Genomic DNA, 70,754 nt, shown 5'->3' on the forward strand with positions numbered 1-70,754 from the left:
AGGGTAAGTGGCAAGATGGGGCATCTGTCACCCCACCTTCTCCAGGAATTCTCCTTGACTCTCCCAAACCCTGGCTAATTGTTCCTTTTCTGATCTCAGAGCTCCTATTGTCGGCACCTTACAATTTAGCATTTAATCAGACCCAGCTGTGCATTCTTCCCTAATTGTCTTGGGTGTGTTTGACTTGTCTCCAAGGCAAAATTACCACTTTCTTTGGAGCAGGAACTCACAGTCTTTGGAGGGTTACTGGGAGAGCTGCAGGCATACCTGGGGGCACGCTGGGGGGCAGGTTCCGAACAAGGGAAATTCTCACGTTCATACAAGTCTGCACAGTGGAGAAAGGGCGTGAACTCAACTCACCTCTTCCACTTCTTGCAATAATCCCAGAGACAGATGTGTGTTTTTTAAATTAATTATTTATTTTTATTTGAGACAGGATGAGAGAGAGAGAGAGAACCAACAGGCACTCCAGGACCTCCAGCCACTGCAAAAACTCCAGACACATGTGCCACCTTGTGCATCTGGCTTACGTGGGACCTAGAGAATCGAACGTGGGTCCTCAGGCTTCTCAGTCAAGCGCCTTAACCGCTCAGCCATCTCTCCAGTCCCAGATGTAATCTGACACTCCCATTTTTGTCTTTGAGACTAAGAGGCCAGTAAGTGTCTATGGAAGAGAGGTTAACAAAGGTAGGGTAAGCCGAGTCTTCCAGATTCGTGGCCACACAGGGTTCATGAAGGCTGGCTTAGTAGCAACAAAGTTCCCAGGGGTGGGGGTGGGGAGCTCGTAGGAGAATGTGGGAAGCGGAAGGGTACCTCGGGAAAGGAAAGAGTGAGAGACGTGGCCCTGAGTACAGAGCTACTGGGCCAGGCTTCATAGAGACAACAGGCAGAAAGCTGCTGTGCCGCTTATTTTTGTTCTTGCTTCATTTCCTCGTGGACTCTCTGTCCCTTCACCGAGCCACAGTGTTCTGCTCTTTCCTGCTACCCAGCTTCTACGTGGTCCTCTGCACTTGCAGACTTGAACAAGCAAACAATCAAAAGCTGTCTGTCAGTCCACATACCTGTCTGTCTGTCCATCCATCCTGCATGAACTCCTGCTCATAATTAAAGCACTTTTTTAAAAAAACTATTTTTATTTTTATTTAGTTCTCTGAGAGAGAGAGAGAGAGAGAGAGAGAGAGAGAGAGAATGGGCACACCAGGGCCTCCAGCTGCTGTAAAGGAACTCCAGATGCACATGCCCCCTTGTGGACCCTGGACCCTTTGGCTTTGCAGGCCAGCGCCTTAACCGCTAAGCCATCCCTCCAGCCCTGGATCCTTTTTTTTTTTTTTTTTTTTTTCCTGCTTCACCTGCAGGATGGAGCAATGCAGCTGCTGATCCTCACCCTGTGTCCTCTAGGGCCCAATGGAGGAGGTGAACGCTCTACCTACAGCTCTCTTCCACCTCCTACAACACTCGCTCCTTGGAGGAGACTGCCACCCAGCCTCGCCTGTTCCTCATGCAGGGGCGCCCCATCTTCGGATCTCCCAGGCACTTGCTTTCTTGGAGCGGTAAGTCCCGGCTTGGTGGTCTTGACACTGCACACCCACTTTCTGCCCACGTCCTCCATCACTTTGTTGACATAACAGCCCCGCTTCTTAATCCCTTACCTGGCTCTTCTCCAGTGACTTTCTCCTCCGCTCTTCCCCTAGCGCGTCCTTGCTTTCCCAGTGCCCTGCACATCTAGAGCTCACACACAATCTCCTTTCCTGTTGCGTGGCCGAGAATGGCTCCTTTAGCCTCTTGTCTTTTCTCTCTGCGCATGCATCCCTTCGGCCAGTTCTCGGCTCCTCTGCCCCTCATACTTCTCTTGCGTGATTGTGTGCCAGAGCAGGCAGGCAGCTGGTGCAGTATACCACGCAGGAGGACAAATCCAGCACCTTCTAAGCCCAGGCCACCAATGGACAATCTAATGGACTGCCATGCTGCTTTACTGGCTGGCTGTTTGGTCATCACAACCTCCTGACCTTCTGTAATCACTGGGTCAAACTTTCTCCACTTTTTCTTTTCTTTTCTTTTCTTTCCTTTCCTTTCCTTTCCTTTCCTTTCCTTTCCTTTCCTTTCCTTTCCTTTCCTTTCCTTTCCTTTCCTTTCCTTTCCTTTCCTTTCCTTTCCTTTCCTTTCCTTTCCTTTCCTTTCCTTTCCTTTTCTTTTCTTTGGCTTTTCGAGGTAGGGTCTCACTCTAGCCCAGGCTGACCTGGAATCCACTATGTAGTCTCAGGGTGGCCTCGAACTCATGCCGATCCTCCTACCTCTGCCTCCCGAGTGCTGGGACTAAAGGCGTGAGCCACCATGCCCAGCTACTTTCTCCACTTCTCAAATCTCACATTGGTCCTTGCTCCATCCCTCGTCTCCTTAATGTCACAGAGTAAGAACTCATCAGAAAGCTCAGTGGTTAAAGGTGCTTCCATGCAAAGACTGGTGGCCCGAGGTTTGGATCCTCAGTACTCACATAAAGCCAGATGCACAAAATGGTGCAGGCATCTGAGATTCTTGGCAGGAGGTCCTGGTGTACCCATTTCTTTTTTTCATTTTCTCTCTCTCCTTGCAAATAAATAAATAATATTAAAAAAAAGAAAGAAGTCAAGACGGACGTGGTGGTACACAACTTTAATCCCAGCACTTGGGAGGCAGAGGTAGGAGGATCGCCGTGAGCTCGAGGCCACCCTGAGACTACATAGTGAATTACAGGTCAGCTTGAGCCAGAGCAAGACCCTACCTCGAAAAACAGAGAGAAAGAGAGAGAGAGAGAGAGAGAGGAAGGAAGGGGGAGGAAAGAAAAGAGAGAGAGGGAGAGAAGGAGAGGAAAGAAGTCATCAGATGGAAAGGTTTCACTTCCCATGCCCAACCTGCCTGGCTGTCTTCCTGGAGCTTCCTTCCTCCTGTTACAACAGAGTAAGGTCAGCCTTTCTGCTCACACCCTGTTCCAGCCCCTCCCTTGGGTACAGGAGCCTCCCTTGTCCAGTCCTCTTCCTGCTTCTTTCCCCTTCCCTTCTCTATGCAATCCTCCCCATCTGTATTTACATACACTCAAGTTATTCCACCCTAAAAAATAACAATAAAAGTATATAAGCCATAATAAACCCCCAGCTGACATAACACTCCTAATTCTTTTTGACCCTTCATAAACAAACCTTTCTGGAGTTACCTAACTGGGTGCCTATCATTTCTTCACCTCTCATTCATTCCTTAGTCTTCCCCAGCTAGCGCCACCCGCCTTTGCGGTCCTGATGCGCGCTGCACAAGCTTCAATCTTGTGCGCGCCACTCACTCTTTGTCCCTCTTGGGTTTCTCTGCCGCCATAATCTGGCTCCCTGCTCCCCAAGATCCTGGCTTTCTTCCTGGCTCTCCATTGCTCTTTCTTCCTCCCTCTGAGGTGGCTCACTCCATCCAGGAGGAGGGTTTGTCAGGACATAGTCCCAGGCTCCCCTCTGCTCTGGTTCTCCTAGGCCCCCTCACACCAGCTCCTCCAGCCCACAACTGGCACCTCACACCTGCCTTGACCAAGCTTGAGGGTTTGCTTAACCGTCTTCGCCCCAGGGCTCCCCAGCTCAGGAAACGATACCGCCGCCCATCTGCTCAAAGCCGGAGTCGTCTTTGATTTCTCTCCACCTACGCGGTTACCCACATCAGTGTCGGCTCTGCTTTATCAGCTCGACTGACTCTCTTGCGCACCCCAGAGAGCCCTCCGGCCTCACACCCTCTTTGGACCATGTCAAAATTGTAACTGCAGGGCTGCAGACATGGTTTAACAGTTAAGGTGCTTGGCTGTGCAGCCTAAGAACCCAGGTTCAATCCCCCAGATGCACAAGGGGGCGCATGTGTCTGGCGTTTGTTTGCAGTGGCTGGAGGCCCTGGTGCACCCATTCTTCCCCCCACATGTCTCTCTCTCTCTCCAATAAATTAAATAAAAAATTGTAATTACATACTTTTAGTGTTTTCAGTTGTCACCTCCTTTCTCAGCTGTGAACCCCAAGAAAGGGCATGTCTGCCACCGTGCTCTGCATCCTGTACAGCACACATTTAAAAAAAATTATTAAATTATTATATTTGTCGAGGGAAGTACAGAGCCAAGGAAGGCACCCACGTGGCTAGAGATCTCACTTGGAGGGCCTGGGGGAAAAAAGCATGGAAAGAAACGAGAAAATTCAAGGAGCTCCTGCCATGTGGGGAGCTGGAGGGAACAGAGGAGCCCATGTGCGGAGTAAGGGCCGGGGCTGGTGATTCTGCTGAGCCTGGACCTGGGCTGGCTCTGCCCAGGCCCATCCAAGGAAAAACTCACCCACAGCTGGAGGTTCCTGAGTGGTCAGAGCCCAGCACACATTGATTGAATGCATGACACATCTCTGTCTGTCTGTTGATGAACCCCAATCCTTTTTTTTTTTTTTTTTCCCTGAGGTAGGGTCTTACTCTAGCCCAGGCTTACCTGGAACTCACTCTGTAGACCCAGGCTGGCCTCGAACTCACAGTGATCCTCCTCCCTCTGCCTCCTGACCGCTGGTTGTGTGCCACCACGCCTGGCCAATGAAGAACCCCAATCCTAACCTAACAGTAAGTGGGGGTGGAGTGCAGTATTGGATTAATTCCCCTAAATCACATTGTCACTGCTGCTGATACACTTCCAGCTACACTAATTCATGGCACACAGAGAGTAAGTATGTGTGTGTGTGTAATTTTCTTTTTTTAAATTTCAGGGCCCAGGCAGCCTTTGGCAGCTGTGAAAGACACAGTTTCATTTCCTAGTTGCTTGCCAGCTGACACTGTAGCAGTTCCTTTACTCAAAACTCCTTGGCTAGCAGTCCTTGAAAGCATGTCTGTGGCTACTTTGAGTGCATTCAAGGGAAGACACAGAGTAACTGAATACCAGTCTTATGGCACGGCAGAATCTTCTTCAATGTCTGCCTTGTACTCTAAAAAACAGCATGCGAGCAGACCAAACCGGCAGCCTACAGTCACCCTGATTTTGGTATGGAATCAAAACAGGCTCATTTACCTATTAACATATTCTGGGGCTGGAGAGATGGCTTAACAGTTAAGGTGTTTGCCTGTAAAGCCAAAGGACCCAAGTTCGACTCCCCAGGACCCACGTAAGCCAGATGTACATGGTGGCGCATGTGTATGGAGTTCCTTTGCAGTGGCTGGAAGCCCAGCTGCGCCCATTCTCTTTCTCTGTATCTGCCTCCCTTTCTCTCTCAGGTGAATAAATAATATATTAAAAAAAATACCCTGTAGGGCTGGAGGGATGGCTTAGCAGTTGAGTTGTTTGCCTGCAAAGTTAAAGGACCCAAGTTCAATTCCCTGGGACCCACATTAGCCAGACGCACAAGGGGGCGCATGCATCTGGAGTTCGTTTGCAATGGTTGGAAGCCCTGGCGTGCCCATTCTCTCTCTCTCTCCACCTCTCTCTCTCTGTCAAATAAATAAAATATTCAAAAAAAAAAACCTCTGTAGTACTCTTTTCTTAAAAATGTTTATTAGTTTTCTAGATTATGAAGCAAATGAAACCTGAGAAAGAAAAAAAACCAAACAAACAGAAAAACAAAGCCCAAAGTCAAGGGGGTATAAAAAAACCTTCCTTCTTTCCGTATTCTAACACCAACGGTGGTAACAGCGGGGTGGGAAGGAGGGAGGGAGGGGGCGCATCAGACGTCTTTTCTGTGAATATACAAAAATCCAACTTGTTCCCTGGACTTCGCGTCCAGTCCGGAGAATCATGTGATCCACATAAAAAGCAGAGCCGTCTGGAGACTACAACATCTTGCCATTTTCCAGCTCCACTGACTCAGAATCCGTTCGTGTTGAGACCGCACCCACGTGGCTGCGCGCATGCCGCCGGCCGTGTGCACGGACTTCTCCCGGCCGCAGCTGACTGTCCCGGGGTAAGAAGAGCGCGCGCACCGGGGTCCCGTGGGCTGAGCACACCGGCGCCCTTTGCAGTGGCAACAGTTTTCCTCCGGTTCACTCTGCCTCGTGCAGACTTCAGGAAGAAGAAGAACAACAACAAAAATGCAAAAATGCAAAAGTGCAAAAAGAGAGAGAGAGAGAGAGGTGTGGAGTGTTGTTAATTCCCCAGTGTGATATCTGGGGGTCGTTTAATTTTGGCCTGCCGAGATAAGGATCGAGGGACCGGGGAGGCTGGCAGGCGCGCCTCGGGTGGGGCGCGCAGCGCACGCGGGCCTGGCCCGGCGACCTGGGCCTTGGAACCAAGCTGGCCAACTTCTTCATCCGGTCTCTCCGGTTTTTCCTGCGGGCCCCAAAATGGAGCGGCTCGGCGGCGTGCAGTGCCCCGGCGGGCCGGCAGGGGTGCTGGGTTAGGAAGGCAGCGGCGGTGGTCCCGAGCGCTCGGGCTGCTGGATGTGAAGATGGGCACCGAGCCGCCAAGCTGGCCTGCGGTCCAGCCTAGCAGGGTGGCCAGGGGTCTTTGGCGGCGCCTAGTTAGCACACCAGCCCGTGGCACCCTGGTGCGGGACCTTGTTTGTCTTTTGGCTTCCCCACACGCACGTGGAACCTCAAGGAGCCCCTCTGTGGGACCCCAGCACCGGGAGAACTCTCAACTCTCACCCCCGCCCCCCGTGCTTTAGGACAGGGGCTTCCTAACCCCAGGATCCGAAGGTGCCAGTGCCAAGCAGGGCACCACCCTAAGGCCCTGGGGCATCTAAAGAGGTGACTGGGAGTCCTGGGCACAGAGCAAAGGTCAGGCCACCTGGGTACAGGATTCCCTGACCCCTTCCCTCCCGCCCCCCACCTCGCACAAGTGGAGCCTTTTCTCACCAGCAGCTGGGCTCGCAGGGCCTAGGCCGGGTCACGCGCTGGCCCTGGGCAGGAGAGGTCCTCTCCAAGCTATGCGTTTTCTCCGCAGCATCCCAGAGGCTGGCAGAGAAGTGCCCACTTAAGGTTAGCCCCTAGGTACAACATGTTCCTCTCCTTCTTTCTGTTGTTGTTTTGAAGTTTCACATTGCTACTTCCTGGGTGGGCTGGTGGCGGCTGTGTGTCTGTCCTTAGACTTTGGCTGAACCCTTTTCCAGGTGTGGGCGCAGGACGGGGAGCCCCCCCGGCCGCAGGGACCCAGGAAGGCCTAGGGAAGGGCGAGTCTTGGGCGGGTCCTGGGCCCCGGGGGAAGGGAGGGCGCCCGGCCTTCCCACCCCCAAACTTGGTGCAGCCGGCGGCCGTGCGGGCCGGTGACGCGCTCGGTGGCGCGGGGCCCGATTGGCGCGCCGGGCCGGGCCGGGGGCGGAGGCGGGGCGGGCTCCGAGGAGGAGGCGGCGGCGGCGCGCCGGAGCTCCAGTCCCGAGCGAGGCGTCGCCGGCGACGGCGGCCGTGCTGGTGGCAACAAGTGCGGGAGGCGAGACGACACGGAGCCGGAGCGGAGCCGGTAACCGGCCGCGCACCCACCCACCCACCCAGCCCCACCCGAGCCGAGCCGCCGGTCGCGGGTCGCGGCGCATGGAGCGGGAGCGGCGGCGCTGCCCTGGCTGAGCCGCACGAGCGGCTGGGACGTGGATGCGGCCGCGGTCTCGGGCTCCTCCCCGGCCCCGGCCTCCCCACCGGACTGGAGCTGCTCCTGGGCAAGGTGAGGGCCCCGGTGGGCCGAGCATCCATCCTCCTCCCCGCCGCCGCCGCCGCCGCCTTGGGCTCCGTGCGCCCGCCCTTCCCCGGCGGAGGAAGCCGCTCCGGCCGGGCTCTCCATCCGCATCGCGCTGCCCGCGCCTCCCCGCCCTCCACCCCCGGGGGGGGGGCCCGGCCTCCGCACCCCAGACTCGAGAGCCTCCTGCCCCGTTCCACACCCTCCCCCGTGGCACCCCAACTTCCGCGAGATTCCACTCCGGGGAGCCGCAGGCTTTTGGGAAGGAGCGCACGGGTGGTGGGTAGGTGGGTGGATTGCGGGGGTGCAGAGCGCGCGGCGTGGGTGAGTCCCCGCGGGGCACCCCCGCACCCCGCCGCGCACGGCGCCCCGGTCGGTGCCCGCTGCCGCCTGCGGGGGAGATCAGGTGTTCCTTGCGAGAGCCGCGGACAGCCGCTCCCCAACGCACCCCCACGCTTGTCCTGCAGGTCCCCCCAAAGACTGGTTTCTGCGAAACTTAAGGGAGAACCTTTTGGTTTTGACCTCTGAGGGAAAAAAAAAAAAAAGAAAAAGAAAAGAAAAATATTCCACGGCGTCCGTGTTGAATGATTAACTAGGCTGCTTGCCGGAGACCGAGGCCGGGTTTGGGGGGGTGGGGTGAGGATGGTGGAGAGCCCGCAGGCCTGGGAGCCCGTCCAGCCGGGCCCTGCGGAGCACCCCGCGAGGAGATGGGAAGCGGGGGGGGGGGGGTGGGAGACCACCTCTGCCCGGCGCCGCGCTGGCACGGGGGCTGCGGGTCAGCAGGTGGATGGACCCTCTGGGCGCAGGTCGAGTGGCATCACCTTGTTCATTTGTCTCCTGGCTGAACTCAAGTTGCGGGGTGGGTGGGGGGTCGCTCCTCGGCAGTGCCACAGTCTGGAAGGTCATCTTTAATAAGGAAAACATTAGCGAGCCTCCCTTTGCACCCCCCCTCCTCGACCTTCTCCCCCAACTTCTCCTGGCTTTCTGGGGCCTCGCCTTTTCAGGGTTGTGAAGCCACTGGTGGAAATGGCTCTTTGGCTCGTTGTGGCAGGATGGGGGGGGGGGGGCTGTTTGTGTCTCGGGAGGTGATGGTGATGGTTAACGAGGTGGCCTGGACTTGGTTGGGGAGGGGACCTGGCCGGCCCCCCACCCCACCTCGTGCGGACTCTTGGCTGACCGCTGAGCCCCAGCGAGCGATCATCCCCCCCCCTTCCCCACCCCTGTCCCAGCTCCGGCTGCTGTTTTCTTGTGAATAGAGATGATTAAAGCTGGTGGAATTGTTAGTTTACTCAGCCTTTGTGCTTTTTTTTTTTTTTTTTTAACCAAACAAGTGTAGCCAGAGCCCCGCAGAACACGAGTAATTTGAGTCACCTTTGCTGCGTGTGTGTGTGTGTGTGTGTGTGTGTGTGTGTGTGTGTGTGTGTAATGAAAGGCCTGATTCTCCTTTGAACATGTTGCCACCCTCACCTCACTGGCCTTGATTCTGCCCCATAACTTGTCAAAAAAAAAAAAAAACACCCCAAAATACAAAACTACCACCACAGCAGACGAAGACAGGTCACTTTTCATTGGAGCCTCATTGACTGTATTTGGCGTTTAGAATGACAGTTTATATCTGCGCGCTTCAAGATTTGTATTTTCTCCAGGGAGGGTTTCACTCTCTCAAGATTGTCTTTCTGAGAACTAACAGTGTGATAAAGAAGGGCCCTTGGAGGGGGTCACCACTGGCATCAATGCCGCCGTTGCCCCTGGAGTCCGCCTCCCCTTGCCACAGACAGTGACCCAGCGGAGACCTTTCAGATTTGTCTAGTGTGAAATCTGCCAAATTTGGCAGTTGGAGATGGGTTTTTGAGACCTAAGGAATGAGGCATCCCTTCAGCTAGATAAAAAAACACAGTTTGCTTATGAATTGAGTATGTCCCTCACCTCTCCTTGGGCTTCTGAAGGAGGGGCTAGGTATATATAGATGGCTTACAGTTTTGAAGATTTTTTTTTTTTTTAACATTTAAAGTTTTCTAATTGTAGCATACTACAATCAGTTATGCTAAAAGTGCTATTTGTTGAAATGTGTGAATTTTTTTTTTCAGAGGGTTACATTAGGAAACAAGATCAAATAATTATTAGTGATTTGACTTAACATGAAGTTCACTGGTATAAAGCTGAGATACTCTGGGTTAGAAAGGGTAGTGAAGGGATTGAGATAAGGATGAATCTGTGTTTATTATTGTTCCTCACAGAAACTTTGAAGCTTAGCATTTAATGTTATCTAATAATGCTAGAGGTCTTTTGTTTGTTTTGTCTTAAAAGGATAGGTATGCCATCACTCTTGACTTACTGGATTGGTACTTAATGCATAATATTTGAGACTCTAAAGTGGTTTTTTTTTTGACAGTTTTATTAGTCTCTTCACATTTTTTAAATTACTAAATACAAATGGCTACTTTTGTAAATACTGAGATCTAGCAACTGGGATACTATTTGGTCATGGAATCTGCTGTAACACACCCGATAGTGGTGTGCATAATTTACAGATTTGGGCCTTTTGCTGTTACCTGTACATGTTTCAGGGAAACGAAAGTCATTTTGATCAACTGCCTGTCATTTCTTGGTGTATCCAGAAGGCTAAACGTGAATTGAATGAGGTTTGGCTCTTCAGAAAAGTGTTACTCCATGGCTGCCAGCACCCAGTGCCCCCAAAACAGCACATTGCCCTCCCTGCCCCCCCCCAGGTGTGGCACCATCTGCCCCTCTTGCCCTCGAAAGTGGGTAACTGTTAGGAGGCCTTTACCAAATACGCCTTCACATCTAGGATGAATATCCTCCTGTCTCTGGAGAGGCAATTACTGTTTGGATAAGAGGTACGTGCCTGCGTGGAGTGAGAGTTGATGTAATTATTTCATCATTACCTGTGGGTGGTGGGGCTTTGCCAGCCTGACGGGCATTTGTCACTGGGGCCACACGTGGCAGTTACTGCTGGGAAAGGTGTCTGCACTGAGCGTTCTGTTGGTGACGACTCTTAGGGTGTCCTCCTGTGAGCTCTGCTTTTGGCTCCCGGGCTTTTGAGCTCTTGTCATGACTTAGCTCTTGTAACATAATCCAGACTTTTTTGAGACTTGGTAAAGGCAGAGGTATCAACCTGCTTCTGTAACTGTAGGCTTCCCGTACTTCTCTGCATACGTATGAGGGCCTTGTTACAATTTTTTTTTTCTTTTGGTGACACTATAAACACTTTCTTACAACAGCGTTAACTTTTTTTTTTTTTTTTAATTTCTGAAGGGAAATTCCCAGTAGCCAGAAAATCGATACTTTCTACTTTAGTATATTCTGTGACATTTTAAGTCAAGTTTATGGTTCACTGTGATGTGATTAATGAAAGTATTGCTTACTCTAGAAGAGATTTTTTTTTTTAACTTGCTAACTGAAAAAAAAAAAATCAATTCGAGAATGTTGGCTAGGTTTTTTTAGCAGCAGCACAGTGGCTTAGTGATTAACAGCATGAACTTGGCTTCAGTTGGCTGAGGTTTTTCTGTTTTCTTCTTCTTTTTTCTAACTTGAAGTATAGTAAAAAGCATGCATACATGAAGAAATACATATGAGGAGGAAATACATATTTCAGCTATCCAGAAAGCTCCTGTGTTCCTTCCCCCTATAGAGAATTGACTTTATCATAGATGTCACTGGGTGGAAAGTTTTTAGAAACAATTGTATTTATTTATTTAAGAAAGAGACAAGAGAGTTAGAAAGTGGGAGGCAGAGAGAGAAAGTGCTCCAGGGCCTCCAGCCACTGCAGATGAACTCTAGATGCATGTCTTCTCATCTTGTGCATCTGGTTTATGTGGGTCATGGGGAACCGAACCTGGGTCTTTAGGCTTTGCAGGCAAGCTCCTTAACAGCTAAGCCATCTCTACAGCCTGAAACAATTGTATATATATTTTTTTATTTTTTTGGTTTTTCGAGGTAGGGTCTCACTGTAGCCCAGGCTGACCTGGAATTCACTATGTAATCTCAGGGTGGCCTTGAACTCATGGTGATCCTCCTACTTCTGCCTCCTGAGGGCTGGGAGTAAAGGCATGTGCTATCATGCCTGGCTAAACAATTGTATTTAAATTCTGTTTTTGCCACTTACTTGCTCTGTGACTGTGGGCATGTTGCTTCCTCCCAGGCCCTCGGGGTTTTCTCTTTGTAAAACTGTGGGGAAATTAATGCAAATGTTACATCTAAAATAACACAATACTGCTGGGTGTGGCAGCGCACACCTTTAATCCCAGCCCTCTGGAGGCAGAGATGGGAAGATCACCATGAGTTTGAGGTCACCCTGAGACTACATAGTGAATTCCAGGTCAGCCTGGGCTACAGTGAGACCCTACCTCAAAATCAATCAATCAGTCAATCAATCAATCAATCAATCACATACCCAGTACTGTGCTTGACATTCATTTTCCTCTTCTTTATTTCACTAAAAAGGTTGTAATTGTAGCCGCCAAAAGTCCCCTGAGATGGGCGTCCGTCCAACCTTTTTACATTGTGACATGACATTATTTACATAGTGCTTGTGAACCCTGCAGCTCAGTATCTCCTCCCCCCCAAAAAAATCACACACCAAAATAAATCTCAATGTTTTAATAAGTTTACAGTTTTGTGTTGAGCTGAATTCATAGTCATCCTGGAACACATGTGGGCCTGTGGGTTGGAGGCACCCTTGATACCAGTGTTCTCTAAGTTTATTCTGTTTCCTTGTAAAAGTTATGTAGGCCTTTTATCCAACGTTGGAAACCAAAGCTGTTAATTGAACACTTTGTTGATGTAGCACTTAGCTTAAATAATATGCGTTACCTGTTGATAGTCGATCTGCTTGTTGTTTTGTCTCTAATAATAACCATTGAAATGATTCCTCATGATTACCTGTGTGGTGTTAGCTTGTGTGTGGAAGGGTGAAGTGAACCCTTGATTCAGAAGCTCATGGCAGGGTTTAGCTTAAATGAAAGTCATTTTTAAATACCTAACATGCCCGGAACATTTACTGCTTTATATTTTGTGAGATAATTGTTTCAGAAGTGAGAACACATTACGAATTGTTTTAATTGCACGCTTCAGACAAGCCATTTAAAACGTTTTTCAGCCGTGGTAGTCTAAGTGATGTTGTGTCCTGAGTGCTGTTGTGTCCCTGGGGTGTTAATGGATTCCTTTTATTTTTGGACTTTTATTTAAACTGGGTGTGGTGGCGCACGCCTTTAATCCCAGTTTTTGGGAGACTGAGGTAGGACGTTCACTGAGAGTTTGAGGCCAGTCTGGGCTACAGTGTAAGACCCTGCCTATGAAAAAAAAAAAAAGAAAAAAATAAACAACAACAACAAAAAAACTTGCTTAGGGCCGGAGAGATGGCTTAGCGGTTAAGCGCTTGCCTGTGAAGCCTAAGGACCCCAGTTCGAGGCTCGATTCCCCAGGACCCACGTTAGCCAAATGCACAAGGGGGTACATGCGTCTGGAGTTCATTTGCAGTGGCTAGAGGCCCTGGCGTGCCCATTCTCTATCTATCTGCCTCTTTCTCTGTTTGTGGCTCTCAAATAAATAAATAAAAATTTTTAAAAAATGAAAAAAAAAACTTACTTAGATACATTATTCAAGATAACTTAAACTGGGTTGTGGTGGCGCACGCCTTTAATCCCAGCACTGGGGAGGCAGAGGTAGGAGGATGGCTGTGAGGTCGAGGCCACCCTGAGACTGCTTAGTGAATTCCAGGTCAGCCTGATCTACAGTGAAACCCTACCTCGAACCTCGCCTCCCCCGCCCCACAAAAAAAAAAAAAAAGATAACTGAAAGGAAATTTCCATTAATTCTACTGTGAGCTAACCCTGTGACACTTAAATTTGGGTCCTTCTGGATTCTCACCTCTGCATTCGTGCACTTCTAGAATGACCCTAGGAAAAGCACATCTCTGGGTGATAGGCAAGAAAGGGTTCTCCAGGAAGTGGCCTTGGGGCTTCACCTCGCGGGGTGAGCCAAGATGCTTGATGAGCAGAGACAGCCTGGGCTTTTTGTAGTGCAGGGTTGTGTGGGAGAGGCCTTGGCACAGCCTTGGTGACGGCAGAGGTGGGGTAGGTAAGGGTGGGGGGAGGCATTGGGAAAGCCCTGAATGTCCTCTCAGGAGAGGGGGTGTGGCGAGGTGTCTGACCAGGGGTACATTGAGGAAGATGAACGTCACACAGAACAGTGACAGTGAGACCAGGCAGGTCTGCAGTTTGCGGTCCCTGGCAGAGCTCCCTGCTTCCTACTTACTGTATCCTCCCCCACCCACCTTTAATTATTCATAGGTAGGGGGAGGGAGGGAGAGGGAATGGGCACACCAGGGCCTCCAGCCACTGCTGACGATCTCCAGATGGATGTGCGTGCCCCCTTGTGCATCTGGTGTATGTGGGTACTGGGGAATCAAACCCGGGTTCTTTGGCTTTGCAGGCAAGCACCTTAACCACTAAGCCATTTCTGCAGCTCCCCCCCCCCCCCCCCGCCCTATTTATTGTAGGTAGCCACCTGAGAGGTTGAGGCAGGAAGATCAGGAATTCAAGGCCAGAATCTGCTAAACAGGGAGTCCTCTTAAAGTCAAACAAAACAATTGTAACAAAAAACACAACTGAGCTTTCTGGAGGTCCCTTCTCTATTGTTTCATCCATAAGTTAGCCAGAATGCTGCTGTTCTTTGTCAGGACTGTGCTGCTAGCCCCTCCTTCCGTTACCAGGCTTCCAGCCTGTGGCCCTTGTACCCTCTCTTCCCTCTGCCTGGAATCATCCTTATCTTCTTTCTGGGCACCCCCTTATCCTCAATCCTCTTCTGGACCCCATGTACATCAGTTGGCAAATAACTTTAAAAAAATTTTTTTTGTTGATTTATTTGAGAGCGACAGACAGAGAAAGAGGCAGAGAGAGAGGGAGAGAATGGGCACGCCAGGGCCTCCAGCCACTGCAAAAGAACTCCAGATGCGTGCGCCCCCTTGTGCATCTGGCTAACATAGGTCCTGGGAAAACGAGCCTCAAACCGGGGTCCTTAGGCTTCATAGGCAAGCGCTTAACCGCTAAGCCATCTCTCAAGCCCATGTGACTTATTATTATTATTATTGTTGTTTTTTCAAGGTAGGGTCTGACTCTAGTTCAGGCTGACCTAGAATTCATTATGCGACTTTGAACTCAAGGCCAATCCTCCGACCTCTGCCTCCCGCATGCTGGGATTAAAGGTGCGTCCGGCTGTAACTTTATTTTTGTTCCCTGTTGTACACACTGATTTCAGTAGGTGCTTGTCAATATGTGTAGACTTAGAACCTTTCAGTAGTTTGGTAGAGGGGGTATGGGATTAAAGTATATTCTAGGGCTGGAGAGATGGCTTAGCGGTTAAGCGCTTGCCTGTGAAGCCTAGGACCCTGGTTCGAGGCTCGGTTCCCCAGATCCCATGTTAGCCAGATGCACAAGGGGGCGCACGCATCTGGAGTTCGTTTGCAGAGGCTGGAAGCCCTGGCGCGCCCATTCTCTCTCTCTCCCTCTATCTGTCTTTCTCTCTGTGTCTGTCGCTCTCAAATAAATAAATAAATAATTAAAAAAAAATAAAGTATTTTCTATTTGAAAGAGGTGAGAGATACAGTGACTCTTAAGTGGTAAGGATGGCGTTTGGAACCCTTATGGAAGGTGTGCATGCGGCAAGGCACAGATTGATGTCTCCCTTGGAGGTTTCAGCACAGGGAGTGATGTTGTCCCCGAGAGGGCTCCGGGGACAACAGACCTGGCCCAGCGCTGCCGAGAGGACCCATTTTGGGGACTCGGAATCGGGACAGTATCTAAAGCTAACAAGAATCAGAGGTGTCTGGGGAGCCATAGCCCCGGGGGTGAAGTGGGATGGCCACGTTGGACTCTGCTGGAAGCCAGCCAAGTACAGCAGCCACTGGAAGCGGGAAGGAAGGGAGAGCTTTGTGGTGAGGAAACTGGGATTGCTTCTGGACCAGGCCCCAGGGGAGCTGCGGAAGCTGTCAGGTAGGGTGTCCTGGGAGAGCGGCCTTGGGACTGGGACGGGCCTGGGGGCAGGGGGCGTGGTGGCTGAGGCGTGGAGATCTTTCCAAAGGAGGTTTGGCTCCTAGGGTGTCCTCTAGGGTCTTGGGTGTGACTCCTGCTAAGCTGCTCTTTCCTACCTGTCTCCACCCCCTTACAAAACAGGATGAAACCTTAGCGCCACCTTCACGGGTGCACCAAACAGTGACTGTGAAGGTGCTAACTAAAATAGTTTTTTAAGGGCTGGAGGAATGGCTTAGTGGTAAAGGCGTTTGCCTGCAAAGCCAAAGGACCCAGGTTTGATTTCCTCAGGACCCACGTCAGCCAGACGCCCAAGGGGGCTGACTCACACCCCACTCATACCCTATCTGCTATAGACACCACGCAGAAGAGAGGAAGGTGCCCCTGGGCGGGGTGAGTGCCATCGGGGAGAGAGAACGGGACTGTGGGAGCAGCAGGTAAGCAGGGCCCAGTGGTAGAAGGTGGGGGCTCCAGGAACCAGGATGGACTGACCTTTGTCACCCTCTGGTTCCCCACCATTGATCTCCACGGGATGCGGTGGTAACATTTGCACACATAAACTGAGGAGATAGGAAGTAGTTGTTGAAAGAGGCCTGATATCCAGGCTTTTTAGCACTGTGCCCTACGTTGAGCAAATGCTATAATCTCTTTTATTTCAGTAACGTGTTTTTTTTTTTTCTTGGAAAGTGGCCAGAGAAAGCTGTTATTATTTCACTTTAAATATGTATCTATAAGTATTTGATGAATGATTGAATGACTGCTTCAGTGATGAAATGCCAAGATGTCATTGTTTTGAGCCATATGTATTTTAAATGTTTGATTTATTTTAGTTAGCACCAACAGTCCCCAAACACAGACCACAACACATTGAAATTCAGCCCAAAAGTGATTGAGAAAGGGAGGAGGGGAGTTGCAGTAGGATCTCAGAGAGAGGGATCTAATTGGCTTGTTTATGCCACTCCTTGAGGCACATGTTACTGCAGAGCCAAAGGACCCAGGTTTGATTCCCCAGGACCCACGTTAGCCAGATGCACAGGGTGGCGCATGTGTCTGGAGTTCGGTTGCAGTGGCTGGAGGCCCTGGTGTGCTCATTCTCTCTCCCTCTCTTTCCTCTCTCTCAAATAAGTATATTATGTGTATGTGTGTATATGTAACAGAAAATTTATTTATTTGCATTTGTGCGCACATGTAGGGTCTCTTGCTGATACAAACACACACCAGACACAGGTGCCACTTTGTGTACTCTGCTTTATTTGCCAGGAAATTACAAATGGGCCGGACAGTTTTGCAAGTAACCAAGGTGGCCACTTCCTAATAGTTAGATGACAGTATTCTTTCTTACATGATTTTGCCAGCTCTTCTGTGTACGGGTGCATGAAAAGTCCAGCTAAGGCTGGAGGGATCACTCAGCAGTTAAAGGACTTGCCTGTGATTCCTCAGCACCCACGCAAAGCCAGATTCACAAAGTGGGACATGCATCTGGAGCTTGTTTGTAGTAGTAAGAGGCCCTGGCATGCCCATTTACTTATTTATTTTTATTTTGAGAGAGAGTGAGAGAGAGAATGGGCATGCCAGAGCCTTCAGCCACTGCAAGGAAACTCCAGACGCGTGTGCCACCTTGTTATGTGGATCCTGAGGGATAGAACCTGGATCCTTTGGCTTTGCAAGCAAACACCTTAATCGCTCAGCCATCTCTCTCCAGCCCTGGCATGCCCATTAATTCATTCTTACTCTTGTTCCTTCTGTCCTCCCTCCCTTGCAAATTAATTTTTTGTTTTGTTTTGTTTTTCGAGGTGGGGTCTTGCTCTAGCCCAGGCTGACCTGGAATTCACACTGTAGTCTCAGGTGGCCTCGAGCTCATGGCGATCCTGCTACCTTTGCCTCCTGAGTGCTGGGATGAAAGCTGTGCACCACCACACCCGGCTTATAAAAATATTTAAAAAATAAAAATAAAAAGCCCACCTTTAGCAGATACTGATAACCTCCCCACACTCCACATCCCGTCTCTGTATTCCAAGATTGCCAGGCCAGGCAGATGCTTGTTTCCAGCAGCATTTCCATGAGGTCAGTGTGATAGCTTAGCTTGTGTAATGGGATTCTGCTTCCGGTCCAGTACTGTGTTCTATGTGTGTGCTTTTTTTTTTATTTATTAATTTTTAATTGCCCTCTCCCTCCCTTTCACCATCCCTTGAGCCTGTGTTTGTTTATAGATTTATTTAATTGTGTGTGGCTGTTTCCTGAGAGAGATTTTTAAGCATCTTGCTGCTGTGAGATGCTATCAGGCGGGCTCAAGGAAAGGCCTGTACGGCGGGGGGAATGGCCAGGGCTGGCAGGTGGCCCGTCAAAGGCCAGGGAGGGCCACTGAGCAGGGCCTGGAAACCTGTATGAGGTTATCCAAGGCTGATTATCTCAAGCACTGTTAAGGACTTGACCAGAAGGATCAAAGAATAAAAGTTGTCCTTTAAGCTGGGTATGGTGCTACCAACTGTAATCCTAGCTTCCCTAGTTTGGGAGGTGAAAGCAGACGGATCAGGACTTTGAGATGAGACTCCATGGGCTTCCGTGAGACCATGTCGCAGAAAAACAGCATTTCCCCCCCCCTTTAGTTACATCCTGGTGTTCCCTTCCCCGCCCTGCCCCTTTCATGTTATTCTTTCTTCATATTTATTATCTGCGGACTGACTAGAAACGGAGCTCAGATGGTCTGTGATGTGTCAGACATGTGTTCACATGGAGTCATCGAGCGAGGTAAACGTGGGTGAGGCATTACCGTTAGAGAAGCAAGGTGGGCGGGAAGGTGGGGAACAAGGGGTCCAGGGCAGAGGATTTATTTTGTGTGTGAATGGACCCTAATTGATGAAGCTCGTCACTCACAGTGAATCTCATTGCAGACGGGGGGGGGGGGGGGGGGGGGGGGGGCGTGGGGGGGCGTGGGAAGTGGTAGCCAGCCCAGTTCTCCCTGTGGGGGACTCTTGTCCCTGGGAGCTTGGGTCTCCCCCTAAATGAGGTGGGCGATCTACAAGGCCCCCGGGAGACCCGCGTGGCTTCTTTCTGGCAATGAGATTGGACTGTGATCGCGTCCGTGGAGTGTATGAACGTGGCGGGAAAACATGTAAGAGGAAGGGATGGTGCCTTCTGCGGTTAGTGCTGGCTGTCGGGTCGCCGCCGCCTGTGTCCCGGGCCGGCTGTTCCTACAGGGCAAGGAGGGCTGGCATCCAGGCTGCATGGTCTTCTGTCAGGGTGTGGTGCCGTAGTGGCAGCTGAGAACACATTTCCTTTCAATGTAAACAGTTCCGGTAAAGATCTTGCGTGGCAGGTTTGTGACTGGGCTAGTTTAGGCCTTTGCCAATCTTGTGTTCTTTTGTATGAATAATTAACGAAATAATCAAAAGTAATTCGTGACTCACAAGATACATGTGTGGGGGATCCCACCCCTTGGCATGGTGGTGCCTATGTTACCAGTACACCTTATGCCAGGGAAGGGTGCCTAGTTGGCCATTTTGTCTATATTACTTACTTACTTATTTTGGTTTTTCGAAGTAGGGTTTCGTTCCAGCCCGGGCTGACCTGGAACTCACTCTGTAGTCTCAAGGTGGCCTCAAACTCATGGCGATCCTCCTACCACTGCCTCCCAAGTGCTGGGATTAAAGGCATGTACCACCATGCCTGGCTTTATATTATTATTATTCTATTTATTTATTTCTTCTTATTATTATTATTGGTTTTTCAAGGTAGGGTCTCACTAGCTCAGGCTGACCTGGAATTCACTATGTAGTCTCAGGGTGACCTTGAACCTATGGCGATCCTCCTACCTCTGCCTCCTGAGTGCTGGGGATTAAAGGCATGCGCCACCATACCCAGCTTTATATTATTTCTTCATTTGATTTTTTTTTTTTTTTAAGTCTTGGTTCCTGGCTTTTCCCTAGAATTATTTATACCTCTCTGAAAATCTAATGATTTCAATTCCTTAAGGAGAGCCTTCAGTGTCCTCCTTGAATGGTATTGTTGGGAACGGTAAAGGACCGTAGACTCAGGGGAAATGGCTCAGTGTAAGTGCTCAGGTCCACGCAAGGTCTGAATCCATCCGAGTGCTACCCCAGCACCCGTGTGGGCAGTGGGGTGTGGCCACACCTTTCACCCCAGTCGTATGGGTAGCCAGTCCAGAGCATCGCTGGCACTTGTTGGTCAGCCGGTCTGAGTGCAAAACAGCATCTGTGGGTTCAAGTGCCTCCATGTCAAGGAGACAGGTGGCACAGTGATGGACTAGATGCTTGCCTTTGGCCTCTGCACGGGTGCCCAGCATGCACGTGTGTATGCATGTGCACACACATACACACACGTACACACCCACACAGACAAGGATAAAATGAGGTCAAAACATCCTGACAGAAAAATGTAGCGAAGGACACAGGGAGTAGGCGCAAGGGCGAGGCTGATTAGGACAGAGCGACGTTCTTTCCTGGTGGCGTTCAGGGCAGTGTCCACCGTTGCTCTGAATGACCTCGTGCCCCTGCGGCTGCAGTGAGAGCGGAACTCTGTCTGGCCTCTCTCTTTGGTGAGGTGGGCATGGGGTCTGAGTATCATACGAAGCGACCGCCAGGCAGTTACTCATCACTGCTTTTACTTTTAGGGACAATGAGAAGGAGTTCATGCCATTGCTCAGCAGTTGGTTCGGCAAATGAAATGTGTCTGTAGTCTGGCAGAGGTGGTTGGACATCTACAAGGGCACAAAGGACCCTGTGCTTCGTAAGAAGTTAATCCTCAGCGAACACAAATGCCACTGAATTTGTGATCACCATAACATCTGATGTGGAGCCTCTCCTCTCCCCTTTATTTCATACTTCTGTGTGTTCTAGACAGTTTTAAAAAATATTTCTTTGCAAGGAGAGAGAGAGAGAGTGTGTGTGTGTATGCCAGGACCTCTTGCAACTTGAAGCAAAGTTTTGGTGTCTTTACATGGGTGCTGGGGAATCAAACTCCCGGGGTTGTTAGGCTTTGCAGGCAAGAGCCTTAACCGCTGAGCCCCAAGTTTTCCTTTTCTGCAGAGGGGGTGCCGGGGGCATTTCAAGGTAGGGTTTCACTCTAGCTCAAGCTGACCTGAAATTCACTATGTAGTGTCATTGTGGCCTTAAACTTATGTGACCCTCTTACCTCTGCCTGATTGTTGGGATTAAAGGCGTGCGCCACCATGCCTAGCGCAAGTTTCCCATTTTTAAAAAATATTTTATTTTTATTTGTTTGACAGAGAAAGAGGGAGAGAGAGAGAGAGAGAATGGGCACACCAGGGCCTGCAGCCACTGCAAACGAACTCCAGATGCATGCGCCCCCTTGTGCATCTGGCTAACATGGGTCCTGGGGAATCAAACCAAGGTCCTATGGCTTTGCAGGCAAATGTTTAACTGCTAAGTCATCCCTCCAGCCCCAAGTTTCCCTTTTTTTTTTTTTTTTCTGAGGTAGGGTCTCACTATAGCTCAGGCTGACCTGGAATTCACTATGTAGTCTCAGGGTGGCCTCGAACTCAACGGCAATCCTCCTACCTCTGCCTCCCGAGTGCTGGGATTAAAGGCGTGCGCCACCACGCCCGGCAAGATTTCCATTTTTAAGTAGAGACGAGGAAGCAGGCTCCTGCAGAGTCTGTCCAGCTGCCCAGGAGTGTCATTTGCCAGGTCAGCTGTCAGCAGGCTTTTCTTTCTAGGAGAGGCTCTGGGCCTCACGATCTCCTCCCACTTTCCCGATGGCCTCAAAACCCACCTGCACCCGCGCGGATGCTCTGTGTACCCCCTCTGTCCGTCTGCCCAGCCTCTCCTTGTGCTTCTGAAATCTGCCCGGTGGTAAACCTGCCCCGGTTCCACCTTACCCTGTGCTCTCCGCAAAGGCTCTGACATAGAGTTTATTGCCTCCTCTGGTTCACTCTACGGGACTCTTGGTTTGTGCCCGCCTTAAAATTCTTAGTTAAACAACAGTGTTTGTGATCAGAGATGACTTTGGCTTGATGATGTAGATGTGTCCCTTCTTTTTTTTTTTTTTTTTCCTGTTTAATTTCTTTTTTTATTTCTTCCACAACCCATTCAGTGTTTAAAGGTGTGTTGTTCTGTCCTCAAGAGCTGGTGGAGTTCCTGATGGGTCAGAAGAGAAAAGGACCCGTTCAGGGAAGGGGCCCACCAGGTGACCTAGAACACACGAGCGCCCCCTTGTGTCTCGGGCTTGCCTGCGTCCCGGAGGTTCGAACCGGGGTCCTTCGAGTTGAGAGTCAAAGGCTCTAACCTCTAAGCCATTTCCCGCTTCAGATGTGCCCTTTCTTTAGTTGCCACCTCTGCTCCAGGCTCACCCGCTGCTGTCGGATCTCTGAAAGTGGACCTAGTGCCTTCAGATCGTGGCTGTCCCCGCAGGAGGAAGGGAGTGTGCCTCCCCCTGCCTGCTGTCCTTGTCCATGGTGCCCGTGTGATTCCTTATTCCAAGAGAGCCTATTTATTGCTCTTCCCGCCCTCCCAAGCACCTGGAGGGCACAGACTCACCAGCTGCTGGCAGCTCTGTGTTCTCTCCCTGGCAAAGTGGGGAGGCTGGGGCGATGGACGGCCCGCCCCCAGCCCGAGGCGCTGCTCCCTGCCCCCTGGGCTCCTTGGGGCTGGCTGGCTAGTGAGCTGGCCACCCAGTCCGTGTCCCGAGCTCTACCTGGCCACCTGCACTGACACGCCAAGCTCCTGCAGAGGGAGGGTCTCATGACTTCCTGGCCATGAGAAGCTGCACAGTAATTGCCTGTCGATGCTTGGCACCCTCTGCCTGTCTCCCCTCAACCTCAACCTCTCTGGTGTATGTGCACTCCCTCCACAAGGTGTTGTCCCTGCTGTCCTGGTGACTGTGGATACCAGTGTTAAAAATGTCCACCTTGTGGCGCACGCCTTTGATCCCAGCACTCGGGAGGCAGAGGTGGGAGGATCGCCATGAGTTCGAGGCCACCCTGAGACTCCATAGTGAATTCCAGGTCAGCCTGGGCTACAGTGAGACCCTACCTCGAAAAAAAAAAAATGTCCGCCTTGGGGCTGGAGGGACGGCTTAGCGATTAAGGTGCTTGCCTGCAAAGCCAAAGGGCACAGGTTCTGTTCCCCAGGACCCACACAAGCCAGATGCACAAGGGGGTGCACGCAAGCGACTGGAGTTCGTTTGCAGTGGCTGGAGGCCCTGGCACATCCACTCTCTCTTTCCCTCTCCCTCTTTCTCTGTCATACAAATAAATAAATAAATAACAAAAAAATATATTTTTTAAATGTCCACCTTGGGCTGGAGGGATGGCTTAGCAGTTAAAGCATTTGCCTGCAAAGCCAAAGGAGCCAGGTTCAGTGCCCCAGGACCCATGTTAGCCAAGGGGGTGCATGCATCTGTAGTTCGTTTGCAGTGGCTGGAGGCCCTAGCACACCCATTTTCTCTTTCTCTCTTCCTCTTTCTCTGTCAAAAAAAAAAAAAAGAAAAAAGAAAGAAAAATGTCCACTTTGAGAGACACTGAGCTGCAAATGTGAGGCAGTTTATTTTCAGTGTTGCAATGATGGTGGCACGCCCTTTAGGCACATCTTGGTCAGTTTTGTAAACCTAAATAAATGCAAGGCTCTGTTCACCTCTTTTCCCATTGGTTTGCTACTCCAGGGTCACACTCCTAGGTGTTAGCTGTTCTCTTACAGGGCAACAAAAGACTCTTCCCGAATTCATCCCACTCCCCAACACCCCATATCCTGTTTCAAGACCCCCCAGGTGTATGAGCCTTAACACATCTGTTTGTGCAAGCCTGGTGATTAATGGTTACCTTTTGTGTATTTTGGGCTCTGGCAAGCAGGTGCAAGCGGCCAGGGCTCCCTGTGTCTTTTATCTGTAACCTTGCCTGGACTAATTTAGATATTCTTACCTTGGCAGTGGACCACAGTGCTTTCTCACACCAGAAACTTTTCTACCACCTGCCTTCCCCAACAAACTCTAAAACCTTCCTCTCCGTACGTGTCCCATGAAGCCCTTGTAAGCAAGCTGGGTGCAGTCTTCACGGATTTCTTGGAGGGCTCACTGAATGCCTGCCACTCAGGTTTCTGCAGGGTTCTTGAGAGACCGACTGTGCCAAGCACGTGTGTTTAATGAGGTCCTCCACACACCACGGACGGTGTGGCTTGACTTTTGGGGTGAGGGGGGCAGTATTAGATGGGGCGTTCTCCTGAGCAGATTGTCTCGTGGAGGAGAGAAGGGGCCACGGAGTACTGAGGTCCAGCTTGGCAGTGGGGAACACAGTACAGAGAGGGGGGGGTCCTAAAAGCTGCATGGGGGGAGCATGCTCAGATGACCGATCTGTTCAGGAACGGTGTAGATTGGGGGTGGGTAGTGGCCTAAGGTCGGCAGGGAGGAGGGGTGAGTGATGTGATGGAGTTGGGGACACGGGCACAAGACCCACTTGTGGTTCAATGAGGAGATCGTGAAGAAGAAACAGTCTGTACAAGGTGTTCTAAGAAGGATTGAACTGAGAGTCCGCTGTTTCGGTTTTTCGAGGTAGGCTCTAGCACAGGCTGACGTGGAATTCACTGTGTAGTCTCAGGGTGGCCTTGAACTCATGGCGATCTTCCTCCTGCCTCCCGAGTGCTGGGATTAAAGGCATGCGCCACCACAGCCAGCTTGAGAGTCTTCTTTTTGGGGGTGATGGTCACGTCAGTTGAATGGATGGGCTTCTAGAGAGAAAACAGGTTCCTTAGGCAAAAGTTAGGGAACTGTGCTAGCAGCCCAGTCCCTCAGAGAACTAAGCATGGTAAGCAGTAGTACTTTTCTCGCTGCTGTGACAAAATGCACAGCAGAGGAGCCTCGGGAAGAAGGCTCACAGTCTGAGGGTCCCACCCATGGTGGCAGGGAATGCGTGGTGAGAGGAGCCAAAGACAGCTGGTCACATCCAGGGTGCAGTCAGGAAGCAGCGACGGATGCTGGTTCTCAGCTCGCTCGCACGCTCTTTCTCCTTTGTTTTATTCTTTATTTTTTGCAGTCTTGGTACCCTAGCCCATGGAATGCTACTAACCACCTAGAAGGTGGGTTTCCCCACCTCAGAAATTTCTAGAAATTTCCTCACAGGCATGCTCAGAGGTTTGTCTCCTTGGTGATTCTAGATCCTGTCAGGATGACAAGTGACCTTGGCCATCACAAGAGACAACAGGTGAATGCGGGAGATCATAAACTGACGCACACAGAGGTCAAGTTACTCATGGGAGATAACGCGGCTCGTCGAATGTAACTCTTGACTGCTGAGGCCAGATTGGTTTTCAGCCTGAAGATGGATTTGGGACATTTCCACACTTAAAGTTCCTTTTCTGTCGAGGACCACGATGCTTTTCAGTTTTATTAAAGATAGGGCAAGATGACCTCTCGGCCATAATTTATTTCTCCCCTCTTCTGAAAGATCTGAAGAATAAATGTGGAATCAGTTGAATTTCGTTTTGTGGTGCTGAGGATGGAACTTGGGAGCCTCATGTTTCTCGGGCAGGTGCTCAGCCACTGAGCTGCCCAGCCCCCTCTGGTCTCAGTTTAACTGACAGGTGCCATTTAAGTAAATTAGCCTTCGTGGGTTTAGAGTTGTAATCACTGAGGACCAGAACATGTCCTGCTGAGCACTTTGATCTGTAATGCTGCCTGTGGAGGGCACATGGGTGAATAGATTCTTAGAAGTACTTTTCCTTTTTTCTGTTTTTTAAAAACAGTTAATTTATATGTGTGTATGCCAGGGTCTCTTGCTATTGAACTTTTTAATTTATTTATTTGGCAGAAAGAGAAAGAGAGAATGGGTGAGTCCAGGCCTCCAGCCATGGCAAATGAACTCCAAATGCGATTGCCCTCTTGTGCATCTGGCTAACGTGGGTCCTGGGGAATCGAACCTGGGTCCTTTGGCTTTGCAGGCAAACGCCTTAACCACTAAGCCATCCCTCCATCCCATCTGTTGCTATTGTAAACTTACATTTGGGTCTGGCTTTACGTAGGGGCTGGGGAACTGAACCAGGGTCAGAGGCTTTACAACACCTTCAGCTGCTGAGCCAGCTCCCCAGGCCCCGCCCTGTTAAATTTTGGATATGAGGGGGTAACGCTAACAATTAGGACCTAAGTCTTGTTAAGCTCAGCCTGTAGCTGCCCTGTCTCTTTGTGACTCGAAAGCAGAGGCAGACACATCTTGCCAGACTGGTACCTCTCACAAGGAAGTCGGGGAGTCCTAGGGGTTCTCCATCCCAGCCCTGGCAAGAACCCATGCTAGACCTTTTATACCACTTTGGAACCAAGCTCTGAGTCTGGCCCAGGCCTTCTGGTCCTGCTGGGCTGCTAACTCAATCCGTAGTCACCTGCCATCTGCCATCTCGCTGGAAGCTGTTAGGCTGGTAGTCACTCAGCTGCTGCACACAGCAGACAGCCTGTTCTGTCGGGCAGGTGAAGATGTTGAGAAACCACTGTCTCCAGGCTCCCAGAGCAGGAGGCTGCCAAGATAGACAATTGACCACCCTCCCAGTGAGACGACAGGATTGCCCCCAAATCATTCTCTCGCGAGCTCTCTCCTTCTTGTCTGTCTGTCTTCCTCCTCTCTCCCCCCTCCCCCCCTCCAGTGCAGGACTCCACGTGGAAGCTGCCAACTCACTGTCCTGTGGAATTCCAAGGTTGGATTTCTCACTGTATCACCTCAACCTGATTGTTTGTAGGTTACTGGTCATTTTCTTTTATGTTTAGAAAGATCTTGCCTTTCTTCATTCCCAACATGATGAGTTTGCTAGATTTCTGTTACTGTGACAGTTTCTCAGATTCAATCAATTTTAAAGGAGAAAAGGTTTATTTTGGTTCATGGATACAGAGGTTTCAGTTCGTGGCCGCTTTGTCTTGTTGCTTTGGGGGTCTCTGGTGGGCCAGCACATCATGGTGATAGCATCTACTGAAAGCAGCTGCTCACCTCATGGTAGTCAGGAAGTGGGAGGAGGAGAAAGAGGGAGAGATTGGGTCCTAGTATCTCCTTCAAATAACCTGACTTCCTTCCACGAGACCCCACCTTGTGAAGGTTCCACCCCTTTCCACTAGTCTCACAGAGGAGGGATCCAGCCTTCCACACATGGACTTTTGGGGGATGTTTAGATCCAAGCTCTGCAACAGTTATTACTATGTTGGCACAGGCTTTAGGTCTAGCTTAGGAATGTTGCTGGCACTGTCTCTGCCTTGGACATCCGCCTAACTTATCTGAGACCTTGGTGATTTGAGTGTTTACAAAGCTTTCAGAACTGGAGGGAAGTTTTTGCCATTTTAATAGTTCCTAGTGAGCCGGGCGTGGTGGCGCACGCCTTTAATCCCAGCACTCGGGAGGCAGAGGTAGGAGGATTGCTGTGAGTTCGAGGCCACCCTGAGACTCCATAGTGAATTCCAGGTCAGCTTGGGCTGGAGTAAGACCCTACCTCGAAAAACCAAAAAAAAAAAAAGAAAGTTCCTAGTGCAATATCCATTGTGTATGTGTGTTTGGTGGAGGGGGGGGGGTGTCATTGGAATTGTTTCAGTAGCTTGGAACCCTGAAGAAAGGAGTCCACATGGCCTGGGCAGATAGTGAATGCTTGTCTTTTGTTGCTCTTGGCTGGAGGTAAAGCACCTGTCATGTTGGTTATGGCCTCTGGAATGGTCAGAGGGAGGTCCACGGAAGAGGAGTCATGGGTGCTGAGTAGTGGAACAACAGGAAAAATTACACAACGGGTGACTTTGACACCCATCGTTTTGTGTAGGAGGAAGAAAGAAAATAGCCTCTTCCTGAAGAAAGCTAAGATCTTGAGCACTTGCCCTCCCCAAGGTCATACAGGACATGCGCTGGAGCTGCTGTTTGTTCTCACGGCTTGGTAACCTTTCCCCGGGCTCCAGGGCAAGTCCTCTCTGGCTGACATCCTGACTCCACACACACTGCCAGGAACCTGGGCTCAAACTGTCCCCCGTGAATGACAGGAACCATGAGCATGGGCTACGTTTTGCCCAAGGAACGAGTCCATAAGTGTTACTTACCATCCCTCCCAGTCTTCCGTTCCTGATCATCGATTCATGGTAGTTTTTAGGGCTGGACTTTGCTAATGCAAATCCTTTAAAAATGATTTGAAGTGCTGGGGAGATGGCATTGCCGTTAGAGCACTTGCCTGCCAGAGCCAAGGGATCCCAGTTCGACTCTCCAGGCCCCACATAAGCCAGATGCACAAGGGGCCGCATGGATCTGGAGTTCATTTGCAGTGGCTGGAGGCCTCAGTGCACCCATTCTCTCTCTCTCTCTCTCTCTCTCTGTCTCATAAATAAATATATAAAATATATTTTAAAATGATTAGTAATCTGCCGGGTGTGGTGGCGCACGCCTTTAATCCCAGCACTCGAGAGGCGGAGGTAGGAGGATCGCCGTGAGTTCGAGGCCACCCTGAGACTACAGAGTGAATTCCAGGTCAGCCTGAGCTAGAGTGAGACCCTACCTAGGGGGAAAAAAAAAAAAGAGGTTAGGCGGCGTTCGGTGCAGCAGCTTGGTAGGATTGCTTCCTCCGGTGGGCATGCTCACAGTTTACTACTGTGCCCGCGTCTTTCTAATAAGTGGCAAAGCACAGGGTGGCACGGAGGCCCCGTGACGTGGCAGCGGGGCAGCATTGCGGCACCACCGTCCTGACCGGCGGGTTCTGTTACGTGCCATCCTTTACCTGGGCGCTCACACGAGCGCGGCGCGGCGCGGCCTGCAGGCGTCCGTCCTGCTTGGTAACCCGCTTTCTGCTGACTTACTGTTTTTTTCCCGCCCCCGCGTTACCTTTCCAAATATGTGAGCTGCATCACCCAGGAAGTTGCTTTTGGTGGGAGTCAACTGAAATGCTGTACGTTTGGAAATTGCCCCACTTCTGCTGGAGATGAGGTAACAAGCTCAGGCCTCTGTTTGTTTGCATATGAGATTTTCCTCTTCCTCTGTTACAACAAAAACTCTGGCTTTCATAGTGAGGGTTTATACCATATCCCCCAGCTTTGGGATAATTCTTCCTCAAATTCTTTTTAAGCAACGCAGCTTCCTGCTTAAAGAGGGCACACCATAGGCTTTATGTCTGCAGTGGGAATTGCTGAATCAGATACCTAGAACTTTTTTTTCCCACCGATTTGTTTTGAAATTATTATTTTTTTTTATTTTTATTATTTATTTTGTCTTTGAGAGAAAGAAAGAGATAGAATCCCGGTGCACCAGGGCCTGTCTCTAGCCACTGCAGTTGAAGTCCAGATGCCTGTGCCATCTTGTGCACATGCGTCACCTTGTGCATCTGGCTTATGTGGATTCTGGGGAGCCAAACCTGGGTCCTTAGGTTTCCCAGGCAAGTGCCTTAAGCACTAAACCATCTCTCCAGCTCTGAAATAATCTTTATTGGGAACTTTATTTATTTATTTGAGAGAGGCAGAGGGAGAGAGAGAATGGGCATGCCAGGGCCTCCATCCACTGCAAGTGAACTCTAGATGCATGCGCCACCTTGTGCATCTGGCTTATGTGGGTCCTGGGGACTTGAACCTAGGTCCTTTGGCTTTACAGACAAGCGCCTTAACTGCCAAGCCATCCAGCCAGCCCCGGAAACTTTAATATATGAATGTATTACAAATCCCACAGATGTCTTTATCCACCATTGCTTTTAGCATTCCCCTTTCCGTGAACTTCAGTTCACTGTTTGAGTCTATGTCGCACTTAACCTTCTGGTTGCTGGAATAAGCACCTGACCCGAAGCAGCTTATGGGAAGAAAAAATTTATTTCAGGCTCAGAGATTCCGGGGGAAGCTGCATCATGGCAGAAGGAGCTGGCTCACTTCACACATTCATAGCACAGAGAGAGAGAAAAAAAATCTGTCAGTGTTCACGGTTTCTCAGAATACACCTTAGCATTGGACTCACGATCTGCCTCCAGGGACACACTTCTAGCTGGACTCCACCTCCTAAAGGCCACCCTGAGACTACGTAGTGACCTAGAGGTCAGGCTGGAGTAGAGTGAAACCCTACCTCTTTAAAAAAAAAAATTGAGCAGGGCTGGCTTAGCGGTTAAGGTGCTTGCCTGTGAAGCCCAAGGACCCAGGTTCAATTCCCCAGTACCCACACAGGCCAGCTGCACAAGGTGGCGCTTGCATCTGGAGTTAGTTTGCAGCAGGTGGAGGCCCTAGCACACACATCCTCTCTCTCTCTCTCAAATAAATAATTAAATAAAATTAAAAAAAAAACTCAGCTGTGAGTTAGAGACTCTAGATGGCTTGGGTTAAAGGTGCTTGCTTGCCAAACCTGATGGCCTGGGTTCTATTTCTTCACTACCCATGTACAGGAGGCCCTGGCACATGCTTTCTCTCTTTCCTACCTCTCCCCCCTTAAGTAAATTTTATATATTGCCTTTTCGTGGTAGGGTCTTGCCCAGACTGACTTAGAATGGGCTATGTAATCTCAGGCTAGCCTCAAGCTCACAGCGATCCTCCTGCCTCTACTTCCTGAGTGCTGGGATTAAAGGCATGCGCCCCAATAAATATTTCATTAAAAATACCTGAGGTGGGCCGGAGAGATTGGAGATATGGCTCAAGGGGCTAAGGCCTGCCTGCCAAGTCTAATGACCCAGGTTCGATTCCCCAGTGCTCACAAAGTTGCTCATGGATCTAGAGTAAGTTGGCAATGGGTAGAGGCCTGGCATGCCCATTCTCTCTCTCTCTCTAATAAAAAAATATAAAAAGCTGCCTTTTCCCCATCTCCATCAATAACTTGTTGTTTATCTACATTCACTTACATACATATTTTTTAATATATATTATTTATTTATTTGAGGGAGAGAGAGAATGGGTGCGCCAGGACATCCAGCCGCTGCAAATGAATTCCAGACACATGCACCCCCCTGTGCATATGGCTTACGTGGGTCCTGGAGAATCGAACTGGGATCCTTTGGCTTTGCAGGCAAACACCTGAACTTCTAAGCCATCTCTCCAGCCCATTTTTATATATTTTGTACACTGCATGTTTGGAGAATTAGCTCTGGAAGCTCATACTCTGCTGTGGTTATGAAGGTCTCTGCTTTCTTCTTCTGGTAAGCAGTTGTGTTTTTACTCGAGAATATTCAGGAATAGCCTCTTGGTATTTCAGTTCTCTTACTAAGTTGAAACTTAATATTTGCTATTGAGCTTTGGCCTGTAAGTAGCATATTAATTACTATAATTGGCTTTTCAAAGTAGGTTCTCACTCTAGCTCATGCTGACCTGGAATTCACTATGTAGTCTAGGGTGGCCTCAAATTTATGGCAATCCTCTGCCTCCCAAGTATTGGGATTAAAGGCGTGCGCTACCATGCCTGGCTTTTTTTTTGTTTGTTTCCTAATTTTTTTTCCTCATTACAGTTTTGTCCTCACTTTTTATTTCCTTGTTGTGTCTTTCAACCTAGAAAGGACCCGTAACTGAGAGACCAGTAGAATTTTGGGAGAAGGTCTTCTTCAGTGTTAGGAGAACATTCTCAATTTAGAGAGAACCATTTGCTTTTGAAACAACCTGAGTCCCTCCCTGGTCAGGAGTTCCCCTTTCCTAGAATTAAGATTCCTGGAAGGATTAAACCTGAACCTGGTATTGTGGTAGGCTAGTTCAGCTCCCATTCAGAATTTACAAGTGACCCCAATTTGGGGCTTTGTCCCCTCTAGCCTTCACGTGGGTCTGCACTCTTCATAATCTCTCTTCTTGTTCCTTCTGTTAATCTAATTAAGTCTCTAACTTTAAAAGAAAAAGAAAGAATAGGCCAGAAGGTGAGAATTAAAGGTCTTTATAGGTCCAGGGCCAGCCTGGGTTACATAAAACCCTATCTCTGAGAAAGGAAGAACCAGGCAGTTTCCCATTTGTAGTGAAGTGTGTCCATATGCCATCTGGAACCCCATTAGGAAATGTGTGGACTTGAGCAATAGTGTTAGAAACGGCAGTGACCAATTTTCTGTTCTAAAAGAAAAATAGTATGGTCTTATCTACATGATTTTGATTGCAGAAACTAATCAAGTATTCTCTAAATTAAAAAAAAAATTAAAGAAAAAAGGAAGAAAAGCCTGGGTGTGATTGATAATGGTTACTGGCTATAATCACATCATTTAGGGAAGTTGAAGTTAGGTGGATCAACTGTGAGTTCGAGGTCAGCCTAAGACTACATATTGAATTCCAGGTCAGCCTGGGCCAGTGAGTTCCTGTCTAAAAAAAAAAAAGAAATCATAAAAAAAAGCTTAAAAGTATCTGACTTATTTTCTAAAATAAATTTTTTTCCCCTCTCTCTTCCCTCTCTCTTTCTGTCTCTTGATAGTGTCTTGTTTTAACTCAGGCTCTCCTTGAACTCACTATCTTGCTGAGGATGACCTTGAACTTTGGATCCTCCAGCCTTCACATTTCAGGAGTGTACCACCACGCCCAGTTCATGCAGTGCCTGAGATAGACCTGGGACTTCAAGCTTGCTAGACTCTCTCCCCAGCTTCTTGCTCTAGCCCAGGCTGACCTGGAATTCACTATGTAGTCTAAAGCTGGCCTTGAACTCACAGTGATCCTCCTACCTCAGCTTCTTGAGTGCTGAGATTAAAGGTGTATGCCACCATGCCCTGTAGAGACAGAGAGAATGAATGCACCAGGGCTTCTCTATCCAGTGCAAATGAACTCTAGACACTTGCACCACTTTGTGTGGGTATCAGGGAATCGAACTCAGGTCCTTGGGCAATTTCTTCAGCCCACACTTAACTCTTTATCTCTATCAGATACGCTAAGATTTGTTTAAAAGTTCATTTGAACAGAGTTGACCTGGAGAGGGTATGGGCCTGAAATTTAGGTATGACCAGCAGTCCTTTAAAACTGTAATTAAGAACTCAGGCCCATGCCTGTAATCTCAGAACTGGGGAGGTGGAGGCATGGGCATCAGGAGTTCAAAGTCATCCTCAGTTACCTAGCGAGTTTGAGGCCAGCCCAGTCTACATGAGCCCCTGGTTGTGGAGGGTCGTGAGGGGGGAGATAAGAAAGGTCTTGAGTGTCTCCTTCTTCTTCTTTTTTTTTTTTTTTTTCCGAGGCAGGGTCTCACTCTAGCTCAGGCTGACCTGGAATTCACTATGGAGTCTCAGGGTGGCCTTGAACTCATGGTGACCCTTCTACCCCTGCCTCCCCAGTGCTGGGATTAAAGGCATGCGCCACCATGCCCAGCAAGTGTCTCCTTCTTGTAAGGAGGTATAATTATTTTTTTTTTATTTGCGAGAGAGCATTGGTGCGCCAGGGCCTCCAGCCATTGCAAATGGACTCCACACGCGTGCGCCCCCTTGTGCATCTGGCTTACGTGGGTCCTGGGGAGACGAACCAGGATCCTTTGACTTTGCAGGCAAACGCCTTAACTGCTAAACCATCCCTCCAGCCCGTAAGAAGGCTCTTGTGCTGACTCAGGGCTGGGATTCTGGGGGGCGCAGGCAGGGCGTGGGTGGAGGTGGGAGGCTGCCTACTTGGGCGAGCTGAGAACGTGTTTTCTCTTCTGTTGTGCGCTCGCAGATGAGCCGAAGCTCTGGGGAGTTTGCACGTTCAGATAGATGCTGGTTTAAGACAAAATGAGAGTAGACACATCGAGGCAGGAAGACCCACTTAAGCCTACGAATTTGGGCCCAGGCAACACAAGATCTTTTCACTTCCACATAAAGAGAAATGGTTCTGTGGGCAAAGTGCTTGACCTCAGTTCGAATCCCCAGGACCTGCCTAAATACCGATGTGGTGGCACCTGTCTGTGATCACAAAACAGGCAAGGCCAAAACCAGGATTTCTGGGTTGTATTTGCTAGTTTTTGTCTAGCTAAAATCGGTGACTGCTGGATTCAGTGAGAGGTCCTGTCTCGACAAATAAGGTGGAGAGCTATAGAGAAAGACACTCTGGTGTTAACATCTGCCTTCCGCATGTGTACAAGTACACGCACACGTAGCGCACGCATACACCAAAATAAAGGTGAAGTATCCCGGGCTGGAGAGATGGCTTAGCAGCTAAGGCGTTTGTCTGCAAAGCCAAAGGATCCCAGTTTGATCCTCCAGGATCCACATAAGCCAGATGCACAAGGGGGCACATGTGTCTGGAATTCATATGCAATGGCTGGAGGCCCTGGCGCACCCATTCTCTCTCTCCCTCTCTCTCCCTCTCTCTCTCATTTACTTGACAGAGAAAGGAGAGAACTCCAGACACGTGCACCCCCTTAACCGCTAAGCCATCCCCCCAGCCCTTGAAGTTGTTCTTGAGCCCAGTGTGACTTTGAAATCCAGATCCTTCCGCCTTTACGTCCCAAGTACTGGGTTTATAGGCTGCACAGCTGTGCCAGGGTTCCCTGCATGCTTTCACAATTTATGAACTCTACAAGTGGATTGCTTAGAATACTATGGCAGTGTAAACCCTATGCAAATATTCACTGTGTTGTTTTAGAGTCTGTACATCTTTTCTTTTTTTCTTTTGTATATTTGACCTGTAGTTATGGAGGGCCGGCTATATGTTGGTAGCCAGGGCTGTTTTGAAGTAGTTAATAAGAACCAGCGGGTTAAGCCCTAGGAGACACATTTATTTCAAAAGACACCAGATAGCTGTGAATTCCTGTTGATCTGATCTGGATCACCCCTGACAGTAAAGAACAGCCATTCTCAGCATGACAAGTGCGCTTTTACCTTGGGACTGCTTGTTACAACCCAGTGAACCCCCCAAATCCACTCCTAGTTCTAGAAAGTAAATATTGACAACTTTGAGAAGTTGGGGGAGAGTGGCCTCTGTTAGAATCTCTTGATCTCTTTACATGTAGAAGGATGTTATGTGGCAGTCGGTGCCTAAGCCTAGATTCCTAGTTACAGGATTAACATGGTAGGAAAATCTGTGTACTCCCTGGCACAGCTCCTGTTTTGGTCTTGAGACAGGGGTTCATGAAAGGTGATCTTGAACTCCTGATTCTCCTGTCTCTACTTTCCCACGTGCTGGGGTTACGGCTGTGCACTACCACACTGGCTTAAATGAGGTGTGGATTTTTATTTATATATTTATTTATTTTGGTTTTTCGAGTTAGGGTCTCACCCTGGTCCAGGCTGACCTGTAATTCATTCTGTAACCTCAGGGTGACCTTGAGCTCACAGCGATCCTCCTACCTCTGCCTCCCCTCTGCCTCCCGAGTGCTGGGATTAAAGGTGTGTGCCACCACGCCCAGCATATTTTTATTTATTTATTTGAGAGCAGCAGAGAAAGAGGCAGAGAGAGAGAATGGGCACACCTGGGACTCCAGCCACTGCAAACGAACTCCAAATGTGTGCACCACCTTGTTCATCTGGTTTACATGGGTCCTGGAGACTTGAGCCTCGAACCAGGGTCCTTAGGCTTCACAGGCAAGCGCTTAACTGCTAAGCCATCTCTCCAGCCCTTCATAGGCTTATTAGTCAACATCATGTCAAACTTGGTCTTTAAACAGTTGTCTGGGTACAGGACATTCTTTCCAGTGTGTTAGAATCTTGGGGTTGTCCTCAGTGAACCTTTCCTTATTCCTTGTTCCTCTGTGGCTCAAGCCAGAAAGCCTTTGCTATTTCACAGGAATGACATTTCTGTTTCTCTTTGAACCATACACACTTGAGATCTTGGGCTTTGACAGTTGCATTCACCTGTGAAGCTCTCGCTGCAAGCCTCATATGAACAGTATGTTTTTGTTCCCTGCTGGCCCACTCTAAACCCTTACTTAACGCCATCACTTATTTTAATTTTTATTTACTTGCAAGCAGAGACAGATAGAGAGAATGTGTACCCACCCTGCGAACGAACTCCAAAATGCACGTGCCACTGTGTACCTGGCTTTACGTGGGTCCTGGGGAATCAAACCTGCTTCTTTAGGCTTTGCAGGCAAGCACCTTAACCACTGAGCCATTTCTCTAGCCTGAGTTTTACCTATTCTTAAAGTTAATATAAATGAAACACTGGTGGGGTGGAGCTGAGGATGTGGCTCAATGGTAGAGCACTTGCTTAAAAATCGTCAAGGTCCCAGGTTCAAGCGTGGGTACTGCTTTAGAAAAAAACAAAAAAACTAAATAAAATTTTGGGTCTCTTTTTCACAGAGTAATATTGCTAGTAACAAATCACATTTGATAATATGTTCTCCTGTGGTTTGTTCTCAGTTTGGGGATACTGACATAGAGTTTTGTTTGCTTTTTACCTCATTGCATATACAGTGTGGTCACTGTCTCTCCCACTTCTTGGCGCTGCATATAACCTGGAGCAAGCATCTTATTCTCTGCCTCTGTTTCCTCATCTGTAAAACAGTAGGTTGGGAAATCAAGATTAGGGTCAGCATTAAAAAAAAATAATGTGCGGTGACGCACGCCTTTAATCCCAGCACTCAGGAGGCAGAGGTTGGAGGATCACCATGAGTTCGAGGCCACCCTGAGTCTACATAGTGAATTTCAAGTCAGCCTGAGCTAGAGTGAGACCCTACCTCAAAAAAAAAAAAAAAAATAGAACAGACATTCACAGTGAATGGCATGGTATTGTACCGTGTGTGTGTGTGTGTGTGTGTGGAGAGAGAGAATAATGTGTGTGCATGTGTTTGTACTGTATCACAGGATGACAGATATTTGATGTTATGAGTTGTAGGCAAGTGAGCTTGCAAAGCGTGGATTTGTATGGACCCTCATAGGCAAAGTAGTTGAGCAACCATGAGGTTATTTCGTGATCCATACCTCAGCCCTCAAGGTTTCTAAAACAACAGCAGTGATGTTAACCACTGCTTATATAGTGCTCGGCATGGGCCAGGCATGATTTCAAAAGCCGAGTATTCAAAATCATATCTTCTGTACAGCTGTCCTCTAAAATGCTAATTGCCACTTTGCAAGTCGGAAAGCTGAGACCGTTGCAAACGCAGAGAGGATTTGCAATAAAGCTGGCAAGACTAGAGTCCTTAGTCTGAAACACTCTTCAGGGTGGAGGGGTGGCTTAGTGTTTAAGGCGTTTGCCTGCAAAGCCAAAGGACCCAGGTTCGATTCTCCAGGACCCACGTCAGCCAGATGCACAAGTTGGGTGCATGGGTCTGGAGTTCGTTTGCAGTGGCTGGAGGCCGTGGCGCACCCACTCATTCTCTTTCTCCCACCCTTTCTCTGTCAAATAAATAAAGATAAAATATTTAAAACATTCTTCATAGAATGGTAAAAACAAACAAGATGACTTAAAATATAACTGCAAATGCAAGTTAATAGCTAGCTAACTAATGCAATATTTCCCTCTCCTTTATTCCAGATATGAGAAATGAGTGTTGGGCGTCGAAGAATAAAGTTGTTGGGTATCCTGATGATGGCAAATGTTTTCATATATTTGATTATAGAAGTCTCCAAAAGCAGTAGCCAAGACAAAAATGGAAAAGGAGAAGTAATCATACCCAAAGAAAAGTTCTGGAAGATATCTAGCCCTCCCCGGGCATACTGGAACAGAGAACAAGAAAAACTGAACAAGCGGTACAATCCCATTTTGAACATGCTGGCCAACCAGACGGGGGATGCGTACGGGTCTTCAAACATAAGCCATCTGAACTATTGTGAACCTGACCTGAGGGTCACATCAGTCGTGACAGATTTTAATAATCTGCCAGACCGATTTAAAGACTTCCTCCTGTATCTGAGATGCCGAAATTATTCGCTGCTCATAGACCAACCGAAGAAATGTGCAAAGAAACCCTTCTTATTGCTGGCAATTAAGTCCCTCACTCCACATTTCGCCCGGCGGCAGGCGATTCGGGAATCCTGGGGCAGAGAAACAAACGTGGGCAATCAGACGGTGGTGCGGGTGTTCTTGCTGGGCCAGACGCCCCCGGAGGACAACCACCCCGACCTCTCGGACATGCTGAGATTCGAGAGCGAGAAGCACCAGGACATTCTCATGTGGGACCACCGAGACACGTTCTTCAACCTGTCTCTCAAGGAGGTGCTTTTTCTCAGGTGGGTGAGCACCTCCTGCCCAGACGCCGAGTTCGTTTTCAAGGGCGACGATGACGTCTTTGTGAACACCCATCACATCCTGAATTACTTGAATAGCTTATCCAAGAACAAAGCCAAAGATCTGTTTATAGGTGATGTGATCCACAATGCTGGGCCTCATCGGGATAAGAAACTGAAGTACTACATCCCAGAGGTCTTCTACTCTGGGGTCTACCCACCTTACGCGGGGGGCGGCGGGTTCCTCTACTCCGGCCAGCTGGCCCTCCGGCTGTACAGTGTAACTGACCGCGTCCACCTCTACCCCATTGATGACGTTTATACGGGCATGTGCCTTCAGAAGCTGGGCCTCGTTCCAGAAAAGCACAAAGGCTTCAGGACATTTGATATCGAGGAGAAAAACAAGAATAATATTTGTTCCTATGTAGATCTCATGTTAGTACATAGCAGAAAACCTCAAGAAATGATTGATATTTGGTCTCGGTTGCAAAGTGCTCATTTAAAATGCTAAAATACATACAAGCTAAAACTTTTCCATAGAAAGGCATATCTCGACAACTTCCATGTTGTGCTTGCATATTAGGCTAATTTCTGTGGGAGCCCATCAGAATTGCCTTCATAACTAGCATCCACGTGAGGGCCTCTAAGCCCTTCACTTCCGTCAGAGACCTTCATGATGAGGGAAAGCAGAAGATAGTTCACAGAGAATGTGGCAGGGTCATTCCTACTGGCTACTGTCAGTATTTTTAATTTTTCTCCCTTCTTATCCAAAGTCACAGGTCTCTAGAATTTGAGCATTGTTATTTTGCTTTTTCCCTTCTATATATACTATTCCTGTTTCCATTAGAATGACTGATTTATCTATATTCAGGAGATGATAAACTTATTGGTTGTCAAGATTTTGTTATACATGACTTTGGTGGCTTTGTGAGATGAAAGTACATGTATTGTCATGAAATTTGGGTAAATTTTAAAAATTATCTAGAAAATAGACGAATGTCAAATTTTCCTGTCACCCAACAGTATCCTCTAACATTAATGTAACTAGTTACAAAATGAGAATCACTGTACAACGCACGCATTCAGTTTATCCTGTGGTCTTATATGGTCATGACAGGGACAGAGGTTTCAGTTTTTTGTTTTTAATTTTTTTGTATTTGGTTTGCTGATGGTATGATAGTTACCTAATTTTAGTGTCTTTTTTTTTTTTTTAATAAAATCATGAGTATGATCCCCTAATAGCCAACTGAAGATTGAATAGGACCTGACAGCCACATGGTTTTGTGAGTTTTCAGTACGGGCCAGGTAAACATTTGTGACTTAGGAACTTCAGGTGAAACGATTGAGTTTCTTAAGTGGTTTGTCAGTTTAAAACTCTAGGGCTCTGTTCTTGCCACGTTTTCACATATTGCTTAGATATAATCATCTGAATAGTGACTGCTTTCTTCCCCGTCTCTGTGTAGAAGTGCCCGTGTTTTTATTTATTGTTAAGATCAAAGACCAAAACATTTTCTTAAATATATTTTGTGTAATATTTTATTTGTATACAGTGTTGTCGATGACATATTTAACTAGAGCATGATATTTTAAATGTTAAGCTGTAATATAACATAAAGTAAAGCTATTATTTTTGAATTTTAAATTTGCTTTTTGAGGGGTATGAACGACTTAAGCTGATAAAATTCTGCCAAACTATTGTTTGTATCTACTATCTTGTAACATGCTTTCTTAAAATATTTTTTTGTGTTTTTAGAGATGCAACAGTGGGTACTTAAAAGAGTGGAAATAAAGTGAAAGTATTTTTAATCATCATGTGTAATATGTAATAATCTTTCTCTTTTTCTTTTATATTTGCTTGCATTTTCCCCAAAGAGGACATCTTCCTCAGAAACTCTTATGGTATTATTGAGGTAGAAATCTTTCTGTCTCATCTTGGCTTTTACTGTTGCAGAAGTGCCTTTCTGGGGTTGGAGAGAAGGCTCAATGGTTAAGGTACTTGCCTGTGAAGCCTAACGACCCGGGTTCCATTCCTCGGTACCTACGTAAAGCCAGATGAAGAAAGTGGCGCATGCATTTGGAGTTTGTTTGCAATGGCTGGATGCCCAGACGTCCATATTCTTCCCCACTCCTCTTTCTCTGATGTGTTTCTGCTTGCAAATAAGAAAAATAAAAAGTTGGGGGAAAATATGGATTCTTAAAAACAAAAGTACCTTTACACTTGAGTCCATGAAGAGAAATATGTAAGTTTAAAGACTTTAGGGGGCTGGCGAGCTGGCTCAGTGGTTAAGGCATTTGCCTACAGAGCTAAAGGACCCAGGTTCAATTCTCCAGGACCAACGTAAGCCAGATGTGCAGGGTAGCACGTGTGTCTGGAGTTTGTTTGCAGTGCCTGGAGGCCCTGGTGTGCCCATTCTCTCTGTCTTTCTCTCAAATAAGTAAATAAATATTTTTTTTTCTTAAATAAAGGATTTAGGGCTAGAGAGATGGCTTAGTGGTTAAGGTACATGCCTGCGAAGCCTAAGGACCCAGGTTTGACTCTCCAGGGCCCACGTAAGTGAGATGCACAAGGTGACACGTGAGTCTGGAGTTTGTTTGCAGTGGCTAGAGGCCCTGGTGCACCCATTCTTCCCCCCCCATCTCTAATAAATAAAAATTAAATTAAAAAATTAAGAAATTAGGGAGAAATTGGGGGAGGGGGAGTTTTGCCTCCTGGTCATTGCCCGGCTCTTGTTTGTTCATTTGTTTTTATTGTTTTGTTTTTGAGACAAGGTCTTGCTCTACGCCACACTGGCCTAGAACTCAGTATGTAGTCTCAGGTGGTCTCAAACTCACAGTGATCCACCTGCCTCTGCCTTTTGAGTGCTGGGGTTAAAGGTGTATGCCACCAGGCCCAGCCCAGACTCTTTTTAAAAAAAGTATTTTACTTATTTATTTGAGAGAGAGAAAAAGACCGATAGAGAATGGGCATGCCAGAGCCTCCCGTCACTGCAAACAAACTCCAGGTCTATAAATACCACCTTGTGCATCTGGCTTATGTGGGTCCTGGGGAATCGAATCTTGATCTTTAGGCTTTGGAGGCCAGCACCTTGACGGCTAAGCCAAGCCATCCCTCCAGCCCAGTTGATAGGTTCTTGATTGCCCACTGGAACTAGATGGTAAGACCCTTTTGCTGAACACACCACATGCTTGGGCTTCAGGTCACTGAGAAATTAAGCTGGAACTGGGCTGGAAGCCTCCTCCCTGTTGACTAAGTGGATGGATGTTGTTGTTGAGAGCTCTGCAGCCTGGCGGGGAAGAAGAGTCACGATCAGTCTTCTCCAGCGGTGGGTTCTGCAAGCTTTATACCTGGCCAGCCAGGCCAAATGTACCAGTTAGTGCAATGGTGCCGTGTCTGTTATAGGGGAGTCCAACTGCTATCTGAGTGGACTCGAGGCCTGCTTCATGGGAGGGGGCATTTACTAATGTAAATGAATATATATTATGACCACCAAACTGCCTTCTGAATCCTTACATTCCCATTTATTTTTAGTGTTCTTAACTTTTACTTGAGAGAGAGAATGGGCGCCCTCCCTGAAAAAATAATTTTTTTTTTTTCTTTTTGTAGTCTGAGAACCCTCATGCATGCCAGGAAATCACTTCTACTGAGGCACACGCCAGCACCCCTGGTCCTTCCAAACCTTCTCACACATTGGGTGAGGCGGGTCACAGGGCACACTCCTTCAGTTCTCCTTGGCTCTGGGTTGCTCAAGAGGTGTGAGTATCCCTCTTACAGGCAAGAGCACACGCATACATATATATATATACACACACCTACACAGACATGCGTATGTACATACTCACACATACATGTGTGGCCGGGGTCAGCGTATGTTCTATTTTGACATGTTGGCACCTGCTTGATGCTTACGGTTGGTCTCTTCTGTCCTCCAGTGCACACAAGCTGCCTCTCCTCCGACTCTCCGGCCATGAATGTCCTTCCTTTGCTTGCCCGTTACCTTGTTGATGACTGGAGTTGGCCCTGGGCAGAGGCGGCCCCCTCCGCCTCCTCCTCCACACTTGCTCTTTGGGGCCTGGCATCCTTGAGAGGCTCCAGAGAAGGAGCCTCTGGGATTCTTGTACAGACACTCAAACCTGTGCAGGCAGAAACTTTTTCTCTTAGAGGCCTGAGCAGCGGCTAGGCATGCCACACTCTGTCGCATGCCGCCCCCAGGCCCTTCGTGGGCACTGAGGAAAACAACTAGCCGCTGCCTCCCTGCCCTCCGCCCTCTTACTCAAAGCAGCTGGAGTTCGGAGCTTCTTTCTCCTCGCTGCAGAAGGTTGGCACAGTCACGCGAGGCGCTGGGTAACGAACGCATCTGGTCCGCAGGCTGCAGGAGAGGGAGGATGCCAACGGAGCCGTGCGGGGCGGAGCGCAGAGCTTCCAAAGGGGAAAGCTGCAAGAAACCGACCTGGGAAGAGACCCAGAACCAGGCAAGTAAGTGCCAGGGCCCAGCACAAGTCCCGCCTTGCTGTTTTGGCTCTTGTTCTCTGTGCATTCCCAAACTGCAGCCATCCCAGAGGCCAGGGCCGCCGGCTCCCTGGCAGCGACCCCCGCTGATGGGCCGTTGCCCTCCTGGTGAGCGAGATGGCAGGAGAGAGCAAAGGCAACGATCTGACACGGGCGCACGTCGGCTCCTGACGCCACGACAGCCTCACGCTTGTTTGTTTTCTTTTTCGACTGGGGAATATCGGGAATGAGTGGTGAACATTGAAGGTGGTGTTGCTGTGCTTAAAGGGGGTGGGAAATACCTTTATTTGTTTGATTGCGAAAGTCCCTTACAAGTGAGTCACCAGGGTAGGAATGAAGCAGGGAGGGTGGTAATGTCCTGCCCGAGAACTTACTGAGCCCTTGCTGGACGAACAAACCAGCCAAGCCCAGCACAGAACACACTCGTGGGGCACTCGCGTGCCCGTTGGAGACCGCCTGTCGCCACGCCTCGCCCCGCCAGAAACAGGACAGATGATTCTTTGAATAACTGCATACAATTTGCCTCCGTGATTAAGTACCTGCCCAATGAATTGGAGCATTGAACAAAACAAAGAACCGAGAATGTGGATGGATGTGGTGGTAGACAATTGCGATCCTAGCTCTGGGAGGTTGAGGCAAGATGATTGTGAGTTTGAGGCTAGCCTGACTTACCCAGTGAGGTCCTGCTCCAAATCAAATAAAATAACGACAAAAAAAACCTGTGTTATTGCTCCTTTCCCCTCACTCTATATATGTATCCTTTAATTATTTTTATTATAGCCTGTGGCAAAATTTTAATAGTACTGGCTGGAGAGATGGCTTAGTGGTTACGGCACTTGCCTACAAAGCCAAATGCCCCAGGTTTGATTCCCCAGGACCCATTGTAAGTCATAATGTGCACGGTGGCTCATGCATCTGAAGTTTGCAGTGGCTGGAGGCCCTGGTGCACCCATTCTGTCTGTCTGTCTGTCTGTCTCTCTCTCTCTCTCCCGCCCTCTTCCTGTCTCAAATACATAATTAAAAATAAAATATTTAGGGGTTGGAGAAATGGCTTAGTGGTTAAGGCACTTGCCTGTAAAGCCAAAGGACACAAGTTCAATTCTCCAATACCCATGTAAGCCGGATGCACTAGGTGGCACATGTATCTGCAGTTTGTTTACAGCTGCTGGAGGCAGGCCCTGGTGCGCCCACTCCCTCTATCTGTCTCTCTCTGTTTCTGTGTCCTATGATTCAAGTGTTCTCCATACTCAATGCTAAGTTTCTAGCTGATGGAGATTTGGGAATTAGCACCTCCTGGAGGCAGTGTATTATTGGGGTGGACTAATGTATATTATAGCCAGTTTTTCCTTGCCAGTGTTTGGCACACTCTCCTGTTGCTGTTGTCCACCTGATATTGGTGAAGAGGTGATGTCCACCCCCTGCTCATACCACTGTTTTCCCCTGCCATTATGGAGCTTCCCCTGGAGTCTGTAAGCCAAAATAACCCCCCCTTTTTTTCCCACAAGCTGCTCTTGGTTGGGTGATTTCTACCAGCAATGTGAACCTGACTGCAACAGTAAAATTGGTACCAAGGAGTGGTACCATTTGCTGGAGACACCTGACTGTACCTTTGGCCTTTGGGAGCTGATTTTGAAGAGGAATGTGGAAGGACTTGAAACCTTGGCCTAAGAGATGCCTTGCTGTACTATAAGTTTGATGGGCTATTCTGGTCAGAGTTAAAAGACCTGCAGTAGGAACTATGGGCCTTGAGGTTTGGCTTATGAGGGTGAGAAAGAGCTTTGTCTGGACTGGGCTAGAAGCAGCTTGTATGAGAAGCTTGCTGTTAATCCCCATGTCTTGAGAATTTGTGTAAGGTTGCATTGCATAGAAATGGACTGGTGTGAGCAGAGGGATATGGCACAGAAAAACGAAATATTTAGGCCAAAACTGTTGCCTGTTCAGCTGCAATTGTTTGAGAGATTACAACCTTTCAGACTGGGCCAGCTGACCTGCATTGGGGCAACAGGAAGAATATTAACTCTTGAAGGGGCTGAGTGCTCAAGGAGTGTCCTGTTCAAAGTTTGCTTTATTCCCCCCTGGATTAACAAATTGTCACCCAACCTAGTATTATGGAGTATACGAAATGCAGGAAAGAGAGGGTCATTGAATTTACAACGTGGTTTTGTGTTTTGGAAATGGCCATGGGCAGTGTGAAGCAGGTTTGCTGGATGCCTACATGGAGACCTGATGGAGCCGTGAGGATGAACCGTGGGTTGCAGTGGAGACCCAGTGGAGATGCTGGGACCACGAGATGGCTGCTAAGGAGAGCTGCGGCCCTGGACTGAAGTTTTCCAGAACTGTGAGTAGCCTAGCTGGAGGGGCGGAATTGGAACTCCAGAGACTTGTTGCTGGTTAGAATTATTGGACTTGGAGATTTGTCACTGGTTAGAGTTGTTGGACTTGAAGCTACAGAATTTGGTGCTTTCCCTGGTTGTTTCAAATCTTGTATTGGTTGAATATTTCTTTGCTATGCCCAGTGCCATCTTTTGCAGTGTGAATGTTTATTCTGTGCCATTGTGGATTTTTTTTTTTTTTTTGGCATTATGGCTTTGTCAAAAGATCTCAAACTATGGGAATATTTGAACATCATTAGGATTGATAAAAACTATGGTGACTTTTAAAGCTGGACTGAATGCATTGCATTTTACATCATGTATGTTTATCAGTTTATGGAGGCTAGGGGCGGAATGTGGTGATTTGATTCAGGTGTCCCCCATAAACTTAGGTGTTCTGAACGCTAGGTTCCCAGCTGATGGAGATTTGGGGATTAACGCCTCCTGGAGGCAGTGCATGGTTGGAGGCGGGCTTATGGGTGTTAGAGCCAGTTTCCCCTTGTCAGTGTTTGGCACGTTCTCCTGTTGCTGTTGTTATGGTCCACCTGATATTGGCCAGGAAGCGATGTCCACCCTCTGCCCATGCTGTCATTTCCCCTGCTACCATGGAGCTTCCTTTCAAGTCTGTAAGCCAAAATAAACGCCCCGCCCACCAAGCTGATCTTGGTCAGGTGTTTTCTGCCAGCAGTATGAACCCGACTACAACACTCTCTCTCTCCCTCGCAAATAAAAATTGAAAAAACTTAAAAAAAAAATTTTAGGGCTGGAGAGATGGCTTAGCAGTTAAGTGCTTGCCTGTGAAGCCTAAGGACCCCGGTTCGAGGCTCGGTTCCCCAGGTCCCACGTTAGCCAGATGCACAAGGGGGCGCACGCGTCTGGAGTTCGTTTGCAGAGGCTGGAAGCCCTGGCGCGCCCATTCTCTCTCTCTCCCTCTATCTGTCTTTTTCTCTGTGTCTGTCGCTCTCAAATAAATAAATAAAAATTAAAACAAAAAATCTTTAAAAAAAATTTTTTTAAAATTCTTTTAATAATACAACAGAAAATTAAAAATAAGTTCTGCTTTATCCAAGGCCTATGCATCTTTTCATGCTAATACACTGTGGTAGTTATCTTCTCATTGCTGAGACAAAACACCTGACCAAAAGCAGTTTCTAAGCCAGGTGTGGTGCCACATGAGAGGTAGGATTTCCGAGAGGTCGAGGCCACCCTGAGAACACATAGTGAATTCCAGGTCAGTCTGGGCTAGATGAGACCCTATCTCTGAAAAAGAAAAGAAAAGAAAAGGCAGCCTATAGAAGGAAAGGTTTAACTTTTGAGGGTGCAGTTCATCGTAGTAGGTAGAGCCTAGGAACGGCAGATGGCTGGGGTCCCATTGTTACATCAGCCAGGAAGAGGCAGGGAAAGTGGGGCTGAACCATACGCCTCGAGGCCCAACAGCTGCTCTCTCGAGGCTCTCCCTCCCGAAGGCTCCGTATGAGACTTAGTCACAAACGCTTGAGGTCACGGGGGCTTTTCTACATTCTAGCCACCCCGCAGAGCAATCCAGTAAGCTAATTGTCTAAGGTGGTATTAATTAGATGGGTGAATGTCCCACACAGAAAACTTTACATTAAAAAATAAAAAAATAATAAAAAAAATAGTTAATTTAGGGCTGGAGAGAAGGCTTAGCGGCTAAGTGCTTGCCTGTGAAGCCTAAGGACCCCAGTTTGAGGCTCGATTCCCCAGGACCCACGTAAGCCAGATGTATAAGGCGGCACACGCATCTGGAGTTCGTTTGCAAAGGCTGGAGGCTCTGGCGCGCCTATTCTCCCTCTCTCTCTGTCTGTCGCTCTCAAATAAATAAAACAAAACAAAAAAGTTAAGGTTTTGTAAAAGTTTTGAATTAGCTTTTTTGACAAATAGGGTTGCTATATACCTCTATGCAGCATTCCCTAATATTAACATCTTACTTGGATGTTACTATAATTATCAAAATCAACATTGTGTCAACTAACAATAGAAAACCAGCATTGCTATAACTCTATTCCTCTATATTGTAACCATTTGAATTTTACCACTATTTTCACTAATATATTCCCAGAATCTTAAAAGTCCCACATTGCATTTAGTTTTATTTTCTCCTTGGTCTCCCATCTGTTTCTCAATCCTTCCTTGTTTTCATGATTAACATTTTTGACAAATACCAGTTATTTACAGAATAGTTATTTGTCCTTCAGTGTGGGATGGATTGATGTTTTTCTCATCGTTAGAATGAGGTTATATGTTGACAAAAATACCACATAGCAATGGTTTGTCCTTCTAAGTGCATCACATCAGACATTAATAATGTCACTGTGTCCCTATTACTGATGGTCTAAACCTTGAGCACTGGGTCTCTCCTCAGTAAGATACTGTTTGTAGGTGAGAAATACCTTGGTGGAAAGCTGGGTGTGGTGGCACACGCCTTTAATCCCAGCACTCGGGAGGCAGAGGCAGGAGGATCGCCGTGAGTTCAAGGCCACCCTGAGACTCCATAGTGAAATCCAGGTGAGCCTGAGCTAGAGCGAGACCCTACCTCGATAAAACAACAGACAAATACAAAAAGAAATACGCCGGGGAACATTTGTACTTTTGAAATTTGCAGAGTTAAAGGAGTCAGAGCATGGAAAGTGCTCCGAGCGTGGCACGTGCTTTCCCTGCTGCCTTTGTAAGCAGGGCCTCTGCCCTGTTTCTATTCCTGTTTCTTTGTATTTTCGCTGTTCAGGGTCTCCTTACACTGCCACGGTGCTCTCTTCTTCACGTTTGGCTGTCCGATTCCAAATATGTGTGACCTCAGGGGGACAGAAAGGCTGGACATGGTCTTGCTGGCTCCCAGATGGTGGAAGGAGGAGGGTTGCTCTAAGTTCAAGACTCGGTGGAGAGTCTTCATCTCCAAAAAGAGACGGGAGAGGTCAGTGCTTCTCAGGTTGTGGAAGTAGGTTGGGAGGAGCCCGTGGCTGCTCAAGAGCAAAGCAAAGTCATGTTGTCACGAGGAAGGAGTCTAAGATCCTCCTGCAGGGCGCGGCCCCTTCATAGTTGGCCTATGTTGGAGGGTCTGAGCCAAGCTTTAGTGGCTTAGGTGTAGAGGCAGCCCACCTGGCTGAGCCCCTGGGTCAGGAGTGAGACCAAGTGGACCTCATCTTGCAGAAGGTCAGCGGGGCCGGGCTGCCCCTTGCTGGCCTTCAGAAGAACCCCAGAGAGCAGAGTCAGGTAGGGTGGGGGGAGCCGCCAGGCTGGGGTGGGCACCTGCTTGTTCACCGGGCGGCCTCATCTGTCTCATTTGGATGTGGGACAATTCTCATGTTTGCAAATAGCCGCCTTGGGCGGCGGGGGGCGGGGGGTACAGCCAGAGCTGCTGCTGCTGCTGCCAGAGACAGGGGTGCCCAGGGCATGGGGAGGCTGGGGGCAACGATGGGTATGGGGATGAAGTGACTGTTTATCTCTCTGGGTACCTGAAGGAAGCTTCCTCATTGGCAAAAGCGAGAATAAGGGCAGTATGTATGTATGTATGGTATGTATATGTATATATACGTGTGTATATATGGAGGAGGGAACTGGATAATGTGGGGGGCACAGTGAGGCACAGGTGAGCCTTTGAGCCCCCTCACACCTACAATTGCCCTGGCCTTCCAGCCTTGTGAGTGGTCCCCCCCAACCTTTTTTTTGGCTGATGCTAGCTGGAACTGGATTTATTGGTCCTGATGCATCACACACAGGCCCAGTTTCTTCTTCCCAGAGTTCTATCTCTGTGGAGAGCGAGGGCAGGAGGCTCAGGGGTTGGCCGAGGTCCGCGATGCTTGCTCCTGGAAGGCGGTGGGGCAGCGGCATTGGTGTACCCATCTTGAGGCGAAGGATGTAGGACAACTTGGGAAAGCTTCTCCCGGGGTGTGTTCACACTGCTGGGTGGGAGGGTACAGCTTTGCCCGTGAGGTGCCCGCCACAGAGTCGTGCAGAACACAAGGGTTGCCCGGCCTTGGACGCCTCCCTGTGATGTGCCCAGCAAGCCTGGGAAGACAGTGGGCGCCAGGCAGAGACCTTCCAGGGACCTCCGCCCCCCCCTCCAAGAGCGGGGGTGTGTGCAGCTGAAAGAAGCTGCAAGAGGGCAGCTGGAGGTGCTGTGGAAGCTCCAGGAAGTTTCCGGGAATGTGGAACATCTGCCAAAGAAAGCCACAGGCCTGGAGAGGCCGTGGAGGCTCTTAAGTGGGGAGGCCCAGGGCTGGAGTTGCTCAGGTCACACGTGCCAGGCGCTGGGCACAGTTGCAGGGTTTTATGTTTACCCTGCTGAGTTTCCGTCTTGCTTTGGTCCGGTCCCTCCGTGGTATTCTCTGCATCTTGGATTTTTTTTTTTGGGGGGGTGGGGGTCGAGGTAGGGTCTCACTCTAGCCCATACTGACCTGGAATTAACTATGGAGTCTCAGGGTGGCCTCGAACTCACTGAGCTCCTCCTACCTCTGCCTCCCGAGTGCTGGGATTAAAGGCATGGGCCACCACACCTGGCTATTCTCTGCATCTTGGAATGGGAATATTTATTTAGTGCTACTGTAGTTTGGATGTATATAACTAACTGATCCTTCATTTTATAGGAGCTCATAGATAAAAGTTTGCCTGTGAGAGCTGGATTTTTGGTGGTTGATCTTTTTATTTATTTATTTATTTATTTTCTTTCTTTCTTTCTTTCTTTTTTTTTGAGGTGGGGTTTCACTCTAGTCCAGGCTGATTGATCTTAAATTCACTATACAGTCTCCTGGTACTCTTGAACTTGTGGTGATCACCCCTTCTGCCTCCTGAGTGCGGGAATTGAAGGCGGCCCTGGTGGTTATTCTTGATGGCCAAGTTCACTGCATGGAGAAGGGCCTAAGAGATTACTAAAGCATACCTCTAGGTATGTCTGTGTGGGCATTTCTTGGGAAGACTAAAAAAGGGGAGGCCCCAGATGTGGGTGGCTCTCGCCCATAGGCTAGGATCCCAGATAGACTAGAAGGGACAAGGACAGACATCAGCCATCACACTGTACTCTTTGCTTCCTGGCTGCCTCGCCACGAGCGGGTCTGCTTGCCATGGTAGACTGAAGACTCTGAATCCATAAGCCAAAATAAATCCCCCCCTTCTATCACGTGTGTGGTCATGGTGACGAAAAAGTAATCTAAATTATATCTCCATGAAATTGCATTCAAGTAAAATCTCATTTATGCCAGAAAAAAATAAAATAAAAAAAATAAAACACAGGGCCTCGATTTCAAGTCTGGAGAGAAGCAGACCAAACTAATTAATTGATTCAGACTTCCAGAGTGTTCTAACGGGTTACCACCCACCAGAAGTGTCCTTTTAGTGTTTCTCCTCAGGACCAGGATGGACTTGCCCTGATTTATAGTCTTTCCTAGTTCTAGTGACAAAACAACAACCCAAGCTCTCGGGCTGGAGAGATGGCTTAGCTGTTAAGGCGCTTGCCTGCAAAGTCAAAGGACCCAGGTTTGATTCCCACCTAAGAACCCTCCTAAGCCAGATGCACAAGGTAGAGCATGCATCTGGGGTTTGTTTGCAGTGGCTGGAGGCCCTAATATGCCCATTCTGTCTCTCTCTCTCTCTCTAATAAAGTCAAACTTCCTCCCATCAGCTGCTTACAAAAGAAAAAATACTCAAGAGGTAGGAGGATCACCATGAGTTTGAGGCCACCCTGAGACTACATAGTGAATTCCAGGTCAGTTTGGGCTAGAGTGAGACCCTACTTTAAAAAAAAAAAAAGAAAAGATATAAATGATTGTGACTTCTGTTTTATACATATACTCCCCTCTCTCTTTATAGGTTTGGTGTTTTTTTATTTTTTATTTTACTAACAACTTCCATGATTGTAAACAATATCCCATGGTAATACCCTCCCTCCCTTCACTTTCCCCTTTGAAACTCCATTCTCCATCATATTACCCTCCCCCTTTCAATCAATCTCTCTTTTATTTTGATGTCATGATCTTTTCCACCTGTTATGATGGTCTTGTGTAGGTAGTGTCAGGCACGGTGAGGTCATGGATATCCAGGCCATTTTGTGTCTGGGGGAAGCACGTTGTAAGGAGTCCTGCCCTTCCTTTGGCTCTTACATTCTTTCTGCCACCTCTTCTGCAATGGACCCTGAGCCTTGGAAGCTGTGATGGAGATATTACAGTGCTGAGCACTCCTGCCACTTCTTCCTAGCACATAGGTTTGGTTTTTAAAGACAATGTCTAGCTTTATAGTTTTGGCTGGCATGAAACTCCCTATCATGCTGGCCTCGAGATTGGGGCAACCTTCCTGTCTCTGCCTTCTGAGCACTAAGATTAAAGGCATGAGCCACCATGGCCAGCTTAATAGACTGTTTCTAGTTAGTTTTTTTTTTAAATATTTTATTTATTATTTGCAAGGAGAGAGAGAGGCACACACTAGAGTCTCCTGCTACTGCAAACAGAACTCCAGAACCATGCGCCACTTTGTGCATCTCTCTCCACGCAGACACCGAGTAATGGAACCCCGGGCCATCAGGCTTTGCAAGCAAATGTCTAAACACTGAGCAATCTCTCCAGCCCCTTTTTTTCCCCTTTTTTTAAAAAAAAATTATTTATTTATTTGAGAGCGACAGACACAGAGAGAAAGACAGATAAAGGGAGAGAGAGAGAATGGGCGCGCCAGGGCTTCCAGCCTCTGCAAACGAACTCCAGACGCGTGCACCCCCTTGTGCATCTGGCTAACGTGGGACCTGGGGAACCGAGCCTCGAACCGGGGTCCTTAGGCTTCACGGCAAGCGCTTAACCGCTAAACCATCTCTCCAGCCCTTTTCTCCTTTTTTTGTTAATTTTAATGAAGCAAACTGCCACCTGGAGAGGTCTCAATGTCAAAGAGCTGGGAGTAGCATCTGGCTATTTGCAAACGAGGAAATGAGACCTTCAGTCTAATAGTCCTCAAGAAGCTGAGTCCTTAGAGTACCGAGTAACATCTCGATCACAACTTCCAGGGCTCAGGGTCTAATGCGGAAGAGGTGGCAGAAAGAATGTAAGAGCCAAAGGAAGGGTAGGACTCCTTACAACGTGCTCCTCCAGACTTAAAATGGCCTCGATACCCATGACCTCACAGTGCCTGACAGTACCCACACAAGACCGTCATAAGAGGAGGGAAGGATCACGACATCAAAATAAAAGAGACTTGGGCTGGAGAGATGGCTTAGCGGTTAAGCGCTTGCCTGTGAAGCCTAAGGACCCCGGTTCGAGGCTCGGTTCTCCAGGACCCACGTTAGCCAGATGCACAAGGGGGCGCACGCGTCTGGAGTTCGTTTGCAGAGGCTGGAAGCCCTGGCGCGCCCATTCTCTCTCTCTCCCTCTGTCTTTCTCTGTGTCTGTCGCTCTCAAATAAATAAATAAATAATTAAAAATAAATAAATAAATAAATAAAAAGAGACTTATTGAGGTGAGGAGGGGATATGATGGAGAATGGAATTTCAAAGGGGAAAATGGGGGGAGGGAGGGTATTACCATGGGATATTTTTTATAATCACGGAAAATGTTTTAAAAAATTGAGAAAAAATAAAATAAAATAAGATTTAAAAAAAGCTGAGTCCTGCCTACCATCACACGAGCAAGTGGAGAAACCGCTGCCTGCTCTGTCAGGCTTCCCAACGAGACTAGTCCTGGACTGAGCCCGTCCCTTCCGTTGTGAGAGAGCAAAGGATGCAGCTGCGCGGGGCCGAGATTTCTGCCCCACAGGAACTGTGAGGAAGACTTGTGTCACTTAAAAGCACGGATGTGGGGAGAGAGTTGGTTACTTGACAAAAGAGCACCATATGCTGTGTGTTTTATGTTTTTAATTTTTTTTTATTCGTTTATTTATTTGAGAGAAAACAAGACAGAGACAGAAAAAATGGGCAAGCCAGGGCTTCCAGTCACTACAAATGAACTCCAGATGCCTACTCCACCTTGTGCATCTGGCTTACGTGGGTCCTGGGGAATTGAACCTGGGCCCTTTGGCTTTGCAGTCAAGTGCCTTAACCCCCAAGCCATTTCTCCAGCTCATATTTAGTGTTTTCTATTAGACTATGAAACTTGAGCCCCAAGGCCCCTCACTTTTATGAGCCCCTTCATAACCCTGGGATAGTCCCCAGCCATGGGTTCACATAGTCATATTTTTGGAAATCTTACAGAAAACACTTTTAACTGCAGTTAGGGCTTATGCCTCTTACCACTTCAGCTTCCTGTCCATACTTCCCCTTGAGTCTGGTGCTTTGGGAATAGCTGTAGGGCTTTTGAGAACTTGGCTAAGGAACAGTTGAGTTGAGAATACATTTAGTGGGATTAAAGGTTATTTAGTCACTTTTGTGTAGAGCCATGTTATCATTGGCACAATTCTCAGGCTGCTGGGATTTGGCAACGTTTTTTTTTTTTTTTTTAAATATTTTATTTATTTGAGAGATAGAGAGGAAGGGAATGTGTGTGCCAGGTCCTCCAGCCGCTGCAACCAAACCCCAGACACATGTGCCCCCTTGTGCATCAGGTTTATGTGGGTCCTAGGGAATTGAACCTGGGTCCTTTGGCTTTGTAGGCAAGCGCCTTCACCACAAAGCCATCTTTCCAGCCCTTGGCCCAGTTTTGAGTCCATGCCAGGCTCATCTCATTCAGACTTTATGTTCAGTGGTGGACTAGATTAGCTTTCATAGTCTCAGTGAGCCATCAGCAGTTTTGACTCCTTACCTCAAAGGTGAGCCCGTCCTCAGAGAGTCATCACATTGGATCCTTTTTTTTTTTTTTTTTGGTTTTTCAAGGGTCTCACTCTGGGCCAGGTTAACCTGAAATTCATTTTGTAGTCTCAGAGTAGCCTCAAATTCATGGCAATCCACCTACCTCTGCCTCCCAAGTGCAAGGATTAAAGGCCAGCTCTATTTTCTTTTTTAATTTTTATTTATTTATTTGAGAGAGAAAGAGAACAAGAATGGACATGCCAGGGCCTCCAGCCACTGCAAATGAACTCCAGACACAGGTGCCACCATGTACATCTGGTTTACATGGGACCTGGAGAGTCAAACCTGGGTCCTTAGGCTTCGCAGGCATGCGCCTTAACCACTAAGCCGTCTCTCCAGCCCTGGATCCTATTTTCTTATCATCTACTGGTAAGGTTCCCGTACCCTTCTTACCTTTTTGAGACTTACCTGTGCTCCTCTCCCTTCACCTGCAGAGCCTTGAAGCCCACACACGTCTATTAGATTCTTACTAAGATGCCATCCTTGAAAGCATATATTAATTATATATGATGATGACCTCCATTGTGACATTTTCATAAATATATACTATATATTTTGATCATATTCACCCTGTTACCTCCCTTGTTCACTTCCCAACTAGTCCAGCCAGTCCCTCTTTTACTTTCCTGCATATGTGTGTGTGTGTCCCAATCATTTTAATTAGGGTTGCTTATAGCTATTCCCATGAGAGGTTATTCACAGGATGATGCAGTCAGGTTTGCTTTACTGGTAGAAATCACCCAACCAAGAGCAGCTTGCGGGGAGGGGAAGGGGGAAGAGGTTTATTTTGACTTGCAGACTCAAGGGGGAATCTCCATGATGGCAGAGAAAACGATGACATGAGAGGAGTATGGACATCACCTCCTGGCCAACATCAGGTGGACAATAGTAACAGGAGGGTGTGCCAAACACTGGCAAGGGGAAACTGGCTATAACACCCATAAACCCGCCCCCAACAATACACTGCCTCCAGGAGGTGTTAATTCCCAAATCTCCATCAGCTGAGAACCTACCATTCAGAACACCTAAGTTTATGGGGGACACCTGAACCAACCCCCCCCACACAGAACCATGGACAACTTACCATTAGCTAGACCACTGAAGAAAGTGTCTCTCCCTTCCCCAGCAACAGTAAACTTCTACAGATCCTCAAGGAGGGGTGGAGCCTTGTGGGCCCATCGCTCAGTATTACTATTTTGATATGAAATTGACACAACATAAAACTCTTAGTGAGCTATAGTGATATCAGTACCAAATTCAATGATGAGTTGAGCTCTTAGAAAGTATTTATGATGGGGCTAGGGAGATGGCTCAGTGGTTAAAGGCATTTGCTTACAAAGCCTGCTGGCCCAGGTTCAATCCCCCAACTACCCTTGTAAAGACAGATGAGCACCCATTTGTAGCAGCAAGATACCCCACAGCACACACATATGCAAATAAAAAATTAATCTTTTTTTTTTTTGAGGTAGGGTCTCACTCTAGCCCAGGCTGACCTGGAATTCACTACGGAGTCTCAGGTTGACCTTGAACCTCCCACCTTTGCCTCCCGAGGGCTGGGATTAAAGGTGTTCAACACCACGCCCGGCTCACAAGTAATCTTTTTTTTAAAAAAAGTACTTATCATGACTCACTGAACAAGACAACTTGAAAGTCCCTAGAAATGTACAGCTCCTATGTGAGAGGAACTTGATGGTTCCCCCAAATTTATACAGAAATGCTACGAGTAATCATGCGATTACCAATAACAAGTTGGGATGCTGAAAGCGACTTTTCTGAACTCCCATGAAAGGCAACTTTTGATCAAACACATGAGAAGACTGTACTCTTCTGTGCTATAGAAAATTATTTCACAAATTGTTGTATGACAAAAGTAGAAGATGCAGGCTCTCTGGAATGAAAAATCCCATAGAGATGTGCAGGATAGTTTATAAAAATACTGTGTACTTTTTCTGGATTTTCTAGTTCTTATGTTCCTCATTTAAGGCAATTCAAATGAATACATAAATGTGTGGCTGGAGAGAGAGAGATGGATAAGCAGTTAAAGGCACTTGCTTGCAAAGCCTGACGGCCTGGACTCAAGTCCCAATACCCACATAAAGCCAGATGCACGCATCTGGATTTTGTTTGCAGCAGGAGTAGTGAGCATGTCTGGCCTGGATACTCTTACTCTTTTTTTAAAAATATATTTTACTGGGCTGGAGGGATGGCTTAGTGGTTAAGGCGTTTGCCTGCAAAGCCAAAGGACCTTGGTTCGATTTCCCAGGACCCACGTTAGCCAGATGCACAAGGGGGCGCACACATTTGGAGTTCGTTTACAGTGGCTGGAGGCCCTGGCACACCCATTCTCTCACTCTGTCTCCCTCTTTCTCTGTCAAATAAAATAAATAAATCAATAAAAATAAAATATTAAAAAACTATATATATATGTATAATTATATAATATATATTAATTATATAATATATATATTATATAATATATATTATATATGTATAATTATATAATATGTATATATAATTTATTTGAGAAAGAGAGAGAGAAAGAAAGAGAATGCACAGGACAGGGCCTCCAGCCACTGCAAACAAACTCCAGATGCGTGTGCCCCCTTGTGCAGCTGGCTTACATGGGTCCTGGAGAATCGAACCAGGATCCTTTGGCTTTGCAGGCAAGTACCTTAACTGCTACGCCATCCCTCCAGCCCAGAAAGATCTTTACTCTTCAGCCAGTTATGGTATCCCGATGGCAGCTTTAGTAACTCAGAAACTGGTTTAGTCCTTTGTGGGTAACAACATTATGCCCAGGCAAGGAATACCTTGGGTTATAGGTTTCAGTCATTCACAGCTTGTAAGCAGTCTCACAAAGCCCTCATTTATGGTGCCAATACAATTTTTTGGAAAGATAAACTACTCTGGACATAAAACCAAATTGTTTGTTGTTCTTTCTATTGGTTCATCATCTTATTTATTTATTTAGTTTTAGTTTTAGTTTTTAGTTTTTTGAGGAAGGGTCTTGCTCTAGCTCAGAGTGACCTGGAATTCACTATGTAGTCTCAGGCTGGCCTCAAACTCACAGTGATCCTCCTACCTCTGCCTCCTTCCTGAGCGCAGGGATTAAAGGTGTGTACCACCATGCCTAGCTTGATTCACCATTTTTTCAATCTAGCTCCAAATTTTAAACCAAAATGATCCTCCTTCCCATCAACTCTTCCTACCCCATCTCCCAAACTGTCATATGTCTGTAATAGTCAAAGCTATACACATGTTATTCTTTTTTTTTGTTTTTCGAGGTAGGGCCTCACTCTAGCTCAGGCTAAGCTGGAATTCACTATGTAGTCTCCGGGTGGTATTGAACTCACGGTGATCCTCCTACCTCTGCCTCCGGGGTGCTGGGATCGAAGGCGTGTGCCGCCATGCCCAGCTTACATGCTACACTGTAACATGCAAAGTTAATAGTGTTGGCAAGAAGGCTGTCATTGTGGAAGTGTTCTCTGGAGATCAACAGTGGATTTTTTGCTCCCTACTTGCTCGCTTCTGTGGATTTTGTTCCTTGCACAGGGCCCTGTCCTTTCTTAGTTCACGGGCTGGCCGTGCACCCTGCGCCTCCCAGAGCAGCTGGCAGCATTTGGTCTGTGGTGCCCCCAGCGCCAGGCCAGCCCTTCAAAGGGCTTCTCTTCAAGCCACCTTGATGGTCTCAAGACCCGCGGATCTCCTAGCCTCCCCACTTGAAACCCACACTTAGAGATGACAGGCGCTGGTCCTCAGGAAAGCTCATCCTTGCTTATTTTGCCATCACCCTTGGAGGGGTAGGGATGCCGTGTCAGCCGTTCCACGTTGGCGACCTTCAAAACATGGGCCTTATGCAAGTGGGTCCTCGTTTTGAGGAACACGAGATCTCGGCATCACCTCGGGGCTGTTCCAGCTTCCTTCTTTGGTTTGCTCTCCGCTCTTATCTTCCGGATCAGAAGCAGCTCTGTACCGGCCTCCCTCTTATCTGTCTGACTCCTGGGCTGTTTTTCCCCGTGACGTACAGGTTCAGGCAGCGCAGGGTCCCCCTGAAGCTCCCATGAGCTGTTGTCACTTGAGAAACCCTTCCACGTTAGGAAGAAGTTACTCCTTTTTTTAAAGAAAAAAAAATAAATTATTTTATTTATTTCAAAGAGAGAGAAAGGGAGAGAATGGGCATGCCAGAGCCTTCAGCTGCTGTAAATAAACTCCAGATGCATGTGCCACCTCGTGCATCTGGCTTACGTGGGTCCTGGGGAATCGAACCTGGGTCCTTTAGCTTTATTTGAGAGCGAGAGAAAGAGGCAGATAGAGAGAGAGAGGGAGAGAGATAATGGGCGCCAGACACATGTGCCCCCTTGTGCATTGGCTAACGTGGGTCCTGGGGAATCAAGCCTCGAACCAGGGTCTTTAGGCTTCACAGGATGGGTCCTTTAGCTTTGCAGGCAAGTGACTTAACCACTAAGCCATCTTTCCAGCCACCCCCCCCCTTTTTAAAAAATATTATTTATTTATTTAAGAAAGAGAGAGAGCCAGGTGTGGTGGCGCACGACTTTAATCCCAGCACTCGGGAGGCAGGGGTAGGAGGATCGCCGTGAGTTTGAGGCCTCCCTGAGCCTATATAGTTAATTCCAGGTCAGCCTGGACCAGAGTGAGACCCAACCTTGAAAAAGAGAGAGAGAGAGAGAGAATGGGCACACCAGGGACTCCAGCCACTGCAATTGAGCTCCAGATGCATGCACCACCTTGAGCATCTGTCTTACGTGGGTTCTGGGTAATCGAACCTAGATCTTTTGGCTTTGTAGGCAAGTACCTTAACCACTAAGCCATCTCTCCAGCCCACCCACCCCCTTTTTTAACATTACATATTCTTTCTCTTCCAGCGCCACTTCTGCGTGCCCCTCCCCCCCCCCCAGCCCCAGCGCCTGCCAGCTTTCCGGTACAAAGACTGATGCTATTCAGGGAAGTACCTAGGAATCCTGCAGGAATCCAAGCCACCACACTGTTGGCATTGGCCTTGTCAGAGTGGTGCCCAGGAAAGCAATGGGCCAGATGGCCACAGGCCAGCCCCTTACTGAAGTGGCTACTGCAGGCCACAAATCATCCTTGTGACAGCTTAAGAAAAGAGCATCCAGCCTGAAGTTTTTCTCTTAATGTGATTTCCTCCTCCTCCCGTGCCTTTCCTCCCTCCTTCCCCACCTCTTCGGCTTCCCCCTTCCTCACTATTTTTTGTTTTGTTTTGTTTTGTTTTATGTAGGGTCTCACTGTAGCCCAGGCTGACCTGGAATTCGCTACGTAGTCTCAGGGTGGCCTCGAACTCACGGCGATCCTCCTACCTCTGCCTCCCGAGTGCTGGGATTAAAGGCATGTGCCACCACGCCCGGCCCTCGCTACTCTTTGCCCAGCCTGGTCTCCAACACCTGGGCTTAGGTGATTTTCCTGCCTCACCCTATCAAGTGTGCCACAGCTCCCAGTTTCCTTTGTTTTATAAATAAATATTTTGGGGTGTATTTGGAGTCTTGTGTTTTTTTTCTCACAAGAAGGGGCCGGGGAGGTGGCTTAGCTAGCCAGTAATACTCCCTGTGCAAACAGGAGGCCCCCAGGGAGGGCTGACTTCAATTCTCTAAAAGGGAGTAAATAGCTGGGTGTGGCCACACAGGTCTGTAACCAGAGTCATGTGGGAAGCAGAGTTTGAATCACTGGGATCTGGAAATTTTCCTCTCAAGGAAACAAGCTGATGAGCGAGCGCGGACACTGAACATTTTCCCCTGAATCCTGTATCTGCACACACGCCTGCATCCACTACACACAAACACCACACAAGCCCTACATAATACCTACTACAGAGAGAGAGAGAGAGAGAGAGAGAAGCAAAATCATAAAAATCTGGATATCTTCCAGTCACTCCCAAATAGACGAGACAATACCTTGATATAAGGATCAGAGGTCTATCTTTTCTTTTTTAAATATATTTTATTTATTTGAGAGAGAAAGAGGCAGATAGAAAGAGAGGATGGGTGTGCCAGGGCCTCCAGCCATTGCAAACGAACTCCAGATGTGTGCGTCCCCTTGTGCATCTGGTTTAAGTGGGACCTGGGGAATCAAACCAGGGTTCTTAGGCTTCACAGGCAAATGCCTTAACCACTAAGCCATTTCCACAGCCCGCCTCTTTACTTTCCAATGTCTAAGACCAGCTGTGTAGTCCATAGTCAGGCAAATTTAAACTTTTTTCCCCCTAAAGTAAATTCAGCTGAAAAAAACTTTCACTGTGAGGAAGGCAGTTAAAGGAACATCTGCTCCCAGGTGCGGTCTTTGTGAATGGCAGTCAGATGAATGGGGAAGTTGGGAGAACCTGACTTGCAGGTAGAATTAGCATTAGAAAATTGAGATATAAAGGGAAGTGTGTACTTAATAGGATGGTATTGTATATATGTAAGTAGAAGAATAGATTAACGGGGGTGAAAAGGCCCAAGTGAGGTCAGGGGAAGAGACTGAGTAAAAGAAAGGTGAAGGGAGGGCTAAGCAAAATCTAAGAGAGGGCTGGAGAGATGGCGTAGTGGTTAAGCACTTGTCTGTGAAGCCTAAGGACCCCGGTTCGAGGCTCAATTACCCAGGACCCACGTTAGCCAGATGCACAAGGGGGCGCACGCGTCTGGAGTTTGTTTGCAGTGACTGGAAGCCCTGACGCGCCCATTCATTCTCTCTCTCTCTCTGCCTCTTTCTCTCTCTGTAGTTCTCAAATAAATAAATAAAATAAACAAAAAAAATCTAAAAGGATATAAGTAAGTCATATGGAAACCTACTTTTATGGACAATGGAACACTCAGGAACTGTAGATTGTTGCTAGAAAATATTCAGTGCCAGAGATGGGATACCTTCCAGTGAGTTGTTGGCCAGGGAGGTCCCTGATATCCCCCAAGCATTACAGGCCATTGGTTTCCCAAGAGGAATAGATGATAAGACACTATTGCTGAAGACTCCACATACTTAGACTGCAAAGCCACTGCTGGAACTGAGCTGATAACCTTCTCCATGTAGACCAGCTGACAGAAATCTGGAAGCCATTCTGCATGCAGTTCAATGGGAGAGAGAGAAATCACCAGTGAAGATACCCAATAGTGGACACTGCAAACCTTATATTTGGCCAGCCAGGCCAAACGAGCCAATGGGTGCAATCGTGGCACGTCTGTCATGGTGGAAATCAACTGCCCTCTAATTGGACCAGTGGCCCACTCCATGGGAGGGAATACATCCCTGATACTGAAAACTTAAAACAGGGTTAGTCATGAGCCCTAGGGGTGTAACATCTGCTGCTGTCTGGCTAAATGTATAAACTATGCTTATCAAACTGCCCAGTAAGCACTTCTCTTAATGTTCATACCCTTATATTAATGCTACTCTCACTTTTGGTAGAGAATCTTCTCTTTTCAGATGGCAGTGACCTTGGGATGACTCAGAAGGTATCATGTTGCTGGGAAGAAGTGACAGAGGAGTGCTCAGCACTGCAGTATCTCTATCACACCTTCCAAGGCTCAGGGTCTAATGTGGAAGAGGTGGTAGAAAGAATGTAAGAGCCAAAGGAAGGATAGGACTCCTTACAATGTGCTCTCCCCAGACATGAAATGGCCTGGATATCCATGACCTCACAGTGCCTGACACTACCTACACAAGACCATCATAAGAGGAGGAAAATACCATGACATCAAAATAAAAGAGAGTGATTGAGATGGGGAGGGAATATGTTGGAGAATGGAGTTTCACATGGTAAAGTCAGGGGAGGGAGGGCATTACCATGGGATATTATTTACAATCATGGAAGTTGTTAATAAAATTAAAAAAATAATTACAAAGAAAAAAGAAAATTTCCAGGTGTGGTGGTGCACACCTTTAATCCCAGTATTAGGGAGACAGAGGTAGGAGGATCACTGAGTTCAAGGCACAATTCCAGGTCAGCCTGGGCTAGAGTGAGACCCTACCTCAAAAAACAAACAAACAAAAGTTAATCGAGGGGCTGGAGAGATGGCTAGTAGTTAAGACGCTTGCAAAGCTAAAGGACCTAGGTTCGATTCCCCAGGACCCACATAAGCCAGATGCACAAGGCAGCACATGCATCTGGAGTTAATCTGCAGTGGCTAGAGGCCCTGGCCTGCCCATTCTCTCTCTCTCAAATAAATAAATAAATAAATAAATAAATAAATAAATATTTAAAAATAAAACAACTAAAGAAGCTGGGCATGGTGTATGCCTTTAATGTCAGCACTTGGGAGGCAGAAATAAGACCCCCATGAGCTCAAGGCGAGCCTGGGGCTACAGAGTGAGTTCCTGGTCAGCTTGTGTTAAAGTGAGACTCTGAAGCCTGGTGTGGTGGCGCCTTTAATCCCAGCTCTCAGGAGGCAGAGGTAGGAGGATCACCATGAGTTCGAGGCCACCCTGAGACTACATAGTTAATTCCAGGTCAGCCTGGACTACAGTGAGACCTTGCCTTGAAAAATAAACAAACAAACAAACAAAAAAAAAAAAAGTGAGACCCTGCCTTGAGGAACAAAAACAGAAAAAAATAAACAACAAAAAGACTAAAGAAAAATAGCCAGTGTAGATCTGGGAATGTCGCTCCGTGGGTAGAGTGTGCTCCACTATAGTCCTAGCCCTTGGGAGGTGGGTCTTAAGTTCAAGATCATCCTTGGCTACATATCAAATTTAAGACTAGACTGGTTACAAGGGACTTTGTCTCAAAAAGACAAAAAGAGAAGCCAGGCGTGAGTTTGAGGCTACCCTGAGATGATGAATTCCAAACCCTCTCCCAAAAAAAAAAAAAATCAAACCAAAATAATACAAAAACAGGGGCTGGAGATGGCTCCAAGGGACCAGAGTTCTATTCCCCAGTACCCTCATAAAGCCAGATGCACAAGGTGGCGCATGCCCCTGGAAGTTTGGTTACAGTGGCTGGAGGCCCCTGACATGCCCATTCTCTTCTTTCTGTCTGCCTCTTTCTCTGTCTGTATCTCTCTCTCAAATAATAAAAATATTTTTTAAAAAAGAAGAGAATAATAACCAAATATAACACATAACCCACGGTAAAAATCTAGTTAAAAAACCAAAATGAGCCAGGTGTGGTGGTGCACGCCTTTAATCCCAGCACTGGGGAGGCAGAGGTAGGAGGATCACTGTGAGTTCGAGGCTACCCTGAGACTCCATAGTGAATTCCAGGTCAGCCTGGGCTAGAGTAAGACCGTACCTCAAGAAACCAATCAATAAATAAAATAAATAAACAAAAGAAACAAAATCTTGCTGTAAAAGACTTTTTAGGAAATAGATGGAAGCAATTTAAATATAAACTGGGTAGAAGCTGAGGTGGGAAAATCGCTGTGAGTTTGAGGCCACCCTGGGCTAGAGTGAGTTCCAGGTCAGCCTGGGTGAGAGTGAGACCCTGCCTCAAAAGAACCCAAAACGATAATCTTTCTTTTTGTTTTGTTTTTGCACTGTTGGGGATCAAACCCAAGTCACATAGGCAAGTGATCTACCGCTGAGCTATATTTCCCAGCCCCTTAAAATTATTATTATTTTTTGTTTGTTTATTTTTTCAAGGTAGGGTCTCACTGTAGCCCAGGCTGACCTGGAATTCACTACAGAGTCTCAGGGTGGCTTCGAACTCTCGGCGATCCTCCTACCTCTACCTCACAAGTGCTGGGATTAAAGGCGTGCGCCACCACGCCCGGCTGTATTTCAAACTTTTCATTGATGATAAATCCATAATAAAAGTTGAGAACAAAGAAATATATTACCTCCCATTTCCTTTTCCTTACGTAAGCAGACACTAGTTTATACTGGTTTTACTTAAGATATTTCACCTTAGGCTAGTATGAAAATGATGCATTTGTTAAAAACCATACTTTGAATTTCAATCTCTCCCCAGGCTTCAGATGTTTAGCATGCAAATCAGTCATAGCTCCCAGCCATACGGTCAGCCTTGAGAGGGTGAACACCACCCTCTGCTGTGTACTGTGTACCATTCAACTAGCATGTCTGGTAGATTAGTGTATCACATGTCTTCAATTTAGGTTTGTTTGTTTGTTTTTTTGTTTTTCGAGGTAGGGTCTCACTCTAGCCTCCCGAGTGCTGGGATTAAAGGCGTGAGCCACCAGGTCTGGCTAATTTAGAGGCAGGGGTAGGAGGATCACCGTGAGTTCAAGGCCACCCTGAGACTGCATAGTGAATTCCAGGTCAGCCTGGGCTAGAGTGAGACCCTACCTCGAAAAAACAAAACAAAAGATAAATAAATAAATAAAATAGCAGAAGGTGGGCTAGAGTAAGTCCCCACTTCAAAGCAAACAAACCAAAACACTAAATCAATATTATGTATCCTATTTCTTTGAAACTGGGATATTTTCGGTTGTTGGGCACTTGTAATCAGTGGATTTCTTCTTCCCTTCTCCCCTCCCCACCTCTTCCCTTTCTTTTATCTTTCTTATTGGCACCTGAATCAATGTGTTTTGCCATTGACTATATGTCACAGTTAATGGCGTGTTTTGTTTTTTTTTTTTCGAGGTAGGGTCTCACCGTAGCTCAGGCTGACCTGGAATTCACCATGTAGTCTCGGGTTGGCCTTGAACTCACGGCAGTCCTCCTACCTCTGCCTCCTGAGTGCTGGGATTAAAGGCATGTACCCCCACATCCAGCTTGGTGGCGTCTTTGATTAGATAAAGTATAACATACAGCACATTCTATACTGGGTTTTTCCTGCAGATATGGAAAAGTCAGGTACACCCTGCATACCGGAACTGAAGATTCCTCTCCAAATGTCCTTTTCTTGCCCAGAATGCGCCTTTCCTCGCAGCCGTGACCTTTCCCCGTCATCTTGCGAGCTGCCCGCCCTGCCGACCCCCGGCTCCGTCCCTCATCCATGTTCTGCTTTTCAATATTCTTCTTTCACCCCTCACCTGTCCATCTCTCCGGTCCCTCAGGTCTCTCTCTTTCTCTGTCTCTTTCCTTGCTTCTCTCCTGATCCCAGTAGCACCTGTCCAACCAAGGAAAATAGAGTCCTCACTGGGAGTAATGGTGCGTGCCTCTGTCTCCAGTCCCGAGGAGCAGAGGCAGCTGCAGTTGGAGTTTGAAGCTGGCCTGGACTACACAGGGTATAAGAGCCTGTCTAGAAACCAACCAACCAAACAAGATACCAACAAAAAGATCTCTAGGAATGTGCATGGGCTCCATTATGCCATTATACGTAGTAAGGCTGTGTGGTTTCGTGGATAATTGTGTCTATGGGCTACGTGAAAAATTCAATAACTGTGACTTATTAATATTATTACATTATTATTGTTATTCTACAGGCAAATGAGCCATCAATATTATTAATAACAGAGGGAAAAGGAAAAAAAGAAGCCAAAAAAATCTTAACAGGGCTGGAGGGATGGCTTAGTGGTTAAAGCACTTGCCTGCAAAGCCAAAGGACCCAGGTTTGATTTCCCAGGGCCCACAAAAGCCAGCTGCACAAGGGGGCACACACATCTGTAGTTTGTTTGCAGTGGTTGAAGGCCCTGGCATGCCCATTCTCTCTCTCTCTCTCTCAAATAAATAAAATAAAAATTAAAAAAAAAAAAGTTAAAAAATTCTTGACCTGAAGAGATGGCTTAGCAGTTAAAGCATTTGCCTGCGAGGCCAAAGGACCCAAGTTTGATTCCCCAGTACCCACGTAAGCCAGATGCACAAGGTGGTACATGCATCTGAATGTCCTTTGTAGTGGCTGGAGGCCTGGCCGTGCCCATTCTCTCTATCTGCCTCTTCCTCGCTCTCCAATAAATAAATTAATATATATATTTTTTTTAAATCTCACTGGACGTGGTGGCACATGCCTTTAATCCCAGATCTTGGGAGGCAGAAGTAGGAGGATCGCCGAGAGACTACAAGGCCAAGAGACTACATCATGACTTCTAGGTCAGCCTGAGGCAGCGTGAGACCCTACCTTGAAAAACAAACAAATCTCAACAGCACCTATTTTCCTAGAAGTAACTATAAATAAGCCACACAGGGTTTGATTTCTCTGTTTTCCTCGTGAGAGCATCCTTAGCTGATGAGTCATAGTCCATAAATGGAGCTACAAAAGGGAAGAAAGTCATTGTGCATCTTAATGCATTTTAACACATATAGTTCTGTGATATTTTTAGAACTGCAGAGAGGAACTTGCTACCACCTTTTTCCTGTATCTAATCTCTTTCCCTGGGAAAGGCTTTTCTGCAGAACCATTCTTAAAGACAAAGAAACACTGCCATTCGCTGTTCTTGGGAATTACCCAAGAACATTACCAAAAACCTCCAAGATCCAGGATAATAATTTTCTTTTAAAAAATATTTTACTTTTTATTTATTTGAAAGAGAGAGAGGGAGAAAAGGGAAGTAAGAGAGAATGCATTCACCAGGGCCTCTGGCCACTGCAAACAAACTCCAGATGCATGCTCCACACTGTGCATCTGGCTTAGGTGGGTCCTGGGGAATCAAATCTGGGTCCTTTGGCTTTGCAGGAAAGCGCCTTAACCACTGAGCCATCTCTCCAGCCCCAGGATAATAATTTTCAAAACGCAGTTTCTCATGACTGGTTTTGGAAAATAGAAAGAAACTTTGCAGGGTTTTAGCCACACCAGAGATTGGGACCAAGCCGCAGACACTGCTGTGGACTCCGTTGTACCTCCTCCGGGTTGAAGCCCTGACCTCTGGTGTTTGGTGCTGAGGCCTCTGGGAGATAATTCCTATAGGCTGAGGATGCGGCTGGCTTAGCATGAGAGGAGACTATGGAAAGCTTGCTCCCCTACCACGAAGAACAGGTCATATGAGCACACAGGATGGACTCCATGATGAAGCCAACTGTAATGATGGGTGCGTCAATCTTTTTTTTTTTTTTTTTTGAGGTAGAGTCTCACTCTAGCCCAGGCTGATCTGGAATTCACTCTGGAGTCTCAGGGTGGCCTCGAACTCATGGCAATCCTCCTACCTCTGCCTCCCGAGTGCTGGGATGAAAGGCGTGCGCCACCACGCCCAGCTCAGTGCTTCAATCTTTTATCTAGCTTCATTGGTGAGAAAGAAATGTCTGTGCTTAAACCACTCGGTCTGTAGTGTTTGTGATAACAGCCCCACCCACAAAGACAGGCGAGCAGTCTCCCATGGTCTAAGACTGTGGAAGGGTTAGCAGAGAGGGCTTCCCTGGGCCAAGTTCTCTGTGTGATGGATGGTCTCCCGAAAGCAATGTGACAGTTGGAACTGTGTCAGGGCACAAGCATGATATTGTCAAACCAAAGGAAGTCTTGCTGGGTCTTAAAATTAGGAAGCTTTATTTTGAGAAATCGTAACATGAAACTTACCCGTTCCTTGATGTCTTTCCCGGCCTGAGAGTGGACCCTGAGTTGGTGCCCACTGCAAGACGAATTGCCATCTTGGCAGGTGTGCTGTTCCAGGGTGGACTCCCGTGGCCATGTCTGAGGGCTCTGCCATTTGGGGGCTCTGTGCCCTTCAGGTAGATGCAGGGAGTGGGGTACAAATCCCTGGTGCCAGAGAGGTTTTAGGAAAGTAAAGTCTTCCCGTAAAGGAAGTGCTTAGGCCATCTAGCTCTTTTTTTAAAAAAGTATATTATTTATTTACTTATTTATTTGAGAGAGAGAGAGAGAACAGGCACTCCAGAGCATCCAGCCACTGCAAATGAACTCCAATCACATGCGCCCACTTGTGCCTCTGGAGAGTTGAACCCAGATCCTTTGGCTTTGAAGGCAAACGCCTTAACCGCTAAGTCATCTCTCCAGCCCTGTATAGCTCTTTTTAAGGCTCTGAGTGGGAACAGAAATATGATGAGTTTAGGAACAGTTTTCTAGGGAGCTGTGTGACACAAAAAAAGATCCCTTCATTTCTCCCACCTCCAGTTTTCAATACACTGGTATTGCTGTTTCCCATGTGTGGTTGAAGAAGAAAATTGTGATTTAAAAAAGGGTGGGGGAAGCTGGAGAAATGGCTTAGCGGTTAAGGTGCTTGCCTGCAAAGCCTGAGAACCCAGGTTTGATTCCCCAGAACCCATGTAAGCCAGAAGTACAAGGTGGCGCAAATGTGTCTGGAATTCATTTGCAGTGGCTGGAGACCCTGGTATGCTCATTCTCTATCTGCCTCTCTTTCTCTCTGTCATAAATAAATAAATAAAATATAAAAATAAAAAGTTAGCCAGGTGTGGTGGCACACACCTTTAATCCCAGCACTTGGGAGGCAGAGGTAGGAGGATGGCTGTGAGTTCGAGGCCACCCTGAGACTCTGTAGTGAATTCCAGGTCAGCCTGGGTTAGAGTGAAACCCTACCTTGAAAAAACAAAACTAAATAAATAAGTAAAAAATAAGAAGTTAAAAGATATTCAATTCGGACAGATTGGCTTTATTTATTTGTGTGTGTGTGTGTTGGGACATGCCAGGGTCTCTTGTCATTACAAACACCAGACATCTGTTCCACTTTGTGTGTCCACCTTATGTGAGTGGCTTGGGAACCGAACACTGCCCAGGAGGCTTTGCAAGCAAGCATCTTTTATCACTGAGCCATCTTGCAAGCCCAAAATTGTGATTTTGTTTGTTTGTTTTTCTAGGTAGGGTCTCACTCTAGGCTGATCTGGAATTCACTCAGTAGTCTCAGAGAGGTCTTGAATTCATGATATCTTACTGCTGTCTCCAAAGTGCTGGGATTAAAGGCATGAACCACCATGCCTGGCTAGTCCAGTTTTTATGTAAATAGTATTTTTCATTCTTTTGGGACTTAGGAATGAAATTGCTGGATGATATGACAGTTGATGCCAGCTTTCACTTTTTAAATTTATGTTTATTTGATAGAGAGAGAGAGAGAATGGGCACCAGGGCCTCTAGCCACTGCAAACGAACTCCAAATGCATGTGTCATCCTGTGCATCTGGCTTATGTGGGACCTGGAGAATCAAAGCTGGGTCCTTAGGCTTCGCAGACAGGTGCCTTAACCACTAAGCCATCTCTCCAGTCCCAATTTTAATAGCCTTCCTAATGGATATGAAATGACATCTCACGGTTTTGATTTGCATTTTCCTAAGTTCTAATAATGTTGAGTAATTTTTGTGAGCTCATTGGTCATTTATTTGATTTTTAGAGTGATGTCTACTTACATCCTTCACTGGTTGGTGGGATTTGGGTTGTTTTCTTTCTGTTTTGCCATATTTCTAATGTGAATGCCCTGGCAAGATTTGCTTTGGAAAGTGTGTTAATAAAAAGGAGAATGAGCAGGGTGTGATGACACCCACCTGCAACTGTGGTACTTGGGAGGCAGAGACAGGAAAACAAAGATTTTCAGCTACATGTCATTCATGACACTCTGCAACCAAAAATAAACAAATGACCACAAAAATTCAGATAAAGGCTGGGTACGGCTTCTCTTGGAGCCTTTCAAAGGTAAAGTCAGTAACTTGGGGCTCAAGCTACCCTAGGACGGACATAACACAGATCCACTTAGCCAGCCTGCCAGTCCTGGGAAGCAAGGAGCCCCTCTGCTCCTGGCTGAGGGACTCCTGATTATAGTGAAAAAACTCCAGTGTGATGGAAGGAAGGAGAACAGGGTTAGACCTGGACGTGTCGGCGTAGCTGGGCTGGGGAGAAGCCACCAGAGAAGATTGCCACAAAGACAGGGCTGTGTTCCAGACTTGCCGAGCTTCAGCCTAATGGGCGCATGATGTGGACCGCACTCTCCAAGACAGGGAAGGCATTTGCCTTCTGGCTAGATTTCTCATTTTGAAGCCATCCCTGCAATAACCATATTGCAATGGTTTTGTTTGTTTTGTTTTGTTTTTGATTTTCCAAGGTAGGGTTTCACTCTAGCTCAGCCTGACCTGGAATTCACTATGCAGTCTCAGGGTGACCTGGAACTCACGGCGATCCTCCTACCTCTGCCCCCCGAGAGCTGGGATTAAAGTGCGCCACCACACCCGGTTTACAATGTTTTATTTTTTTAATTAATTTATTTTTTAATTAATTAGTTTTGTACTCAGTGAATACAGTCAAGTTGGTACCATTGTTAGGAGGCTCGTCTATGTCCTACCCCTTCTCCCTGGGGGGCCCTCCTTGTTGAGGTATATGGGTCATGCATTGTGGAGTTAGCCCACAGTTATGGGTAGGAGAAATGTTTCTGGGTATCATGACCCAATGCGTGGCTCTGACATCCTTTCTGCCCCCTGTTCTGCAAAATTTCCCTGAGCCATTTTGGGTTCATTTTGGGTCTGCTTTTGTGAGGTGGTGGGAGCCTCTGTGTCTCTGAATATCTGGTTTGGTAGGAGTTGATTGTTCTCTGTGTTGATCTCCTTGCAATGGTTTTTTTTTTTTTTTTTTTTTGACATAAGCTGATATCAGCTTGTTTGGCCATTTGGCAATCCTCAGGTATGGGATCCAGGCAGGGTCACAATAACCTCCTTCCCAGGGTATTTGCTCCATGGAAAACAAGTCCGAGGTCAAAGACCATCAGAGATACAAACGCTGTCTGGTAAACAGACACAAAGATGGTGCTATGACCTGTTCTGGAAGCCTGGTCCTAGGCCCTGAGAGCTCCAGAGAGTTGGTTTACCTCAGGGAGGCAGGCAGTACGCTTCTGGGTGAAACACAGGCCCAGCAAAGTGTCTAGGCCTCGAAGGCCCAGAGATGGCCAGACATCAAGGACCTAGGAAAGGAGCATCAGAACCCCCTGTGTGCTCTTTAAAGCTCTTCAGCAAGCCTGAAATTATTCCCAAACAAAATATCTTTAAAAGCTGAGTAAAATATAAGCCGGGCATGGTGGTGCACACCTTTAATCCCAGCACTCGGGAGGCTGAGGTAGGAGGATTGTCATGAGTTCAAGGCCACCCTGAGACTACTTAGTGAATTCCAGGTCAGCCTTGGCTAGAGTGAGACCCTACAAAAAAAAAAAAAAGAAAAAGAGACAAAAGCTGATTAAAATATGTATCTAGAAGCTTCATAAAAAAATAAATTAAAGGCTGGAGAGATGGCTTAGCGGTTAAACGCTTGCCTGTGAAGCCTAAGGACCCTGGTTCAAGGCTCGATTTCCCAGGACCCACGTTAGCCAGATGCACAAGGGGGCGCATGCGTCTGGAGTTTGTTTGCAGTGGCTGGAGGCCCTGGCGTGCCCATTCTCTCTCTCTTTCTGCCTCTTTCTGTCTCTCTGTCTCTCTTAAATAAATAAATAAACAAAAAAATAAAAAAGATAAATTAATGGCTGGGCATGGTGGTGCATGCCTTTAATCCCAGCACTTGGGAGGCCAAGGTAGGAGGATCGCTGTGAGCTTGAGGCCACCCTGAGACTAATTCCAGGTCAGCCTCGGCTAGAGTGAGACCCTACATTGAAAAGCCAAATAAACTAAACTAAAATAATTAATTAATAGTTATAAACATATTAAAAAGGTTTCAGTAAAAGCTCAGGCACACAGCCTGATATGGCGGGGTGGGGGGAAACAGGAGGGTTGGAA

General features: G+C 47.6%; 1 protein-coding gene and 2 long non-coding RNA genes across 4 annotated transcripts; 2 read left to right on the forward strand and 1 right to left on the reverse strand.

The window, feature by feature from the left end:
• The first annotated feature begins 513 nt into the window (after positions 1-513).
• LOC123455809 lies at positions 514-3,907 on the forward strand. Its single transcript, XR_006634153.1, has 3 exons — positions 514-656; positions 1,399-1,550; positions 3,489-3,907. It is a non-coding gene; the product is annotated as an uncharacterized LOC123455809 (long non-coding RNA).
• A 1,583-nt stretch (positions 3,908-5,490) lies between these two features.
• LOC123455808 lies at positions 5,491-7,190 on the reverse strand. The gene is made up of 2 exons (XR_006634152.1): positions 6,811-7,190; positions 5,491-6,016 (listed from the first exon to the last, which is right to left on the reverse strand). It is a non-coding gene; the product is annotated as an uncharacterized LOC123455808 (long non-coding RNA).
• Positions 5,795-39,425, forward strand: B3gnt2 (UDP-GlcNAc:betaGal beta-1,3-N-acetylglucosaminyltransferase 2). 2 transcript variants are annotated; one of them, XM_045137676.1, is made up of 2 exons: positions 5,795-5,918; positions 36,928-39,425. In XM_045137676.1, exon 2 carries the CDS (start codon positions 36,937-36,939, stop codon positions 38,128-38,130), a length of 1,194 nt encoding a protein of 397 aa, XP_044993611.1. In that variant the 5' UTR covers positions 5,795-5,918; positions 36,928-36,936; the 3' UTR covers positions 38,131-39,425. The 2 variants fall into 2 exon arrangements, with proteins under 2 accessions (XP_044993611.1, XP_004660154.1); XM_004660097.2 differs by lacking the exon at positions 5,795-5,918 and adding an exon at positions 7,505-7,609.
• Positions 39,426-70,754: the final 31,329 nt, after the last annotated feature.

The sequence above is a fragment of the Jaculus jaculus genome, chromosome 18 (assembly GCF_020740685.1).
Source record: "Jaculus jaculus isolate mJacJac1 chromosome 18, mJacJac1.mat.Y.cur, whole genome shotgun sequence".
NCBI lineage: Eukaryota > Metazoa > Chordata > Mammalia > Rodentia > Dipodidae > Jaculus > Jaculus jaculus.

Excerpts from the sequence above, each read along its gene's own strand:
- B3gnt2 (XM_045137676.1), top strand. The coding sequence starts at position 36,937 with ATGAGTGTTGGGCGTCGAAGAATAAAGTTGTTGGGTATCCTGATGATG.